The 72,089-nt window shown below is 32.0% G+C and overlaps 1 protein-coding gene and 1 long non-coding RNA gene across 2 annotated transcripts; both read left to right on the top strand.

Moving 5' to 3' along the window:
* Window positions 1-18,317: 18,317 nt before the first annotated feature.
* LOC106115808 (uncharacterized) lies at window positions 18,318-43,618 on the top strand. The gene is made up of 13 exons (XM_013309369.1): window positions 18,318-18,513; window positions 31,061-31,424; window positions 33,785-33,921; window positions 34,512-34,712; window positions 36,411-36,647; window positions 36,786-36,892; window positions 37,302-37,521; window positions 37,886-38,035; window positions 38,781-38,927; window positions 40,131-40,292; window positions 41,596-41,810; window positions 41,893-42,813; window positions 42,886-43,618. Exons 2-13 carry the CDS (start codon window positions 31,115-31,117, stop codon window positions 43,430-43,432), a joined length of 3,354 nt encoding a protein of 1,117 aa, XP_013164823.1. The 5' UTR covers window positions 18,318-18,513; window positions 31,061-31,114; the 3' UTR covers window positions 43,433-43,618.
* A 12,593-nt stretch (window positions 43,619-56,211) lies between these two features.
* LOC106115931 (uncharacterized) lies at window positions 56,212-69,957 on the top strand. The gene is made up of 3 exons (XR_001227781.1): window positions 56,212-56,311; window positions 56,842-56,946; window positions 69,941-69,957. It is a non-coding gene; the product is annotated as an uncharacterized LOC106115931 (long non-coding RNA).
* Window positions 69,958-72,089: the final 2,132 nt, after the last annotated feature.

Raw genomic sequence — 72,089 nt, 5'->3', positions numbered from 1 at the left:
TATTATTTTATAAGATACGTTATGTACAGGTAAAATTTCTAAGCCGAGGGACTTAATTAGGGCCATTCATTAAATTCGGGGCAATGTCTTGGAAAATTTGACTTTCACTTTATCCCAGGTTACCTTATTTGCCTAATTGTTAATAAGCCGCTTGATAAACGGCTCAACGATTTTGAAGATAAATTATATTATGAACTTCCAGATTTACTTTATTATTTTAATCTGTAGCTAAATATTTTATTTATATATTTTAATACAGTGTAAATGAGATTTGATAAATTTAACACATCACAGTGAAAAACAAAAACATAATTTCGTAAAATTTAATAATTTAATTAAGTAGATTCTACAATTAGGGAGGTTATTATACATAGATAAGTTAAAAGTTGCTTTAATTTTTAGATATACTTTACATAAAATAACATCCTTGTCAATTATATTGAGTAACTTAATTAAGTTATCACAATAAAGATATTGCTATTTAAAGAAAACACCGTTTTCCTTTCACTCAAGACGGGGCATTTATTAAAAGTTTTACCAAAACTCTGACGTTTATTGTCGTGTTTGGAGGGAATGCGCTATAAATTTGGATCTAGTTGCAAGGAATATCAGTATTGTTCATAAGAAAGTTTGATTCACTTATACTTTACTAAACGTATATCGTGATGTCATCTATTATATATTAGGTATTCGTTAACACTTTCAAAACTACATTTCTCAAGATTCTTAAATAATACTGAAAATATAGACAATGTATTTAAAATATTATTAACACCATTTAGAGCAATAAAATAAGTAATTTTATTAATTTAGTACCTACTAAAGAATCGTCTTAAATAACCCTAGTGGTCAGGATAGATCAGGCTGGGGACGTACTTATTGTGACTTAAACCATTGCAAATTAGGAGATCAAGTCAAGTCACTAGAAATATTTCTAACTCTTTCTTAACTCTGCTTTCTATATGTGATATATGACTACTTACCTAGAAAATAGAAGGAAAGAAACCTTGGATCAGACTGTTACTTTCTTTGTTAAATTTAGTCTATTTTTATATTTTATATATAATACATATTTCTATATTTAATATTATTTACCGTTTACTTAAGTGTTTTAATATTTTTAAATATCTATCTCAATTCTATCATAGTTAATCTCATCTCAAAGCATATCTCCGAACGTTTGTTCGCTTCCAGGCAATTGCGCGCAGACCAAATAAGTTGTAATACATTTGTTGATATAAGAACCAGTTTTCTATCATTATCTTAAAAGCAGGTCCAGGACGGAAACTATTTCTTCTCCTCTATTACGGTCATAATACTTAAGTGGATTCTATTGTTGCGTATAGAAAATTGAATCTTTTATTGCAGTAGCATAAGATTGCTGTATCAGAGAATTTTAGTCGATTTCATACATAGAAGCATCGGTGGCTCAGGGATTAACTTGACTTGTAATCTACAGGTCCTGGGTTCGAATCCCGCCATGTACGAGTACCAATGTGTCGATTTACATATGTACATTTATTCGACGTTCTTACGGTAAAAGAAAACATCGTGATGCAATCTGCACATATCTGCGAATAAATTCAAAAGATATGTCAAGACAACCAACCAATTTAGGGTAGGCTCTGTAGGCTGATGAGAGCACAGAAATAAGATAACTTAAGGTTTACCCAAACTGTAGTATATTGCACGTATAGATTTATTGCTTATTTTAACGCAATTGTAAAAGTAGGTATGAAAAAAAGCGGTTAATAAAGAACATTCTTGTATATCCATAAAATCTCCCTTTAAATCCCTTCCCAGTCTCGCCCCATTAAAAAAGGATTACATGGGGAAAGAGGAATAAAATTAGGCGTGCAAATATAAAATATTGATTAGTATACATGTAAAATAATAAGTAAAAAGTAATATGGATATGTTTATCTAGCCGGCGTTTTTATTACCGTCAGAGTTTATTAAAAGCTGCTAAGTGTTGAAGTCTTGGCACATTATTTTTGTAAATTGTGTTTAGCTTACTAACATTATAAATGCAAATCTTTGGATGGATGGATACAGGGATGTTTATTACACTACTCATAAAAAAAATTCTAATTATATTTTTTGTACTCCCTCGTTGTCGGTGTCTATAGCTTGTATGTACATATGTGTATGGTAGTGTGCGTATGGCATGTCAAAGTTTTCTGCTATCGGCAGATTGTCGGAGCACAACTAACGATCGTGTCGACGAGACGTCCGCCCCTCAAATGTCACAGTGATTTATGGACTGAGCTTGCACCCTCAAGCCAACGTAATTATTATGATGTTAGAGCCTCGCAGTGCCGGTCGCTGGTGACCATTGATTTAAAAAAAATCCTTAGTTAAAAAATAGGTGGAATATTACTTATGAATAAACTAAAAAAAAGATTATTAACAATATTTTTCAAAAAACCAATGTAATTATAGAAAAATTAAATTGTCCTTCACAATTTTACAAAATCATGTTTAGTTTTTCGACTGTTTTATGTCTTCTTTATACGTTGTGCTACTCTTGAAGTCTGTACTAGTCAGTCGTAAACCATAACTGTTATTATACGTCGCAATAACTCAAAAGATTACTTGCAAGTTGTTCGCGAACAAAGCTCTGGGCACAGCTTATTCACAATAGAGCTAAGTCAAGACAAATGAGCGCGTTGAAACTGACAGGTGAAACGGATCTTTTCTATTTGCACTTTAATAAAAATAAATATTGGAAATTGTTTTCGTTTAAGATGTATAAAAATCAATAACTTTAATATACAAATGCTATAATATTAATTTTAAATACATACATACAAATGGATGAACAAAACGCTAATTGCACACAATTTTGTTCAAATTATAACCTTTTTTTAGATTTCACATTAGAATCAGAGGCTACTCAGATAACCTCAAATCATATATTTAAAGTTTTATCTACGTTCAAACATAATCTGTTCAGTAATTTAGAAATATATGAAGAACAAACATACAAAGACATTGTTTTTCTTTTATATACTAAGATAAAACGTTGTCAGAGTATGTGTAGCATTTCAACAATGTGTCTGCTTTTAAATTAACTTTTTATTTCTACTTTATCTAGTTTAGATCGTAAATGCGTGCTACTGAAAAATTTAGTTCTTTATAAGTCGATTCCTTTGTGTTTTTTCCAGTTAGAATCTTTGTGAATGTTTGCTTATGGCACATTCGAAGAACTTTTGATTTATTAGAATCATACGGTTTCAGAATTTTTATTCGTTATAAAGAAAACTTTAGCAATAACTTGGCACGTTCTCTATTTTATAAGTTGCAACTATTCTTTCAGACGCGTGCATCGTAAAAACTTTGCTTGCAAAAACTAATTAATGGAAGTTAGTTTATTAATATTATAAAACAAAGTTAATTATTTTGAAAATTATTTTCTTCTAGCCTCCATCTTTGTTCGTAACCAGTAGCTTCTTTGTTTTAATTTCATTAATTAGACCAAGATGTTTTAACGTACCTCTTCCAATTGACTAATTAGCAAGTATTGAATTTATCAATGCTGTTAGCATTTTCTCATCTGATATAATTTCGTGATGCGTTGTTAAGATGGATGTGTGGTGTGACAAGATGGGATACAGTTAAGAATGTTTATGGAGAAAGTTTGAAGGTAGCGCCTCTGATCGAGAAATTAAGAGCAGGTTAGCGTGGTTTGGACATATTATACGGAGGGATGCTGATCGCATAAGCAATAAAGTAATGAGATTGAAAGTAGAAGAAGACCAAAGAAAGTATGGATGGATTATGTGAAAGAGAATATGTGTCATATCTATGACGGCTGATAGAGATGTATGGAGGAGTAGTGCATACCGTGCCGATCCTCCGTAGAGATAAGGGCAATTGATGATGATTTAATTTCGTGATGTACCTGATATATGATGAATTAAATAGTAATATGTAGTAATATTATACAAATTTCTAATACTGTTACTAACTCAATTTTCTACAAATATTACTATTCGTGTATTTGCTGCGGTATAGAATAATCCAATAGCTTAGTCACGTGCTCGATTTAAATATCACGCAGCCCGATCGGTGTATTGTGAAAGGGCTTACAAAGCTTTCCATTTTAGGTCATATTTTCCTGTTATCAGCTACTTGCTGGAGCGCGACTAACGATCGTGTCGTAGTCGGTCTCTCAAATGTCAATGTAATTTATCGCGTATGCCCAAAGGCACTTTTATGTGTAAAGAAGTAAAATGTCGATAAAATATATTCTTTACTGAACTATTTTATTCTTATATTACCTTGTAAAATACCTTTATCTTACTAATATTATAAATACTTTATTAGGTAGAATCCTTTGGCGCGAACGGCGCGCTTTCGTTACAAAGTCAAGTGTCAGTATTATTAGTGAGGGGACATAAACGTCGACATGTTAGTAAGTCAAGTCTTCCTAACAATACTAATTAGAATATTATAAATGCGAATGTTTGGATGAATGGATAGATGAATGTCGGTTTGAAGGTATCGCCATAAAGTTTCACGGATCTCACTGAAATTAGGCATAGATGTAGAACATAGTCTGGAAGAATACATAGGTTACTAATTACGTAAATTTTAATTCCACGAGGACGGACTTGCGTGCGACAGCCATTAGTATATAAAATAAATATTTTAGAAATATATAAGATTCGTATAAAATTTAGTTCACTTTAGAGCAATACTTTTACACTAACACGTCACAACAAGGTTAACAAGGTTAAGTCCGAAGTGTAACTTCTAAACTAAGTATGGAGTAAAAGTATTAAGTGAGTTGAGTTTATATTAAACTTGTAGTTAAGTTACACTTTAATTTACATATTTTTTATTTTTATTTTATTATAAAATTTTATATTTTATATTTTATTATAAAATTCTGCTATCACAATGTTAGTTACCATACTCGTTGGAAATGGCTTAACCGATTTTTATGAAATTTCATATGCATATTAGTTCATTTGAGAATCGACTACTATAAATTTTTCAATTCCGCACGGACGGTGTCGCGGGTGACAGTATTATCTAAAAATTCCTAATACAAGTTTGAAATGTGTATAAAGAAACCTAATACTTAACTACGTAAGTTTTTTTTAAAACGAAAACAGAAAATATAAATAAGTTACGAGTATGCCAAGAGTATGTTTTATAAAAAAATACTTGAAAAATAACCTAAAACAAATTCAGTAAATCCCAGTCAAATTAAATTTAGCGAGAACAAAAGCATCAGCAATAGAAATAAAATTAAATTTAACGTTGTAATAGGATCAATGCAGTGTTTGAATTATTCGAAACCAAATTGCCAACGAACATCAGACGGCATCAAAATGATTACATCAAAGAACAGTCAAATTTCATTAAAACGAGAAAATATTCCTGGTATAATATTGCAAAATTCTATCTATATTACGGCCGAAATCAACATTGATTTTTAAGCATTTCTACTTATCCACGATATTTTTAAATTTTGTATTCTTTGTGATTCTTAAAATGTTCTAAAGACCGGAACAGCAATCGAAAAAAAAGATCATTTAGTTGGCAATCGCATAATAAATAAATCACATTCCGTTTCGTACACGCAATTAAAATTATTTGTTGGATGGTTCTTAAGAATCGTATATTGATTTTGGCTGTAAGATAATTATTTATTTACAGTAAAGATGCTTAATGTTTCATTAAAACTAAGCGTGATCAGCACAAAGGTCTGATTAAGATTAACGGCGGTAGAGGTCGGGACGATGTGAGCCTCTTTTGTAGTGCCAGATTGAATGACTTGCTTAACAATGACAATATGTTCCTTAAGCGGATGCATTCAAGATATCGTTGCCTACTATAGATAGTAGACGAATACACGCGAAAGATAATAAATAATAATAGAGCATCACTTCATTATAAGAAATGATTAACGTTATATGAAATGCGAATAAAATTGTTTATAAAAACTACTATAATAAATGCAATTATTTGGATGGATGGATGTTTTTTTAAGGTATCTCCGGAACAGCTGAACGTATCTTGATGAAATTTGGCATATAAGACATAATCTGGTAAAAACAGTAGGCTACTTGTTATGTTTTTTATTTTATTTCGCACTGACAGTATCGCCGGCGACTGGTACTCTGCAAATAAATCATAAGTAAGGAATATCCGTATAGTTTTTTTACTACATTGAAATATAATTACAAGATTAACATCTAAAGATTAAAAAATAATCGTGGTCTTTCTTAGATTATTTTAGTTCTAAAATTTATCTCCACATTTCTGTGTATAAAGATTGCGACATGTAAGGCCCTTGCAAGCACTTTATTATGCAAGAGCACGGGCATATTGTAAGGGGAAAATTAGGTAACTAAATTATGTCTAGTGGATTTTCAGCCTTCACCTACTTTGTTACAAACCATGTTACATGCTCTTTAATCTTATAGCTTTATTCAACAAAATGATAACTAACTATTGTAATAACATTAAAATGTGATTCTTGTGTATACATCATCATCATCAGCTCACTATACGTCCCCACTGAAAGGCTCGGAACCTACCCTATGTTAGGGGTGACTAGGCCATAGTCAACCACACTGGCCCAGTGCGGTTTGGTTGACTTCACACATATCTTTGAATTTCTTCTCAAATATATGCAGGTTGCATCACGATGTTTTCCTTCACCGTAAGAACGTCGCATAAATTTACATATGTAAATTAAAACACATTGGTACATGGCGGGATTCGAACCCTGGACCTGCAGGTTGCAAGTCAAGTGTTTAAACCCTTGAGCAACCGACGCTCTGCATATACTCTGTGTATACATGTTTGAGCATTAGACCGTTAATTATTTTAAAATTGATTAAAGCGCCAAATATTTGAAAACATTTGAAAAATCATTCGAAAACGTAATATTGCGTGCTATTTAATTTTAACTTCTTGAACTGTCGCTCGCGACTCTGACAGCGCGTTTTAAACAAAAATTAATTAGTAGCCTATATGTTCTTTCAGACTGATCTATCAGTTCCGGATATGGATGGATGGATGATTAGATGTTATCATCTAATCATCCATCCATATATCTAAGCTTCCGCACTTATAATATTATTAAATTTTTAAATTATTAAGGAAAAGCTATGTAATTTGAATAAGCTATTGGAAAGCAAACTGTAACCAGCTTTTGGTAAGCTTATCCGTCAGTCGCGAGCGAGGATTTTACCGGTCAGTTACTGCCAAACTCCGAACGTAGATTAATGAGTGACGCATACGTTATGAGGCTCTCTGCTACGACTTTACGAAAATCCATTAATAATTCTCTATAAATTGCGTAGATTGTGAATAAAGAGTAGTAGAAGAAATAGTAATAAATCACCAGTATTTTCAAAAATATTGTGATATTTTAAATAATAAATTTCTGTTATTTTATTTAGCTATTTGCTTCAATAAGTAATAACTAGATTCTGAAACTTTTTATCAAACCTATTGAAGGAAAGTTGTGCATTAAAAGTATTTAACAATATTGGTTAATGATTATTTTTTTACTAACCTATATTTAATATTAAGGCTTGTAAAATAATTTTAACTTTAACTTTATATTGAGTATATAAGTCTTTAATATCTTCATCATGTTTAAGACACAACAAACTGGTATATAAACATCTTATGTACTTCCACTGTTATAAATAGATTATCCAAGATGTCTTAGAACATTAATCTTCAATTCATAAATTACACATGTCATGGGAGGTTGCTTTAATGCGAATTGTAAATAAAGTGCTACACAGACGATAAAAAGTGTAAAAAGATATTTTACTGTCATTCACAGTTTATGATATGTTAATATAACAATGAGAGAGTATGAAAGAGATAAACGTAGATATATAATATACGAGATGTCTTAAGTAAAAGCTTATGTCTTCTTCCAGACTATGTGTAGAATGTAGTTATATATGCCAGATTTCAGTGTGATTCATCCAGCTGTTCTGGAGATATCTTCTAACAACCCAACCATCCGTCCAAACATTTATAGTAAATTAAATAAATAATATATTTTATTACGGAATTTGATTTTGAGCTTAAGCTCTTTTGATTTTTTTATGTCCGTTATCCATTATTGTAAGACAGATGTGCGAATTGCAGTTGACAACTCAGTGAAGATCTCCGTTTCAATTTGCGCTCGAAGAAATGGAATAGCGCAATTCATATCAATGAAAACGATAGAGCAAATTGGTTTTCTTTTCAATTCAAGGAACTGAGGCGCTTTGTTAATCTCGTACTTTCACATCGCAGATAACGAAGTTATGGGACGTTGAGATAAAACGAAGGGGAAATCTTGAATCAATTGATTACAAGATTATAATTAAAAGTTACGTTTGAAACCGGTGGATTTTAAAGGTTTCGTCTTAAAATATCTTACTCTATAAATACCTAAATCATTTAACTTTACTATTTCAACTAACTTTAATTTAAATATCATTTAAAAGTACCAACAAGTGTATGCATTTATAAATAAAGATTGTAATTGTTTTTAATTTTTCATTTCTTGAAGTGTCTTTATCCATTGAATTTGTTTTCTTTCGTAAGTAATATGCACTTTACTTTAAAGAAAATAAGAGAACATTTCCAGTTTACAAAAAAAGAGCAAATTTAAAATAAAATAGCAAATGACAGATGTCAGTGGTTGTCCCCAAGACTTAACAGACGCGTTTCATTTTTGTTAAATAATATTTCTAATGCTTTAAGTAATCTCTTCTAGAAAATCTTGGTTATATAAATAAAAAGATTAAAGAATAATCTTAGCTCGCTGTGAATACTCACGTACAAAATCCTCTCAAAGCCGACGCCCGCGAACTTACTCCAGTTAATTGAAAAAAGAAAAATTTGCAACGAGAATGTTTGAAGAACAAACCGATAGAAAACACTCGCCTCTGTTGCGCCTCGAATCGAAATTTCAGTGCAAATGTACACAGCCTGTTTGTAATCAATCAAACCGATGCAATACATTTTACGCAATTCGTTTTCGACTTCACTAAAGTACATTTGTTTTAAGAAGAACATAAAAGCTTCCATCCAGAGGCATGTATAGAGCTTTGTGATAATATTATAATATGATAAACATTAATTAATGAATAAAATCAATTTTTTCTTTTTACAAGAATTTGTATGACATTTGTAACTTCAAAAATTACCCCCATGACAATCCCCAAGATATAACTTACCAATATTTATAGATATTTATGATGGTTCGAACTGTTTGTTGAATAAATTATTAAATATAATAAATACAAACACTGAAACCTTGTTAAATGTTTCAAACACATAAGCCAAGAGTGAAGCTAAGCATAAACTGCTCCAAACGATGCTGCCCAGGTGACTCGTTTCAGTAGCCAACCTGTTATTTCAAATAAGTTCTTGTTAAAAGGGGCAAAGGTTTCTTATCTCTTGCACACGTATGAAATGTCGACCCTTATTATGTTTGTCCGGTAAGCTTCTTATCAGGAAGTGTATGGTGAAGATAAAACGGACAACGCACCAATGACCTCCGTATATGTAACGAAATGCACAATGTACAGTGATAAATAAAAGTGGTTTTCTTTAAAGTAATAGAAACAATTGAACACTCTTGTTTAAATATTATTTTTAGTCAATACCAGGTTTTTGAAAAAATAGTTTTAACTTACAAACAGGTAATATCTTTTTAAATTTTGCCTATGTTGTAATTATATTTGATGTCAAACGTAACTCTAGTGCTGGGCCTTGTATTCGGAGCTTTTTACATATAGTATGAAAATATAAATCCAATTTTATTTCGTTCACCCTTTGAGGGTTATGATGTCCTTTTACATGCTTATATTTTATTTGTATATTTCATACGTAGCTTATTAATATTTTTATCATTATATAACAAAGTACAACTTCAGTTTTATGCCTGTGACTGTACTTGTCCGGCTACCGGGCAGAATGAAAGATCATTGCCGGAGCTTTAGTGCATGAAATTTGACAGCGCCCACCCGTCGCTCTCCACAGCCACCCCTTCTCCCGACCAACCCCTTCACCCCTCTTTTATTAAGCTGGCATTTATCAGACTCACCTCAATGGACAAATTAATAGACATAATTGCGGTGCATGGTTCTAACGTTGAAAAAGAAACTTTTTCAGATGATGGATCTAAAATGATTTCGTGAAAAATATTTAACTCTATAGCTATAAAAATTATTATCATCAAACAATTAAATATTTTATAATTATAACTACAAAAGTCACATACAAACCTACTCTTTATATCTATCGTAAATTGTAAGCCATATACTTGTTCTTTAAAGTAAAGTGTAAAAGTAAGTCGTAGTATTTAAAAATAAGTATCTCATTTAATAAAAAATCATAAAAGTATAAAAAATGATAACATTATATTTTTAAAAGATTAACATGAGAACTAAGATGTAATCTTAAGGACAAAGTGCCGTTACTGAAAATAGGGAAAGATTTTATTAGCATTTCGTTTCATAAATACCCACTTTAAATTAATTTTACCTTGTAAGGCCACTTAAGAACATTACCGTCTCATGAATATTCAAATTCTATCATCTTGGCGGATTAATAGGCCTTATTCATGTCAGCTTTTCTTAACTGTAGCTTTTTACTTGATGAACAACTGTATTTTTGGAATTCATTAAATGAACTTAAAGACCTTTAAGTTTTCTGATAAGTTTATCTTCTCATATTTTAGTTAGCATATAATGTTTTATACTTGTTTTTCAGCGGTTGAATTTTACGATTACATGTTAACATATAAGCTAATTTATTTTTTCACTGTAAGGTGCAAAATTATCTGGTGTTAAAAAACAACCGCAAAAACCGCGGTGCGTCATGATTGTGACCCACATAACCCGTCTTTTATATATGTGGAATAATTTATCTATGTTTTTCGTGTATAGAAAAGGTTGAGGTACATATGTTGTATTTTAAAATGATGTTAAGCAATGTTGTTTTATCTAAGAATTTTATTGTAATAATTTAATATTATATTAAATCAAGAATCTATATCTTATATATATGAAATTATGTATAAAAAACTATGTATAAAATTCTCGTGTCACAATTTTCGTTCCCATACTCCACTGAAACGGCTTGACCGATTCTCATGAAATTTAGTGAGCATATTGAGTAGGTCTGAGAATCTGCCAATATCTATTTTTAATCCCGCGCGGACGGAGTCGCGGGCAACAGCTAGTAATTAATAAAATTGGAGTGTCTCGAACGTGATATATATGTGTTGCTTATGACAATCAATTTCTTTTTATTTTTTTTATGTCTGTCTACAAGGTCGTGTCCGTTCCGTCTAGTCTCTATGACCGCTACTAAATAAATATTTAGAAAAAAAACAGAAACAAGTATTTATCACGAAAATCTTCTGTGCACTTTAATGAAAAAATTAAATTGAATAAAACAATTTGAATTTCGAAGGGATGAAAAAATATCTCCGGATTAGGCGAAAATGAAACTTTAGAGAAAGTATAAGAAATCCCGGTTAAACTTTCCTTTGCGAGGGGAAACATTCGGAATCTGTACAAAGGCAACTTCATAAAAACGACGAAACTTCATTCTTTGTACAGTAATCATCTCCTATTCCCGATTCTGAAACTTTTTTCATCTTTGTTCACATCTGCTTGGGTGCTTAGTGTTACAATTTTCGATTAGCTATCTTTATGGAAGCAATTTGGTCAAATAGACTTACCGTTGGTTTCGGAGACGAAAATCTTTATATGAAACTAGCTGTAGCCCGTAGCTCCATGCGTGCGGGATTAGAAAATAGTAGCATAAATAGTTAATTCTCAGAGCTATTGAATATGTAAATATAATTTAATAAAAATTGGTCAAGCCGTTTCGAAAGCGTACGGCAACTGACATTGTGACACAAGAATGTTATACAGGACAATATTCTTTAAACGGGGATTTTGGTCTTCGAAACCCACGGTCAGAAATGTTTCCTAAATGTATTAGAATTATTAAATAATTTAAATCAAGCTTAATTGTATACAGAAATCCGCAAAATAGATAATTTAATGGGCGCTATGGACGGCTTCCATAGAAAAGTTAGAAATAAAAAAAAATTTGTATGGATAACTTAGGATAGAAAATAAAATTTCATAATAACGTTATTTAGATTTAGAACTTATAAATCTATATTGTATAAAATCATTTTGATAAAATATGACTTGTGTGGGCTTGATTTTTTAATTTGGCTTTTAGCCGAGAAAACTAGCCGCATATTGGCGAATAAATTATTGCGGGCGCCGGAAAATTCATAGCTTATTTACTAGTTGGAACGTTAAATGCAACGTGTTTAAAACATTGAATATTTAAAATGCAACGCTTAAAATAAGTACTTGTTTCTTTTACCAGATCAATTTTGCCATCTCGTTTCACAGAGTGGCCCACTTAGTCCTCTCTATTTTATTAAAGCATATAATGTCTGTGTTCATCTGTATTTTCTATTGAACAGAAGTCTGCAGTTAAAGTAAATACTTCATATATACTATATATAATACTATCTTATTATATATACAATAAATAAATAATTCTTTTACTTTTTGTATTTATTGTGAAACATCAGTTTCTTGGAAAAATGCTACAAAGTAGAAAGGAAAGTTTGCGATTCAAGTTTATACGAAAGTTTTGATAGCCACTCTTTCAAGCTTGGTCTTTTATTAATGCTTACAATTGCAAAAGTATGAGTAGTCAGACTCAAATAAATATTTGGACAAAAAATCTAAATATCCTAGACAAGATTAAACTTCGTTATCTGAAAATTTCATATCAATTTATTTGAACAATAACTAATTATGAGATATAAAAATTTGCTAAATAATAATAATTCATCTTGAAATACCAATAGAGTTCTTTATTTAGTGAAGTAATGTAGTACGTAGTTAAATATTTTATAAGAGTAAGCGGGTATTCACACTTTAACGTATTCCCGTCTTAAACATTGTCGGCGATTGGTCGAACAGGGCTGCAAGTGTTGTGGTACGTGATCTGGAAACAGATCGAAGAATAATGTTTACCGATGTACCCGTACATATAGAATGTACCGCTCTTACTAAACATATACAATCATGAAGCTGAAGTTTCTAGATTAAAATATTTATTAGGAATTTATCTTGTACTGGTTTTCCGACCATTACTTTATATCTTTTTTTTTTTTAAATATTAGTAGATTTTTTGTAAATTTACTAATATTTCTCTTACCATTCCAACTAAGCTCTATGCTTGTGCTAGGATATGGTTTACTACAATAGTCGAATGCCGAGATTCAAACCTCCGACCACGTGATCGGAAATCCATACCCTTAACCATTAGGCTATTGACGCTTATTCTTTATATCTTTAATTGTCTCTTAAAACTATTAAAGATATAAGGCTATTTAATAAGCGGTATGTATAGTTTTTTTTTAATTGAATATATTGCTGTGGAACTTTAATTGTAGAAAACATTTGAAAAAAAAAGAAAACTAAGTTTATGTAAAATTTTCCTTATTTTCGATAGTGGTTTTTTGGTCGTCGCATTAAATTTTAATACATTCAAAATGAAAAAAATCTTTAAATTTAAACGTATACAAATCTCTTTGGTAAAAATATAACTCCTAGCAGCTGTAGAAAATAACGTAACTTCAATTTTATATTCTAAGCAAAATAAACTTCAATATACAAGTAACTGTGTTATAAAAGTTGCTTACAAATTATTATTCATAATTTGATTTCAAATCACGTTTCTCTGAAATCAAGCATTTCGAATCAACTCAAACAACAAAGCGCGAAACAGTAATTTGATATTTTATAAATATTTTCTTGAAGTCTCAGAATTAAAAGTTATTTTGTTAATAGAATCCCATTCGTATTTTCTTAATTTTTGTTAAAGAATTCTTGGATTACATTTTTCCTAATAGATACTATACTTGAATACCTCGGTAATTATGTAGTGTCTAATGTGTTTGATAGGTTTCAGTTTGTATATAATCTACAAGCTGTCGCCCGCGGCTGCGTCCGCGGGGAATTAGCAGCCTATGTATTCTTTCAGACTATGTTCAATATGTATGCGAATTTTCATCGAGATCCGTTCAGCTCTTCTGGAGATCAAAGAAACACCATCTAAACATTCGCATATATATTACTAGTAAGAAGTCTTAAGACCTAAGGTCTTGTTTCTGGGTTGTTTAGCAGACTTACTGCCACTATCAGTCAATAAAGAATATTAAGGTGCCCCACTTACCGTAGGTTTCTGATACTGAAATCTCCAATTAAAATATAATAATAATAGCGATTTTGATATGTTTTATACGGAGATTTCGATCTCAAAAATCAACGGTTAGTGACAAACCAAAATTTCCGAACGTTCGGAAACAGGAATTTTACTAAGGTATCGTTAAACCAAACACTTGTTCATGATTTATTGAATACTCCTTTGTCGCGCATCCCTCGTGCGAGCTAAATATCAATGACAGTGGGAAAGATTTATTATGTTTCGCAAGAAACGGCGAGGGCAAAGTTTCCCTGCAGTTGGCTAACCGATAACTTGCGACCGGGAGTCGCTATTTAAGAGTACTTAATCTGTAAAGCGTCACTGCAAACACTCTGACTCGAATGCAAATTGCCTTTATTCATAATAATTTATGCTGAAACTTTGAACTGGGCACAAAAAGTTTTCAAAGAAAAACTCGTAGTGCGGATTCAATTGAAGTATATAAAAAAGCTTATGTATATTTTCTTTTATTACCTTTAAAGATATACTACATTGAACATAATATGCTTTGGTTTACGTTAAAAAGTACTACTGAAGCCTTTTAGTTTTATAAATACATTTCCATTATGTACGAATAACTTGACCTATAGAGGAATACAATGGGGACAATAATAGAGTAGGCATTTTTCCAGTAAGTTTACTTTTACGATAATTGTAAACGACCTCTTGGCAGCATCGTACTCTTAGCTACTTTCAATAAACTGCGACGATTTTGGTTTATAACGCAATCCTATGATATTATTAACATGAATTAAGATTTAAGTATATAATAATTCATTGGGAGCGTCGGTGGCTCAGTGGTCAAGCACTTGACTTGCAATCTGCAGGTCCTGTGTTCAAATCCCGCCATGTACCAATGTGTTTTTCGATTTCCGATTTATATATATACATTTATCCGACGTTCTTACGGTGAAGGAAAACATCGTAATGCAACCTTGCACATATCTGAGAAGAAATTGAAAGATATGTGTGAAGTCAACCAACCCGCACTTGGCCAGCGTGCTTGACTGTGGCCTAATCACTCTTAACTTAGGGTAGGCTCCGAGCCCCTCGGTGGGGACATATAGTGAGCTGATGATGATGATGATATAATAATTTATAGTTCATTGTTCCGTTGTAATATTTTAACCCATGTCCGTTTTAAATCTTCATTATTATTTATTGAATAGATATCTACGAATTAATAATATTTTAGCATTAAAAACCTTAATTTTAGTTAATAGTGGTTTGGAAATATAAGTATAAGAATGAAAATGTAAACTTAAGTTAGTAAATGAAGAAACCAACAAGCGAATCTTTTGTTTTACTCGAAATAAAATCAATAATCTTTATACTGTGCTCTGGCGTATTCGCGAAGAAAGTCCGGTCACAAACTCAAATGCCCCCGTCCAGACGGTCGCTTAGTAAAGAAGAAAATACGATTAAATTAAATTTCCGGCAGTAGAAAGTCTCAAAGGGCTCTCCTATAGCCGCAATATCTTAAGCCAACTCCAAAAGGTCCGGCCATCGCTGCCTTTCCTCTTCGCAAGTGCTCATTTCTCTTTTGTCTTCGGTTTTTCTATTTTCATTATTTTTAACAGAATATTTACTGTAATTAATTAACGGTTAAGTTAACCGATTACATTTTTATTCATACTACGATTATATTTACGTCCTGTAATATTAATAGTCGTAAAGGCCAGTTCTTACTCCTCGAATGAACGGACTTTTTGATAGCCTTAATTTTGATAATATGGTTACGTTAGCAAAATTTATCTCTTTACGTAGAGACTACGTGTATCTTCAAACATGTTACTAAGTAGCCGATGAAATATATACAATTAAATAATAAGTTAAATCAGAAAATATATGAAGTCTTTAATATATTTAGGAAAAGGGGACGCTCACTTTGCGCGTACTGTCTTAATAGTTTTTCACATTGCCTTTCCGGTCGTTGCCTTTTGTGAAAAGCTCCGAATCGGCCGGTAAGTGCGATGCCCAGAGAATGATCGCTCTCTAATGCCCGATCCGATTACAAAACAGAGTACAATGTGGACTACGGCTATTTTATTCCGATCTTTAAAGAAAAGTAATGTATTTATTTCATGTCGTGTTTATTATCAGCTTTTTTAAAATATCGATTTCATAGAAATAAGTCATTTTATATTTCGAATGCTATTCAAACTCCACGTTAAGGATATATAACCTTTTTTCGTGGTTTTTATTGATATTGGTAAAGTAAGGAATTCGGGTGAGTGCATTGAGTATGATAGCTGAATGAGACAGTCCATGATAACAATTCTGTCTGTTACGAATTTTGTACACGTTATGAATGTTGCTAAAACCAGATTTTTTGTAACATTATTTTGAAATATTTTATTCTATTATATTCGAGTTTTTGCGCATATGTATGTGTATTTTAAAATCACTTAAAATTTATTCAAAACGTCAAGTTTGAAAAACATAAAGCTTTCGTAAGCTTAAAATAATAAAGTAAAATATCAAAAGAAATATCATAAATCTGAAAATATATAATGCTAAACTGGAAAAATACCTTTCAAGGTTTACTGAGTAAAAATATAATGGATTCGAGTGGGTTTTTTTATATGAATTCAAAGTCTAGTATTTTCACGACTTTGATATTTTCCTATGAAAGTTTTATCTGCCTTTGATCTGTCGTTATGATAAAAGATTGTTAAAAATAGTTTAAGGACAGTCCAAAATATTATCGAGATTAATAGAAGCGTCTCATAAAAATATACCAACCATGCTATAGATCTATTAAATATTTAAGATGGTTTATTAATATTTTCCTCTACAAGTGTATCATTATCTGTAAAAATACAATAGACAAAGAGCTCAAAACATAATTACAATTTCAACATGATAAAATCAATAGCGACACCGCCCGATACAAATGAAAAAAGTTTTTTTATGTTTTGATTAGAGTTCTTTGTGATCCACCCTAATTTTCCAGAGCTAACGAGATAAAATTTATTGAAAATTAATTGCGACATCTTTCACGAAACTTCTTATTCAACTTTGATGTCTTAAATTTTCTAAAGGCGAACTTTGATAACGTTATATGTCTACTAAGAAAGTCTGAGACGTGACTGATTGGCTATGCATAATAATGATTTTAGAGAAATCCTCAATTTTGATACTTTTTTTTCTGGAAATTATTGGCTAATATATAGCCATGAATTTTTAAGCCGATCTTTAAACTTAAGCATCAAATCCAATATCTAATAATCCGATTTCTATAAATTTGTCACTACTCTGCATCCCTTTTTTTTAAGAGCATCCTTATAACTAAGGCTCTAACATGATCTTAAACATAGCTTTGACAGCTTTTCTGAAAGAGGAAGGAAACTGCAGAAGAAATCGGATAGCAATGAAAAAATATTGTATTTAATAAGTACAATAGATCAAGTGCTCGACTTTACTATGATATTATTTTAGAAGTTATAGAGAGTATTGATTACAAAAAAGAGAGGTAAGTTTTGTCTTCAAAAATCTGTTACTATTTTGAAATAAAGCAAATCCCTTAAATTCAAATTATCGTTAGGGATTACAAGTTTAAATCGTTTTCTCTGTGTACGGTAACAGGCATACTTGTGCGTCGGCATTCGTTTCATTGTGTGAGTGAATCACCATTAATGTGCACGTCATTTACAAGCCCAAAAATGTTACTTTCCCGCTTCCTCTCGTAGCTCTCTTATAAGGAGTACGCTTGTGTGCGCAATTTGTCGTATACGAATGGCTCGCGTCGTTGTGTGGGTGCACAGTCCGGGACCGCTAGCCCCCTCCAGTAGCGAACTGATCGCAGCCGTAATACGACATGTTTGTGTTATAGGGAACGACTCCATGTGCCCCTGCCTATATTTTCGGACAATAGCATCGCCGTTGGATTGAAATGTATTTTTTTAAGTGAATAAAAGATAGTGTCTAAGGAGCATTGAGATATTGGTAAGGTCCTCTTTGTCTTCAAAACAAATATTTTAGTGCGTTTACATAATTCGAACCTGAAAATTTATTGCCGAAAAGACACGATCGTTTATTAGTGTTATGAAAAATAACCTCGTTTGTTTTATTGTGTAATTACAACAGATTATTGACTATTTAACATCAATACTAATAACTTTTATGTGATTGTGGAATAGTAAGCGAAACTTGACAATTTCCGCTCAAAAGTGCCATAGTTTGGAATTTGGTATAAGGTATCTACAGTTAGTGACTTAGGTAAGATCGTTTATATACATTTAAAGATTTTTAAAGTTATATTTTTAATTGTCAGTTAATGTATCACCGTATTTCGTAATTTTACACTTTAGATATATTTTCTATATAAAATGTAGTATTTATATTGCTTGATTCACTTTTTAATTTCGCGTTTAATTCACTACACAATAGTGATTAAGCTCATATGATTTATTTACCAAATAAAAACGTTATTTTTAGCAAATGATTTTGTAAATGACTACTTTATTTATGTCATTGGCAGTAAATGTAGATTTTTCATGTCATTTTGGTAAATATTTTCTTTGAAAAATAGCTAGGTAATTTAATTCGAGTTTTAAGAAACAAAAATAAAAGACGTATGAATATTTAATTTTATGTGCACATATGATCAATCCATTTCGCTGGTGTACCAGAGATTTACTGAATAGAAAATAGTATTGTTAATAGCATATATCTAGTACGTTGCAAGTAATTGCTTAGTACTCAATATTGAATTCTGAACTTAATAATTTTCAGAATATTATAACGAAATTTAAATAATTCTCATTTACATTTTTTCTTATAAATAAGATTATTTTAATTTTTTTATATAAAATTATATCTGAAACACAAATGAAAGAAATAAGTTCTTATTATTACAATTTTGCACGTAATAAAAGTTAAAAACCATTCCAAACAATATTGGATGTAGCGGATTGAATAGAGCTACAATATCTGCTACGACCGTAGCACCCTCTACGATATGCACGATATAATTTTATTACAAGATTTTCACAAACATAGAACATGTTAAATCCTTTTTCAATTGCATGTACATTTGCTTAGAACACTTGAATCAGTTCTGCTGTTGCACGGACCGTTTGTTTATAGAAACGAGCGATACCGCAATTGACTAGAGTCATTGTTTGATGCCGCAAGCGTAAATCTATTGTGTAGAGAAATGTCATAGAGCTTGCCGTATGCAAAGGTAACGTTACATGAAAAAGAGTTTATGTCGACGTTGGAATATAAAATGTGTGGCCTATTCAAATGTTTGCTATGTTAATTTTAAGTACTTTTATATATTCCTTTTTAAGGTTACGTAGCTACAACTCATTTACATTACTAATTGTTTTTGTCACTTTGCATATTCTAAAATTGTTTGATGTTTAGAATAACATTTTCGTAATTTAATATTCTATTCATAATTTTAATTTTTAGTCTTTCCGTATTTGTTGAGACAGTTGTATCCTGTCAAAGTTAACTCATAAAAGGTTACTTTACCAATAGCGTCCAAATCATCAAAATTAACTGGGTGCGAGTTTAATTGTGTAATAACCCGTTTAATTGAAGACTTTAATGGATTAGTGAAATCACTAAGTGATATAATTCTCGAAGCTGACATTGCCCTTGTAGCATTAACGTTTGAGGGAGATAGAATTTCATATTTTCAACTTTAAATAAACTGCAAGTACTGTATGATATTGTAGCGCGAATGTAACACAACACAATAAAGCTCATAAGCTACCGCCTTGAGAATGTGATCATGGCCGCGTCTTCCTTACTACACTTTGGGCAAATATTTTCCAGGAAATTGAATTCAGTGTGGGAAGTTTACATTTTAACTTGGCTTTTCTACGAAAAATAGACATGACACGTATTTAAATCTAGGTATAAAAAGGGATGATTTATCGTAACTAGCGATCGCCCGCGACTTCGTCAGCATGAAATAATTAGCTTAGAATATTCCTGCGTGCATCAGCTACCTCTCGGTCAAAATCGATCCACCCGTTCGTAGTTTACCTCGCGAACAGACACATAAACAGACAGATCGACAGACACACAAATGAAAAAAATGGTGTATAGTTATCAGTAACGTAAATACATCATGACCACGAAATATGTTTTTCTCGATATCATACATAAACACTAATTTTAATCATACACATAGTTTTAATCTTTCCGTTCAATAAGATTTAGAACAGAATTTGTTTGTATCAAGGCATAACACAAGTAATAAATGCTAAGTCAAGTCGGTTCAGTCAATCGGTTTTTTTTTAATTTATTTATTTATATTGGAGGGGAAAAATATAGAATAGAATGACTTATTGAAAATCAATGAAATCGCCACAGGATGCTATATTGTAATAGGAATACATAATACATATTATGTACATAAAAATATATAACCACGATAAACATTACCGTCACATCTGTCGGAAAAAAGAATAATTTAGAACAATATTGTTCCTTCAACTGTCATATTCCACATTATAAATGTCATAACATTTATTACGTACCAGTATTATTTGCGAAGCTTGCACGAGATGATTTGAAATCACTTTTTCATTTGTTCTTCCTGCGGTTATTATATTTCAGATGTCGCTGAATTGCGTGACTAGATGAGATTCGTTCTTTTGTATGTTTTATACGAGCTTTTTGTTGTTACAACCACGTTGAAAACAGTTTGCACGTCAAATTCAACACAAAAAACGGAAAGTTATGCGGGCTTTAACATTCGAATGAATGCATAGAATTTCATTTCAACGTTTATTTATTTTTAAGGTATAACTTTTATGAGAAAAATTAATAGAAAATGCATTTACGTGATTAGAGAATTTTTTAGTTATCTTTCCATTATTATATTTAAAGAGACTTTTAGATATAATATTTACCGTGAGATATTTTTTTTATTTCATGCATATTGCATGAGTTTTATCATTTTTTCAGTTTTCCTGATACATGCAAGATATCTTATACAACTTATCTATCAATTATTTTATATGAGTTTAAACTAGCTTTTAGTATTGACAATTAACATATAAATAATTTACAAATAATGTATAACATAAGACTGTATTTATCTATATGTGCTTAAAAATATTTATATTAATTATTTTTATCTGTTAAATGTGTTTAACTTTAAATTGTCTCATTTTGATTTAATGATTATTTACCCCTTAGTTTATTCAGATTTATGATATTATCTCTTTGTTATCTACACTTTAAAACATATTAAAACTGGGGAGTTATTTAATAATATTCTATATACGTAAACTTTTAAAGCTATATGCAACATTAAAGCAAAACTTTACATCATTAATTTAATGAACGCCACTTATGCATTCATATTAATGTCCTTCTAGGATCGTTATGAACCTCGCTTGCATTTCACTCGAATAATGTACTCGAAAAGTAGTAAAGATAATATTAAGTACCTATTACGTCCAAAAGTTCATCTGGCGGACAATTAAGCTATTTCCATATGAGATTTGCATACAGATTTATGATTATTGCCGGCATTTGCTTTAAACCGTAATTATGACATGTAATTCTAATATATACGACGGATAAATTGAAGCGTCAATTGAACGGACAAATTAATTGGAACGGTTGATGTTGTCTGGTTCATGGTACAAATACATGCCATTTATTATAATTAAAGTAAATATGTTGATGTGACTATATCGCTGAATTACATTAATGAGTTAACTTCAAGCGCGGTCGAGGCACTGGTCCTTTTGTTTATGATCAAGGTATTTGGCAGTTTTATTTTACTATAGAGGATTTTGTTTATTGCTTATCACAAAAGTCAAATACATGCTCCACCCTTCGTAATATAATTGCACAGAAATTTCTTCCTGACTCTTTTAGCCCTATCTTATTCAATATGTAAGGAATCGGTCGAAAAATCTGATAAAGGCAACTCATTTGCTTTTTGTACAAAGTTGTAATATATCTTATCTTTTAAAACATCGCCTGCATTTCAATTCGCTTACAAAGTAATATCTATTTGGAATGCAGAGGGAGGATCTAACATCTATTGATAACAAAATGTGTGGAAAGATAGCTATCCACTGGCGATCCCTATCAGCGTTCTGTCTGCAACCCTAAAGCAACGAATGGGCCGGCCCCTTTGTAATCAAAACAGTAATCAAACGATATGAATTTTAGGGGACGAGTCAAAAGTTTATTTGAATTTTAAATATGGCCTTTGGCGATATACTGTTATTTCTGAGAGATGTGAGATTAATATTTCAATTATTTTGCGTCAAACGAAACGGGTCCGGGAGACCGCGGCACATGTCACCTTTACACACATTTGCATAGGTATAATCAATACAAATAAATAATAAAACAGATGACTTACCAGATTGACTTGACGATGCCCAGTTCATCACTTGACCGTTTATAGAAACTCCGAAAGATCGAGATTGTTCCGCGGGAGTGATGTTGCGCAGTCCTCCATGGTGTGTTAGCTTAGTAATTAATAAAGATTTTAGTAACGTCGTTACGGTCCAACCGGTAGGTGAATAAATCAAATCGACGATGTACGGTAATCCAAAGTCGTCCGAAGGGTTTTCGGGATAGTACGCAACTGTGAGCCTTTCCAGCAGAAGTCCGCGCGACGGTGAAGCCGTCGGTTGTTTTCAAAGTACCCACTTGTGTGAACATCAAAATATGTCTGATTATAAAATTCTTATAATTTGAATAAGTCTTAGAAGTCTTACACATATTTAAGTTTATCATTTTGAATTAAATTTTATACATAAATCTGTTTATAATGAACCAATGAACAATTTATTGTTAACATAAAAGGGGTTTTCATATAAAGTTATCGCGGCTGGGCTTAATTTGGCCCAATGTTCGCTCGCCAAGCAATTATCCACTTGAAATAGTGACTGTATTAGAACCACTCACTTCGTGCTAGCTTAGGCAGGATTATGTTAACCGTCTGTTACTAGTTACTACACGCAGCGAACTATCCAAGGCTTTACGAATATTGCTTAAATAAGAATGTGTGAGCTTGATAATCATAGTTTATTACGCTTAAGTTGGGATTAAGTTTTGATGTACATATTTAGGCCGGTATCGTTAACTTTAAAGTTATAAAGTTCCTTTAATGTTGTAGAAACTGGTTATATGTCTTAATTTAAATTTAGAATTAGGTTGTCTAAGAGATATTTTTCTGTTTATTATTTAATATTGTTTATTCTTTTTAATTTGTATCATAAATTCTTTTTATTAAACAAAAAATCTAATCCTTGTCATTTTTTTAGATATTCTATTCAGAACTAAAACACAAATATCATATTTTTATAAAATTAATTAATTGAACATAAAACATTAAAAGAAAAAAAATAAGCTTCATTGTCGTAGTTTTAATTACCATTTCTTAATTCATTACAGAAAAAGGTAATCAAAATAAAAAAGAATATTTTTAAATAGATTTATGGAAACGACTTGTTAAGCCCACATGGCATCTTGTAACAGCAGACAGAGCTTATGCAAATGAATAAAGGGTGTTTCAAATGGCTCCGCGTCCTGGATTAGTCAGCTGACGTAACGGTCTGTTTTTACAACATCACTTAGTGTACGGACAGCTAAATAAAACAAGCTAATTGAAACAAAGCCTTTTTTTCATATTGATTTTAAATAAGAATAGTCAAGCATCAAATTCTGTTTCCCAAAACTGTTACTAAAAGAGTTTAGTGTTGTACTTATGTATTTGTGTCGCTATGAAAGTTATTCTACCTAGCTTTATAGTAGGGTAGGGTAGGAAAGAAAGGTCCTCGACTGTACATACTATGCTAAGACTTTAATATATATAAGTTGCATAATTTAATATATTTAAGTAGTTATATTAAATATATAGTAAGTGCCACACTTAGTGATAATTAAACTAGACTATAAGTTTTTCAGTAAGTCTAATAAATAACATGGTTATTGGTAATTTCAGTGGAAATTTTTTATCCTACTTTAAACATAAAAGTACCATTACTTCTTAAGTTCCTCGAACAGTGTAAAATATTTCTTAAATGTTAATATTTAAGATTATATTAATAACATTAAAGATAAAGCTTTAATAGCGGCTCGTGGTAATAAAAAATGTATTTTGTTTTATCTAAATCAGGAGAACTATTCATAAGGCTTTTGCGTAAAGGCACTTTATAGCCCCGTCTTTCATAAGTCCGTGTGTATCACTTCTAATCATCTCGTGCTTTCACGCTTTTGTTTTACAGAGGCGTCCCTTGGGTATCTCGGGGCTGGGGCTCGCTTCTGTAGCTTAAGGAAACATTATGTATGTCAATAGTATGAAATGGGAGAGCCGTTTTACGAAAACATTTTGTGATATCATATGTATTCTTAAAGTAAAAGACCCATGTGGGAACCATTAAGCGCGTCGAGATTTCTGGCCGACAAAGGGCCTCGATGTAGATATAAAGCTACGTATAATAGGGCCGTTCCTTTCCATTACGGGCCCTTTTCGAATTTAATACCTGCGGAGCGGCCTATAAAGTTATTGTGGAATTGATGGCTTGTTCCGTTTATTCCGGCTATTTCAATAATAAATGTTTAAATTATTAATGCTATTCATAATGGCATTAGTAGATTACTGAAATTTGCAACTGAGTTTATAGCCCTTCGGGTTGGTTTTCATTCATAGTGGGTTTTAGTTTAATTTGAAATTAAATTCATAATTAAATCATAATAACTTTAAACAACATAGTAGTCTTTAGGCATTCTTAATCATAATAACGTATACTGTATGCTACTAATCAAGCGGCCTTTGTAAACGGCATAATAAAAACTCTGATATTTGTACAGTGGTACAATTTAAATAAAAAATAGATGTTATAAAAAATTGCGTAGAACTACATTTTCGAGCTTAAACCGATTTTATTGGGTTGGAAGTTAATACGTTTAGAAAATTCTTCGCTTTAAAAAAAGAAAAGAAAAGTAATAACACTTTTGTTTCTGATAGTACCGATGATAATGAGTTGATATTATACAGGTTGAATTTTTCATCTTAGAAATATTTGGCGAACTATTACCCCTAGAGGATACGTTTCAGAATAGATGGACTTATTACCAACCAATTTATTATTTCATTTTAAAATAAGCAAGGGAAAATTTACTTAATCAAAATGATACAATTCGTCAAAAGCGCTGACAGAAGAAAGGTTAGTTTTACCTCGAGCCTGAGATTGAATAAAATTCTATATCGACATATAATCTTACTAATAATATAAATGCGAATATTTGGATGTATAATTGACCTTCAGAACTGCTGCATAGATTTGGTATAGATATAGAACACTGCTTAGAAAAACACATTGGCTACTTAACAAGATTTTGGACGAAGTCGCGGGCAAAAGTACAAAGCTACATACTAAAAATATACTGGATTTATAGTTTCGATTAAAACAATAACAACGAAAATGTGTTCCGTTCAGTTACAAAACTTGTTATTGAGTAGAAAATCAAATATATGGCTGCGACATTAAAGTGGATTGATATTGCCATCGAAACTTTTATTACGCTCGATATACCAGCTCGGATCATAAGACAGCAATACAAAAATGGCTACAATTGACTAAAAAGAGAGGCCACGCCACAAGTTCATTCAATAAATATTCCTAACTGCCATTTCGCAAGGAAACAAATGCTCGAAAACACAATGATGGCCCCGACAAAATACAATACTGTTTGAACCAACTGAAGCGTGTTCAACATATTTTGTTTGTTGGAGAAAATTGTGACCACAAACCACGCCTATTTCGACAATTCGTTCCTTTTCTTTGATCGTTTATTTACTAATAAGAGTCTATGTAGAGATGATACAACATGATAAATTCGTTTTTTTGTTACAATTTCCATCTCTATTGTGGCAGATACTTTATATTCATTCATCATTTATGTATTCATCGACACTGCTATTATACGAAAAATGCATTTACATTTAACGCTATTTGCGGTTCGTTATTCTTTGAGAGATTGGATACGTTTTGCATTTTGGCATTCACGTGATGTGTTAAATAATTTAATGTGAGATTTAAATAAATCGTGTTCAAATTACAAATTAACAATATCAATGAGTTTCTGAATATCTATTATATTTAAATTTAAAACTATTTTTGTTAAGTTTTACTAAGTCCCTTCGTACACAAGGCGACGTAAATCTTCGAGACTAATGTTATATCCTTATGTCACAGGTATCGCGTTGCATGTGATTCTTAAACACAACGTAAAATCGTCGACGCGAGTCGTCTATTCGATTATTACAGACATAGCGACTATATGTCAATGATATAGTTTTCCCCGCCATCTTGAAAATCGTGGCGAAGACCTCAGATTTCTTACTAATTACTTTAAAATTAGGACAGGCGTAAAATTTAATTTCTTTTATTAATAAAACAAAAATCCCTAGAATGAGTTAAATCACAAAGTAAAAGCACGTAAAGATAAAATTAATAAAAAACATTTCATTTCAAGGCTCAAGTCTCATCTGCGGTTGCCTTTGAATAATGTTACGCATTAACAAGCTCGGATAGTTCGTCCTACAAGACTGAATGGAGGACGTAATTAATTACGTTGACCGAGATAAGGAGACGTAGGATAGCAAGAACCGTCTTTTCGGCGGGATTGTCTCAATATCTATTTGGCACAACCTAACTAATTCAAAGGATTAATAATATTATTTCAACTTCGTTAAACTTATCAAATATTTCTAAAGTAGATAACAAAATATAATTCTGTATTCGAAGAGTTTAAATAAAATCGATTGCATACCGTGATTTTTTTTAGTAGTTATTGAATTGCACGCTTCACAAAGAACCATGTCCATTATGCGTTGTTTGCGATTTACCGTTTAAGATATGTGACTATTCTCATAACTAAATGACCTTCAGGACTTTTATTTTTAAATGAATTATAATTCACCCCAGAGTTGAAAAAGAAAAAATGGAATAGACATAATGAAAACATTCAACGAAATTTAATGGAACGAAATAAAAACTGTAAATGTAAATTGCATAAAAATCAACATTATTGAAAGTTTTGAGATTTTGCCAAACATGTTTTCGATGAGATTAAAATAATGCAGTATATATATTTGGCGCATTTCTATTATTTGTTTTCATGAATAATGATAGTATTCATCAAGTATCTTTCGAGATTAATTTATCGGCGCGGCGGCAGCGTATTGATTTTCAATCAGTCACATGTGTCCCAAGTTTTATATTACGCAATACACGGTTCGTTTACCCACTGTACATTTCAAATATACCTATTTAAAGTGAACAGATTTTAATTACTGGTTTAAATTTTTTTTATATTATTTTGTTAAGTAGTTTGTGTAAATTTGATGATACTAACATTCTGACTTGGTAATTTTGTTTATAATTTTACTTACATTATCATAAATGCGAAAGTATGGAACGATGGATAGATGGATGGATGGATGGTGTCTGCTGCAAGTAATCTCCGTAACGGTTCAACGGATTTTATAAATTATAGTACAGATTTAGACCATAGTCGGTAAGAACAGTAATGGGCTACTATTTATGCTTTTCTTTTAATTCCGCGCGAAACGGCGTCGCGGGCAACCGTTAGTTTTTGTATAATAATAAAATAAAACAAATAACAAATCAGTAGAAGCGATATACTGTATTATATACGTTTTAAAAAAATTAATGTCTTATAAAACTATTACTTCTTTGGTAAAAATATCTTCATATGTAATCAGCGATTTTTTGGACTTGATAAACTATTTTATCATTAAATTCGCGTTATTATCTGCATTTCCATATATTTATTACTATTGTGCTATTATGGAACTCGACCATACAAAGCCTCACGTTGCGAACAGCTTGTCATGAATAAAGCTAGATGTATGTCAGGGTCATTTATAGTTGAAGTTTGCACTCAATCTTGTCACACAACGCGGAGACAAGCGTAATTAGAATGCATTCGCGTGATAAATCACATATCAATCTTTCCAATTTAATTAATACCATCCATATCGTATCTATCCAATTATTAATGAATACGAAACTTTTATCTGCCTTTATTTAATAATCAAAATGAATCAATTATTATTTCGAATTGTAATACGTCTCTCAATTAAAAACGAGACATGAAGGGTTATAAGTACCTGTGTGATTCAATTGCACGTTGTTATTTATTAATTGCATGAATAAAATGTTTTTAAACCTTTGTTTAAAGTGTTAATATTTGATGAGAAATTAAACAGTCTTTGCAATCCTATATCTCTATATATAAAAGAAAGTCGTGCTAGTGAGGAGGTGGCTTAGAGCCAGGAGACAGACATCGGATACTATTTTTCATTTTTTAATTTTTTTTTCTAATTCATGCTTTTTATTTAACTTACTAATATTATAAATGCAAATGTTTAGTTGGATGTGATGTGGATGAATGGATGGGATGGGTGGGCTACACTAATTAAATTTTTTTATATGTCTACGCGGACGGAGTCGCGGGCGACAGTTTACTTATAGTACTCATAAATTGTAGTACTAAGGTTGTAATATTTTAGATATTTATTTAAGTATTTACATAATAATGTTTTATGGTTTTTTACGTTATTTTAAATATTATGTTATAATCGGAAAAAAATATTCCGTATTATAAATGGAAATTGCAAGTGTAAATTTTAGTGACGTTGAATTTGGTAGCATTTATTTAAAAGGACTTATCCCTCTTTAGTATTTTTAAGTCCCGACTTTTTGTTTGCAATCATTATCAGAGCTTTGCTAGTCATTAATTTGTCACTGTCCAACAAATTATCTTGGCTTATTCGAAGGGAACATTAACCTAGATTTATCTTTCAACAAAAAAATCGGTTTAAGCAAATTGTTTTTTTTTTTAATTCTCAATGCGCACAAGTGTAACTCACAAACTGCATATTTTTCTAAAATTATATTAAAATAGGCGACATCCTACTTTGTACACCAAGATGTTAGAAAGGGAAAAGCCGAACCCAAATGATTGAAAAAGTACATCTGAATATATTGTCATATTGGTGAAGTTCGAGATTTAAAGCTAGATTTAGTGTTAGAAGATTTATTTATAAAAACTAAGTTTTATCCTGGTGTAAAATATTTGATTACTCTAAAATGTTAGGTGTTATTTGCGTAGCTCGTATGATGGATTTGCAAATTTAAACCCTTTGTAAGCACTCCGCATTTGGAAACACAAATTCGCTTTTACGGTCATTTGCATGTTGCTGTGTCACAGTTGCGGTGACTTCTGAATTGCCACGACAAAATTGTACGCCCAGTTCTCGCATTCACAAATTTTACATTCATACAAACATTGTAGTTTTAAAATGTTTTATTTAATCACCAAAAAACAAAGTATCACCTTTCGCTATATACATATACCATTAATCAAAAAGAGTACCCAAGGTCTGTTAAATTTCTTCTTACAATAGACTACGTACCGAATTATAAAAAAAGTATATTTTCGGAACTAAATTTTCTTAACGTGATGAAACTAATGTTACGTATTCTGAAAAACCAACATTTTATATTTTTTAAATGTCCAAAAAAACAAACTAAATATCCGTAAGGTAATTGCTCGATAAGTGCGGAATAGTATATGTATATTTAAATTTTAAGCGTCAATAGCCTAAGGGTTAATGGTGAGGCCGGGGGTTCGAATCCCGACATTCGACTATTGTCGTGAACCATATCCTAGCACAAGCATAGAGCTTAGTTGGAAATCTGCTAATATTTTTTATTAAAAAAAAACATAAGTGTATTACTGTTGGTTTGGGAGACCAAAATCTCATTATAAAACATATCGTCATTCCTCTTTATTTCTTTGATCTTTGACAAAACAGAGATAATATGTTTTAAACGAAAATTTTGATTTTAGAAACCCAAGGGTGGTTATTGATATGGACAGATGTAGGTACATATGGTAAGTGCGAAAGTACAATCGACCCTCCGTAAGTAGGGCAATACATTCAGTAACCCTCGCCGTGCCGCCGACATGTGTGCACACCATAAATAATACTGCGCACCTGTAACTAGTTAGATTGTGCCTAGATAAAGAAATTTAATATTCGCATATGCAGTACCGTTGATTTATGTTACGGCGAAATGTGCGCCATAGCCTCGTGAAATAGTACCGCGTTGAGTTATGAGGTATGAAAACTAACACCGACTGCAAATGTATGCAACTAGCCGCTAGTATGATACCTTACGTAACTTTTGTGTTAGGAAATAAAAAATGAAATATTAACAGTGCTTATTTTTAGTCTTATAGCTTAATAAAGAAGTTCTGTATAGTACAAATAGCTTAAAACTTTGATTTTTTATTAATCCATGTTTAATCTTCTATCTCGTAATCCCTTGTGAATAGATTCAATTAACCACCATTTTGGTCGAAAGCGTTAGTTAAAAAGTATAATTTATGAATAAAAATTATAATTTAAATACAACAAAAGGCTACAAAATATTAGCCTTATATGTTACTAGCTGTCGTCTGCGATTCCGTCCGCACGGAATTGATAAAAAAACTTAATGAGTAGCCTACGTGTTCTTTCAGACTATGTTCTAGATCTATGAAAAATTTCATCAAGATCATTTAAGGCGTTTCGGATATACGTTCAAACAAACAACCATCTATCCATCTAAACATTCGCATTTATACTATTAGTGAGAAGTAAAATAGAATAAAATAAAATAAACTTTATTTCAATAAATTCACGACTTTTCCTAAATGTATTGTTGTTAATCGTAACGTTTCTTTGTTTCAGATAATCGTACGTCTGTGTGGTAAAGAATGTTGTGACAGTACATAAAGTTATACAATGTGTTCTAAATTCTTCAATTACGGAAGTGATATAAGAACTTTATTGTTCATGATTGTATTATTATCATTAAAACTATGCAGTCCACAGGATTTGAACGATGAATTTGTTAATGACGATGTATTAGATTCAGTAACAGATGTAAGTGTAAACACAGAGAAGAATATAAAAACAAACAAAGGTACTGTTGTGAGTTCTTGTAGATCTAGTGAACTGCTCTGTGACACAGGGCAGTGTATATCATTAGATAAATATTGTAATGGAGAAGATGACTGCGGTGATAAAAGCGATGAACCAAAAGCCTGTACACGTAAGTGGTAACTTTTCTTAGTACATAGTGATAAAAAACATTGAAAAATATACCTAGAAGACAAATAGTCTAAAAAATGTACAATGCGTAGCTAAGGATTGGTATTCTGTTAAGTGATGATTCTATTGATGTCCAACAGGGCTAGACAAAGTGCATTCGCTCCGAAGCGATTCCATAACGAAATTCAAAAATTTATAAAACTGACCATAACTTTCGATTAGTCACGTATTTGCCGCGCGTCAGTTTCATACATTTTTAAAGTTCGCTATGGTTTCGCGTCAAAACGAATGCACTTTGTGTAGCTCCGCTGTCCTTTTCATTCTATTCTTTCGTCATAAAGTTCTATTAATCTAGTGCTCTGTCTTCTTAAATTTCAATCAAAATTAAGTGAAAAGTAATTTTATACGACGATTTTGGGTTGATAAGACTCTATAGGGTTGATTACGTAATATCCTCGACATGGAAATGCCAATAGCCTCGTTAATACGTTACGTAACCACAAAAAGTTATAAAGGGAAATGAGTCGACTTGTCGCAGACTTGTAACTTCACGGGGGACCGTGGAAATTGCTCATTTACGACATTCATGTTCCTAAAAGTTTACGCGGAGGCAATTGCGTTCGTAAGTTTTCTACGTTGATAACAAACTCTGTGAGTATGTCAATATGTATTAGAAGTTCATCAAAAGTATCACATAAATGTTTCCTCGTCATAGTGATATATTATTCCGGTATCTTGTTATCTAATTAGTGTTTGGTTAACATATGGATGGACACAGGATATATAGAAATTATTATATGCTACGAAAATAAAAAAAAAATAATAAATGTATAAATTGTTTCAAGATAGAAACTTAACAGAAGATTAATTAATGTAGTCGTAACAAAGTAAGAAAAAATTGCTAAATAAATTTGAAAATTCTCTTTCCATTAGAAAGTCACATCACTAAGGCTAGATTAACAGATTTTTTTAATTCTACGAGGTTCCAAGCTAATGTGTTATGTAACAATCCTAATAATGTTCATATACTAAAAAATCTCAAGATAATAAACTTTTTATAATAACGGAGGTTTGCTGAAACAAGCTTGCTCTTGTAACGTTGCCACGTAAAAGGTCGTTAACCGAAAATATGACTATAATTAACAATAAAACACCTACACTTATCCTTAATATGATGTTAAGAAATTGGATTTTACTTAGTCTTTTACATACATATCAAATTCTACGTATTGCATATATATATATACATATAATGAACTGGATTTGCGAAAGTAAGACTTTAAAAACAATAAAGTTAAAATCTGTACATGTCAGAAACTTGTATTTTACTTTTCGTTTTACACTTCACTCAAAAACGTTTTAATTTCTTCGGAAGCAATGTTTAGGTAATAATTTTATTTTCAAATAATTAGCTATATATTTTATAAGGCATATTAATATTTAAAAAAACACCAAATATACTTTTGTTTACAAGCACAAGATCTAGGGTGTAATGTACTGCAGTGTAACGAGTTGGTGTATGCACCTAATGTCGACCGCCTCACGAATAAATTATGACGAAATAACGCGAACAACTGTTACTCTTAGGCGAGTACATAACCACGTACACAAGCGTGTCTAAGTATGCCATTACTCTGCTAAAATGGTCCATTTGTTTCGAGTCAGCACGCGTAGAACATAATGAAAGAAATTGCCTGTTTTTGTGCGAAATTTTCTCCGTTTTCCAAACCGCATTTGTAAGCAGTGAACGAAGGTGTTTTAATTAAAAATGGATTTATGTATTTCAGATGGTTTTCTTTAACAAGGATAACTTATACATAGTTATATTATATAAAAAAAATTGTAAAATTCTCGTGTTACAATGTTAGTTTCCGTACTCGTCCAAAACGCGTTAACGAATTTTTATCAATGTATATTTTATGAAATGTTATATGCATATTGATGAGGTCTGTCAATCGGCTACTATCTATATTAATCTCTATCTAATCCCGAGCGGACGGAGTCGCGGGCAACAGCTAGTATTATATAAACACTTAAAAATGGCATGTTATGAGTATGATTTGTATAAAACAATTTGATACTAAATATCTTTGAAACAGCTTAACTTAATTAAAATGTATTTTATTACTTAAGTAGTAAAACAAGAAGATAAAATCATTATTAATGAATTTTCTAGCTATAAAATAAAATAATTGGTATCGTGGTAATAACAGAATTGCGTGTTTATGAAACTTATAAATTCAACATAACCTTCTTAATACGTGACATTAATATTTAAAGACATTTTAATAATTCGTAGGATTAAATAATGTACTAAACTTTTGCAAACTAAAATAATAAAATATGTATTTTATTTTGTAGCGTGTAATAGGACTTACATGGGGGATGTAGGTCGTACATACGAGTTGGAAGTGCGCAGGCCAAGAGAGGATCATCTGCCGTTTATATGCAACCTCAACTTCACCGCAACCGGTGCAAATTATGGAGATATTATACAAGTAAGCTAGTAATTGCTTAAATGTAGAATACAGAGGTATTAAGGTTAATTATATTCAAATATTTTTATTGTGTATTTTACACATTAGGAGATTTTTGTCAATGTACTTATATTTCTAGTACCATTCCAACTGAGATCTTTGCTTGTGCTAGGACATAGTAAACGACAGTAGTCGAATGGCGGGATTCGAAGCCCCGACCTCGTGATCTGAAATCCGTACTATTACCCATTAGGCGCTTGATGCTTATATAGTTAGTTAGTTCCTAATTTTTTTAGCTATGTACCAGTCTACGAATTCATAAGTTGGAAAATAATGCCGATACAATAGAAATAATCCTTATTCGTCTAACAAAAGTTTTATATATTACCTACAAATTATCAGTTGCATTCATTTTATTTATGGTTTTTCATGTTTCGGTTTAAAAAAGTGTAGTTGTGCATTTTTAGTTTATCTGGTGCTATATGCCAATCGGCATGAATGAACATTTAACATGTCTCCCTGCTCCTTTGTAAAGCCAACATTCAAGGGTCGCTTGAACAAACCATGTTTGTTATGAACACCAATATACTTATACATCTTATTATTTTCAGTTAACTTTCGACACGTTTACTGTTGGTAAATTCGTGTCGTTCACATCTGACGGATGTCCTGACGGGCATATGACGATCGTGGAGCGCAGCCCTTCGCCTCCTACCGGGCAATGGTGCGGTTCTGCTTGGGGATACACCGTGTACTTCAGCGAATCAGATTCTATAAATATGACATTACGACTCGATAGATTAAGTCAGCAGGTAATACGTATTTATGTTGGTTAATAACATTAGTCCTCTTTTCCTTCTCGCCCTACTTCTTATAAGTAAAGGATAGGAAGTGAAAGTAGATTTTCCGGATGGAAAGGGAAAATATTCTCGTTCTGTGTATCCCCTCTCCGTCGATTATAGGTACTCAACGCATCAACAATTGCGGCTATCTATGAGCAACGGTGGCTTCGATATTTCAGCTATTTCTGTTGGCCGCTCGCTCGTTTGCCACCTTATGATAAAATAAATTTGACTTAAATATTGAAGTTGGACATAAAAGCGATTTTGTATGTGTATTTTGTACTCCTGTAAAAACAAAATATATACGACTATGATGTAGATGGGTAGATAATGCCGTATACTTTTATCATTATTAGAGGTCAAATTATATGTTTGCGTTAAAAGAGGGAGGCAGTTGAACATGACTCTATCGATTAGGTAAACATGTAATGGTATTTGAATTTATTTCACGTCGCAGTTCAGATGAGTCATCGATGTTAATTTAGCCATGGCGTGTGTACTGTAATTACCTTTGCCTTTATATGAAACCCATAATTTCATACTTTGACAAAGAATAAAACGAACTTTAGTTGACGAGTTGCTTTAAAGGAAAGTTTAGTTTTAGTTACCCTTCATGCCATAAAACGATAAAAGGAACTTTATAAAAACGAAATGGTTTTGAAAGGATTCGAACTTGATAGTTATTGATTACATTAACGCTCGTAATAATATTAATATTTCATTTTTTTAAGTAATATATCACGTGTAATAAATACGTGTCAATAACCAATGTAGTTATCAACGTTAAATCATATAGTATCATAGAAATATATACCATTCTGTTAATCCACAGAATAATAGCTTTCACCTTAGTACAGTAATTAACAGATCTGATACATGGCAACATTAATCTCAAAAATGAGCAACGATATTTATCTTCATTAAGAAAGTTCGACCGAAGATCCCTTTATGTTCTGTGTTGTAACTAAGTGTGGATTTGCGCCTGTGACTTAACTAATATTTCACATCGTCCCGCTTTTAACGCCTCGCTGCCCTTCCTTTATCTGGCGTTAGCAGTCGAATAATGTGCACCGAGGGTTGAACTTTCGATCAATTAATTAGACGATGATTACGGACACCCTCTAGAGACTACGATAAGAATTTCACCGCCTTAATAATTTTGCTTCAACAATTTGTTATGCGTCAAGGTTTATTTATGTACCGTGTTTATTTAAGCGTTAAATTTTATTAAAAAAAGAAAGACTATTGACCTGTAAACGTTGTTACTTTCCTATACAAATCTACACAAAGAATTTGTTAGTGGAGGTAATTAAAAATTGACATGAACGTATGAATAGGTTGTTTAGTAATAGGCTAATATTATGATATCCGATTAGTCCTCGTCGTTTTAAAAAGCTAACTATGCGATACTATTCTCATTGCTTTACTAAGGAGGGTCAGATAATTAGTAATAGATTAAATTTAAAAGGGTACGGGTTTAACATTACACGGTGTACATTATTATTGTATTGAAATAAATCATGTATTTTTTATTCTGTTAAGTTTTCTATTCGTATAATTTGATACGTTTACGTTGTTCAAACTAACACATCTCGTGTTCAAGTTTATCGCGTGTAATCACGTCGCGTCAGAAATAATTACATCGGTACTGACGACGTTTGCTTTTAGGGAGTCGGGTACAATTTCGACTTCAAGTTGGCTTACAAGTTTCTACGTCGGAGTGAGGCCCGTCTGAGATACGGAAACGCTACGGTGGGTGCGTGGCGGGGAGAACGGGTGCCTGGCACTTACTGCGACCGCATTCTCACCGACTGCGATCTAAGAGCATGCCGCATCCAGTCTCCCAACTTTCCCGGCGTATATCCACGGAACGCTACTTGCACGTACCGCATTGAACATACTAAGGTACACAAAAGATACAACTTTATACGAGACCACTTCAGTCTAAGTTCTCTAGTGAACATAACTAGAAAATATTATATTGAAATATCTAAGTTTTAAGAATATCTAGAATATTTTGTAATATACACTAGTATTTTTTAGATACCAGCAGATAAACATGTACTACTAGCTGTTAGACAAACGAACAGTCATAAAATACATATCAAAGATCAAATAGTGAAATATGACAGAAGTCAAAGAGTTCTCAAGTAAGTATATTTGTAACGATTTCTGATTTGCATTTATTTCCATTTTATGGAAGATTTCAGTACTTAATTATAAAGTGGAAAATGTTTTCGGAAAACATTTTTATCTGACTTCTGACTAATATTATAAATGCGAAAATTTAGATGGATGGATGGATGTTTGTTTGAAGGTATCTCCAGAACAGCTGTATGGATCTCACTGTAAATTGACATAGATATAGAACATAGTCTAGAAGAACACATAGGCTACTCGGAGTCGCGGGCGATAGCTAGTTAATAAAAAAAATGGAAATAAGCACTAGAACGCCGATTGAATTTAATTTGGAAATCTAAAGTGTAAAAGTCGAACTTCACAAATGCCTGAATTTAAAGTTAAAGAACCTATTCTAACGTGTAAACATTACCATCGTAGGATTTGGGATCAGTGTAATGTGGTTCAAGATTATCTCACAGTATGGGACGGGGCAACCCGTGAGTCTCCCGTGTTAGTACGTCTGTGCGGAGGCGACGCGGTGCCCGACATTGTGAGCCGTGGCCCGCACATGCTCCTGGAATTCCACACGTCTCCATACGACAATCCTTTTCATCCGGTACCGTTGAGCTATTTACCGGGATTCGAACTGGAAGTACAGGTTGGTTACATGTAGTATTACAGATTAATTTTCAAAATAAGTCGAATCGATTCTTTATGTGCATTTTGAATGTTATTTTGAGAAAAAATAATAAAAATACAATAATACGTTTACATGTATGAATAATTATTTATACATATAACCTTATTTGTCGACTTCAAAAAGAAGGAGGTTATCAATTCGTCCGTATTTTTTTAAAGATAAATATTAATAATGAGTATACAGCCCAATAAAGCGTAGGCTAATTCGTCCAGTCAGCCATGTGAACAACGTGGGTGACACTAATTCGATACATTTAGGTTTCGTGTTACGCCGACATGAAATAAGATTGATATTACTTTAGCGTGTAAATTTGATTTGGTAGGTCTTATACGTGGATAAAGATTCCCACTCGTACGTGCGCGCCGACGGACGATGTCGATTTATTCTCCGCTCATCTGACAAAACAAGCGGAATATTGAGGAACCCAAGGCATTCTCTACCGCCGAATACGTCTTGCGTTTATTTCTTTCAGGTACGTATTCAGAATATTGTTACTATGATATGTTTTATATAGTGGATATAATTTTTTAAGAAAGAGTTACTAACCTAATGTGATAAAACGATATCGTAATCAGTTTTGAGTGTAAATATTTCTTTATATCCAACATGTTTACTTTTATTTTTAAGCAGATTATAGATAGTTTGAAAATTGTTACCTCTTTAATAGTTTAAAAAACGCAACCAAACAAATAAAAATATGTATCATTCAAAACTTTTTGTCATATCCGAATTGACTTGAAATGGTTTCGGCAATGTTGACTTGTTTGTGTTTGTAAAAGGTTTGAACCGTACAGCCAAAAGTGCAAAACTAAAACAAATATGCAAACTGCAACTAAAATAACAATATTCTGTATCACTTTATAGGATAAACTTTTACGAACAAGTTCTATGAAATTGTTAAAGAAATTTCAACTATTTTATAACACAACTGAGAAACTAACAATTTAATTTTAATATTTTAATAAAGCTATAACAATCGATTACACCTATTTCTTCTTCATATTGTTTATTTATTGTTCATGTACGCAAAGTTTTATTTTAATATAGATAATTTTATTAAAACAGTTACACAGTGAAATAAAATTAACAAAATAACAAATTAATTGCTCAATGAATTCAGCTTCACTAAAATTGCCAACAGATCTAATTTACAAAAGTAAATAAATTGAATGCAATTTATCTGGGAAAAATATGTTGAAAAGATTCCCTTTTTCCAGGGCCGTGCCAACGAGATTGTGTGGGTGTCATTTGTGAAATATCACGCCACGGGCACAGATCCGGCCGGTTTTGATCAGCAGAAAGACTGCTCATCGCAACTCACCATTTGGGACGGTGCGGCACCTGATGCCGACCTCGATAGAAAGGTATTCTAATACAATATCATTTATTTACATTAAAAAAATATTATGCCAGAAATTGTCTGCCAGAATTGTCAGAAATGCAAAAATGCGTCTAACGAAATTTGTGCATGCCTGTAATTGGCATACATATGTAAAATGTTTGTGCGATTTTTGTTTTTCTGTTATTTTTTATATGTATGCTGTTGGCCTGTCTTAATAAATAAATAAATAAATTAATTAATTGTAATATGCATTCATACATACTGTTATACATAACACTAGCCTTACTAAAATATCGACGTTTATGTCCCTTCACTATTCATTCTGACACTGGACTTTGTAACGAAAGCACGTCATTCGGGCTAAGTAATTCTAACTAGTACTGTCTAAAAATACTTAACTCCAGGACTTTTTGGTGTGTCCAAAAATACAATAGGACAGCCAACTTACGATATTATATAATAGGTACAATTTACTTCGACTCAGATTTTCCGTGAACTATAAGTTAAGTACTCTAATGTAATAAAAGAAACAAAAGAAGGAGTATGATTAAATTTGCATTAATTTAACGCACAAGTCCAGTATTAATGAAGATTAATGCGATGATACAAATAAAGAAGTGGTATAAAATTAGGTTCTCACCGACTTTATTCGTGCCATTTCACTTTGCCAACTACCGCTACCTTACCACTTGACGTCGGCAGCCAAACATTAATTTTCTTTAATGTGTCTGAGCACTCTTACCGAGTTCTCTACCGACTGCAGTGCGGTGTTTCGTTCCATTCATTCGCAATTCCTTTGCTTGCATTAAGAATGGATGAACACTAAAACTTCCGAAAGAGTTTTTTGGCGTTTAATCAACTAATTTTACTTTTACATTGAAAGACTTTATTGTCTTGTTTGAAACGAATAATAGGACCTTTTTGAGTCGTTACAAGTAATTGAATGCTAATTTTAAAATCTTAAATTAAAATTAATTTTAAAAGGAACTACTACTTTATTGTAGTTTAAAATAGTACATTATATAATTTATATGTTTAAATTTTCGTGTAATATTCCTTTTTATATCAAATCGTTCGTCGTTGATTCATCAAAGACCTAAACTCGAAGAAGTTACGGATGGACACAAAGAATTTTTTTTTAATTTATCCATTTTTCATATGCGAATAACTTAAAAGAAATACATATACAATTTGAAAGCAGATTAATATAATAATTTTCTTACAGTTAGATATGAGTGATAAGAAGTTACTTCTGGGTTCGTTCTGTCGTGAAGAATCGCCGCGGTTGTGTGACCATGCACTTCTGTCAAACGCAACCAGAGCAACCAGACCCTGTGCACCAAGCGAAAGCTATATAACTACAGGTCCAGCGTTAACAATATTACAGGTCAGTGACAACTGGTGTAATAAATTTTGAGACATCACTAAACTGATATTGTATTGTTCCTCTCATATTTCAATAAACTTAAAAAATCGAGGCGCCAGTTACTACCAAGCTTGATATAAACGTACATATTACATATTAACAAAGCGTAACAGTTATTGATTGTAGGTCTATTCACATTAGCGAATCCTAGGAAATGTGTTTCAAACTCAATATATTAATGTAAACAGAATTTCATACAGTCAATACTTTGTAAGAAATGCTTTCATGTTATTGCATAAATTAAATTAAAAATCTAATAAATGTGGACAAGTCATTCGCACTACACTGTTCAAAATGGCTGTGCTATTTTTAACACTATCTTTTATTCCTTATTCCCTTCGAATGTAGAATTCTCGAAGCGTTGAAACATTAATCGGGAAGTAGACAGATAAGTCAAGCGCGCGCGGGCATTGCATTTGCTATGGTGAATAATGCAAGGGACACGTGCGGACTCCACTTTGCTCTCAGTCATGGAATTCTTTAGCACAGTCGTGTTATTTCGAGCAACGTAAAAGTGCAACAGAGTGTTATCTCATATAATATGTATCATCATCAACTCACTATACATATATATATACATATATATGTATACGTCCCCACCGAGGGCTCGAAACTTACCCTAAGTTAGGGGTGACTAGGTTATAGTCAACCAGTGCGGGTTGGTTGACTTCACAATTTTTTTTATAGATATATAAATCGAAAAACACATTGTTACATGGCGGGATTCGAACCCATGAACAGCAGATTACAAGTCAAGTGCTTTAACCCTTAAGCCATCGACGCTTCACGTATGTAACATACTTAATTGTCGAAAGATACTTCTAACAAAACTCTAAAACTACTTTCTTAATATTAGTTATCTGAATTGTTCATTGCAGGCGAAGACTTTCGACTCAATATAGGATATCAGGTTTATCCAACTTGATAAAGTCACTAGTTTGAAACTGTTTTATTATTCCATATTAAATACAGCGCAGCGAGGACTCCGGGAAGTTCTATAACTATAAATTTGAAGATTTGCTCAAAGAAAACGTCATTAATTTTGATTCTTGTAGATCTCATCGAAATCAAATGATAATATTATCATTTTCTTTCGTGCCTTATTATAAAAGGAACTAACGGTTTTTAATTATATTTAAATTAGATATGATTATGCATAATTTACATTTCAACCTGAATGTTTTCATAAAAATAATTCAGATAATTTGTTTCTACAAATATTTGAGTAAACTTTCACGAATTTTTATAGTAAAGTCTATTGCAGGAACTACGTCAAGGATCTGCGCTGTATCCAGTATCATTCTTTCTCCGTTACGAATTTGTCGACGTAAGCGAACAAGGACAACCCTTGACGGACTCTCGCTCCGCTTGCGACAGAGTTTTCAAATCCGCACAGACCTATTCAGGAAGATTTCAAGCACCTCGGGCTATATTTTATTACGGTAGAGGAGGCGCACAAAATCTTACATGTATTTTAAGGTAAAAGTATTCGTAAACTATTATTTTGATTATTTAGGAATTAAAGGGGTTTAGTTAGAAATTTTATCATTTATATTTACAGATTCGAAGCGAAGTATGGAGAAAGAGTGCAACTTACATTTACTAATACCTATTTTGGTAATAAATATTGTATTACATACAAAGATAGTAGAAGCAGTCGTTGGGTATGCGACAAACCAATAAAGAGAACGATCGGAGGCGAGGGGTACGCTCAAATTATTATTACAGAGTATCCTTGGGAGGGGGTGCCCATACAAAGAGACTGTCTTTGCACCAATCGATCGGAGCCGTTAAATATTCATACCTTAACCGCTCCAGTTGTAGAAGTAAACTTTACTGTGACTATGATGAATATTACTGAGGATTATGATGATTTTGCATTTGATGGTGAATTTAAATTTGTTCCCACTGGCTCAAGCGATGAATCTATTTGTTCGTCGGGATGGGGAGAAAGGCGATTACGAGGAAGTAGTGGCGAGATTAGATTATATGACAAAAGACAGATGCCCATACCGCCAGAAGTGATTGGTGATCGTAATGTTATATCAGAAAGCGTCAGAGCCGAAGTCGCATGTGTACATCGACCATGGCTTATAGAACCTGGAGGTGATGAAGTAACTCCATTACATGGCAGGTATTTGTACATGAAATTGCCAGGATTTGAAATGTCATCGACCTCGACATTTTGCCCGACACCAAATAGAATATACATTTATGAAGCTCATGATACAACAAAACCAAAAGAAATTTGTCCAGACGAAAATGAGTCTATGGAATTGTTTTCCCCTGGTTGGAGCGCGGCCCAAACGAATTTAGAATCATCTCTAAAGCCGCATGCACGGAGTTACGTAATTGATTTTCTACAACACGAACCAGCCGATTATTCAATCAAGTGGATAGAGGTCATGAAAAAATCCGCAATGGAGAATGAAGCTGACTCGGTATTTTTTCAAACGTCCATTTCTCTCGAATGTAGATACAAGTAAGCAATTATTATACTTATATTTTTTTTTAATTTATTATGTAACAATTATTGATTAAGTTTTAATTTTAGGTGTCCAGAGTTAAACGCGTGCATACCTTTCACATTGTGGTGTGATGGAAATGCGCATTGTCCTTCAGGATATGATGAAGAGGATTCTAACTGTTCCTTCAGAATATCATTGCCTCCTCCATACGTTGCCGCCGTTGCAGGCGTAGGATTATTGTTATGTGCTATAACAGTAGCATTATGTGCTTGTAGAAGACGTCGGAGAAAAGAGAAGCAATTCAAAGCAAGACTAGATGGTGCATTACCATCTGAAGAAAGACCATACGATCGAGTAAAAAGTAATGGTGTTGCAGAAACCATACCTCAATATGCAACAGTTCAAAAGTATGCAACACTGGATAAATATAGTTTAAGTCAAAAATATAGTGCCGGGTTGAATGATGCTAGATATTATGATGAAGTATCACAAAGAGATAAATTAGCGGACACTAGATACGCGAGTTTAGGTCGTGGTAATCGATGTGCCCGTACTGATAGTATTCGAGGTAACGGTTCTAGAAGACCTAACCCCGATATAGGGTACCCAGATTTAAAAGACGGTTTCTGTTGATACAATTCTTTTAGTATCTACGTGTTTCTAATTTTCTATTACATTAGGTGATAAATATTTTTTTTCACTTTGCTCTCGAGAAAGTAATACTAAAGACTGAATTGGCATAAAAATCTTTGCTAAATAGTCATGATTTTTTTTTTGTATTTTATATTAATTTGTTATAGGACTCTATGCTCACTTCATTGTATTAAATGTCTAAATATTTATTATTTATTATTCACATAATAAAAGCCCCGTAAAATGCAACAAGTGTAATCACAAACAATTGAGAAGGTGGGAGGTGAAATAAGGTGGAAGGCGACATGTAAAAGAATTGAACAATTTATAACATTATTTAAAAAGCATTGGATGTAAGATTTCAAAGTTTGTTAAACTTAGTACTTATAATTTTGTTGTTTAAAATCCTCACACGTTATAACATTAGCATCATCTACTTACATATCTGAATGTAAATAAAATGCTTGACAATACAAATTTAAGCTAAAAATAAACTTGTTCTTTAAACTGAATAAAGAAATTGTTGTAGTTAAAGGAAGTTACTTATGCTATGTATAAAATTTTTCCTGAAAAAAGTATGTTATAAAAATCGTAAACTTTATGCTTGTATAGGTATTTTAATACATAATGATAATTTTTACATTGTTAAGATATAAAAGAAATGTGATATAGAGTGTAAAAATAGCTCATAAGAAACCTAATAATAATAATATGTAACTGTTAAGTACTTGCAAATTTTGTCATAATGTAAATTTCACTTAACATATACGTAGTTTTAATTAATTAGCGTAAATTAAATAAACATGTATATATATTTAAAATAAGATTTTTAAATCCCTAAGTTGTAACTGGATAAGCGTGTAATTTCACAGTATAAGGAAAAATAAAACCATTTGTAAAAACTTTGCATTTTCATTTAACTCTTTGAAATCACTTTTTTATATGATAAGGTGGCAAATCGAGCGGCCACCCGAAATCGCTGAAATAGCGAAGTGACTATTGCCCATAGACATACGCAATTGCATATGCCTTGCCGACCTTTAATCGACGCAGGAGAGGATGCACAGAAAGAAAATATTTTGAACTGCAGACCACATTAGAATAAATCTTTTACTCAGTTGTAGATTTAATTTTGATAACATAAAATATTTTCATACGATATGCTAAAACCTTCTTTGATTTGAGATTAACCTGCTTCTGCCTTTGTTTAATAAAAAGGTTTCTATATTGTACTGCCGTTAACAAAAAACAAAAAAATATAAAAGTAAACTTCAACTATTTCTTATCATATAAAGAAATATTAACGATACTAATTTTATTTAATTATTTATGTATACGTGTGCATACATACTTAGACTAATTACCATTTGTTCAAGTACAGATTCCAATCGACCTATAATTGCTTAATTGAATAATTTAGTTTGCGAAGCGTTTGCTGAGACGGCGAAGTGGAAGAGCTAATGCATCCCGAACCTATAATCACATTATTTATCGAAATAAAAATATAATTTTACAAATCAATATCATTAAATTGTCTACAGTTAATTAGAATTATTCAGGAATAAGTTAGCTTCTGCATAATTTACGAACTTTAAAATAACGCCAATAGCCTAATTGTAAGGGTACAGATTTCTGATTACGTGATCGACAGTTCGAATCCCACCATTCGATTGTCATAAACCATATCCTATCATAAGCATAGAGCTTAGTTGTTAACAAAAAAATCTGCTAATATTTAATTTTAAAAATGATTTTTATTTTGTCGTTACATTTTCAGCTATTTTAAATAATGTAGCAGAATCTCTCCCAAAAGTATTATACTAAAATATGGTTGTTGACTTGCGCAGCGCCTCGTATTACAAAAACAATAATCTTCACATTTGCATGTAAAAGTTTGTCTAGAACTTCCAATCGATAGCTATTACTTAGTAACACGGCCAACTGCGATGTCGTACACGCCGCCTGGATTTCCATATCTAAATGGAATACGGCCTTCCACAATCAATTTCGTTCCCACATTCCATTTGAAAAGTGCACCTGTACCTACGAACAGGTAGGGATATAAGATTTTTTGTTGTTTTAGTTTGGTATTGAAATTGAAAATTGAAATCTATGGCCAATAACTCTTTATATAAGTGCGACGTTTGCTTTGTAATCGTGCAGAATGCCAATACCAAATATTTATTTATAGTTCATACTGCCCGAAAGCATTGTTAGGTTTTGTGTCATTTTTAAATAACCAAATGAATAAATATTAATCAAGTTAAATGAAGGAATTTTAAAATTGAATTTTTACATTTGAAATTCTCATACTTAGTTATTTTATTGATAATTTTCTTAAAACTCTTTGACCTCTCGTAAAATCTGTCTGTGTCCCAAATATATTGTAGACACGTTTTTGCCTACAAGTGGAATCCGATCCAGTTAACTAGAAGTTATTCGAGCGCGGCATGAACTTTCGAGTAAATGTAGCATGTGTTTAACCACGACCATAATTCCAGCGTAACGACCTTCTAGGGGAGGGAGATAAGTCGAAGTTTCGGCGTCGAACTTCGGACTGGTTTATCGCACGCACGTTATAAGAAATTTTAATGATTCGGCTACATTTGGATGAAGAATTTATAGCTACGAATACTAGGACCTTATAACAACTGAACAGCGCATTATAAGTAGATATTTACTTAAAAAAATGAAATTAACTATTATGCTTTATGTGAAAAAACATGTACGAAAAGATAACAGCATAATTTAAAAAAACACCTTACGTATTTTTTTTAGCTCGGTTTGAGACAACTGATAGCTTTTTTGTCGACGTAGATGATATTAATAATAGAGCATTGTTTCTTGTGACAAGACTCACTGTCAGTCCCGAGAGCTTTTTATTATAAGCTTTTATTTTATTAAAGTTCCGCCGTCACTCAAGCTTTCAAAGACACCGAGATAACATTTTACGCTATGCTGTGTACATATAATGGACCGTGGAAGAATTCGAGTGTCGACAAAAAGATAATTTTACACTCTTATTTAGGCAATCTTCAGAAATGAAGATGTTTTTTTTTATTTTTTAAGCAGATGTATAATTAATTAAATAAATAAAACCATGAAATAACCAAAAAATAATGTTCAGTACTTAGTAGGTAATAAAATATATGTTGGTACTTATAGATCGACAAAGTGATAATACGACAATATTATTTGGCCCGATAAGGTAGGGGCTACTGCAAACAAATGGTTCTGCAATGTCATATGGAAATTAAAAATCCACAAATATAAATAAAACGAGAAATTCGAAAACATGCTGAAATTGGCCGCACTGAAGCCGCGTTTAGGACTGTCCTGGCCTCTGGAGACGAAACCTGTTTTCTGCTTTTCGGTTGCATCTTTTTAAAATTTTAAATTATACTTAAAATATGAAGTCAGCATATAGAGTAATATTAATTTTCTCTGTTTTATATACTAATAATATTAAATAAAATTATAATACTACCCAGACAAAAAGATTTACGACCTCTACGCAGTCGCGGTTGGAAGCTTAACAGATCTTCGCACGTTTGTATAAAGAGCCACCAGGCCACAAACATCCGCCCTAACACCGCAAGGTCCGTAACATATCATGAGATTAGCAAACGGTACAAAAGGTGACAGAAGAGTATTATAATCGAATGCGGCCAGCGTATAATATAAATAAATGATAGTGACTGCTTTATACTACATTTCGTATTATTTCATTCATCGAGGCAGAACGCGATCGCTGCACTAAGACCCACAAGCCCATAATTCAAGGTGACCCTGTACGCGTATTATAAATAATCTGACCGATTTAATAACGTGTAGGCGATTTCAGCTGACTACACTCCCCGCGGCGAGGATTCTCAAAGCACCTTTATGTGCGAATAGAACACTGTAACTCTGAAAACATAACACGAAATAAAAATAACTACAACGAATAGATAGCTGAAAATCTTCATTAAATTATCAATTCATTAATTAAAGTAAAGTGCAAGGCGAATAATGTTAATGAACTAATAAAACATGCACTGATATAAAAACGGCGGAACACTCACGTATATTCGTCCGTTGGCGTGAGCGACGGGCCGCGTCGGCGAAATAATACCAGTACCACTCATCCTGATGAAGGGTCCCCGATGGACTCGAAACTAGTCGGTGCCGCCACCGGAAGAATATACGTGAGTGTTTAGCCGTTTTTATATCAGTTTATTAAAACATGATACGATAGTAGAAACTAAGAAAATTGCCATGTTAGACATGTTTTATAGATACTATTAAATTTCATGCGACGATGTCCGGAGACTTCTTTCATTAATTTATACATATATCTGATAAAGCTGTTTTCAATCTCCCCTTGTATTTGTAACTCATGAAATATTGATGACGGTTTCTGAAATATGGAAGTCTTAAAAGCAAAAGTGGTTTTCTGGGAGACTTGTTTGAAACTGTAGCAGTACCTTGATTTATCGCCCTTGAATTCCCTGTCGTAACGTCTGACCAACTTTACTAATTAAGAGAAAGATTAATTTCCTTTTCCCCTTAAATAATTTTCCTTAAAAGTAAGAGTTTCAAATATTTTTTTAAAATAATTGAAAAACTTACAAACTTCCCTAATTAAAAGATACCATGAAAATTATGTTTTATAAGACTTAAATTCAGATAAAATGTTAAAAAGTTATGGAAATTAATCTTGATTTTTACCGACAAACTCGTATAAAACATATTGTTATTTTTTTTCCAAAGCGAGAGACAGGGTACAAATTCAACAAATATTAAGGTAAACAAAATTCTGTAGTATGTAATGTTCGACAAAAAAAAGATACGTTTACACTTGAATTAAGGATAGACTGAGCAAGAATTATTAACACGCTATAAACTCATTTAGCACGTCTCTAATCTTAGTTAGCTATGTAGTTAGTTTCTCATTTGAGAAGCTGCGTTAGCAAACTTGTACGAAATTAATACAGACTTAGTCGAATAACGAACTAACTGTATTAATAATCGTACTAACTACACTCTCATAATTAGAACATCGATATCAAAGTTAAATGTAGTAAATATACAATCTTTTGTGTAGATTTTTGGATATTTTGTTACATTAGATTTAGGGAAAAAGTAAAACTTATTATTCCTATCGATTTAAGATTCGTCCGAGGCATAAAATAAAAAAAACAAACAATTTAATTACAATTAAGAGTGCAATCCTCTTCATCGAGAAATAAGCCGATGCTTATGCATAATTTACTAGCTTTTAGAACTTAATTCGTTAATAATCCGAACGTTAGATGGGGAATTACATCTTACTTTTGTTAAAGCCCCGAAAAATCTTCCCTCCCTACCAATTTAATATCCACATTTCGTTGTAACAGATGTTAACGTATTTTATGTGTTCTCATCAAATATGTACGGTAGCCGCAAGGGTTCTGGATCGTTTCAGAATGACCTGTATTACCGTTCAATAAGATGCAAGTCGGTGGGGCGTTACATTCAATACCTACGAAAGCGTACCGTACGCACATCGAATTCAGATCAACCGCGGACCCGCTTTCCACTTGATGGAATTTTGATGTCATCCTTTTGCAGCCATTATTTATTGCAGAGTCATTGATTTTCCCCTAAGCGTGTACTTAGATTTGTGTTCATTATAATGCGTTTGTTGCTTGAATTCAGAATAAGATGATTTTCTTTAAGATTTTTTTACGATACGATTGTTTTAAGAGAATTGAATTCAATGTATTCGTATCAACTTAAAATGTCGGATTTAAACAATTGAACAATTTTTCCGATTTTTTATTCTTGCATGAGCATTTTTCCTGTTGTGTATGGTTTTTATTATTAATTTATCAGTAATCTAGTTTCTAGATGTAAAACAATTATTTGCAGATTATGGTAGATTATACAAGATAAAATTCACTCATTTAGTATATACATTGTGGATAACTATATTATCATACGTTAATTTGGAATACAGAGAGATCCAATTTAGCGGTAACGTATCAATACGTCAGTTTCCACTAAGCCGACCCCTCGTGTCATCGGATAAGCTCAATCAGCAGGGCGGGATCGCAGGCTGGGCACGTAGCACCTCTTACGTCACTTGTCTCGCTCACCAATGCGAGTACCTAATGGCCTTAAACAATAACCAATAGGGATAGGAATATCCGAATTTTGGTTTATACGAGTATAAACTACACAGAATATTTTTAGTAATTATTTTATACTAGCTGTCATACGCGACTCCGTCCGCGCTGATTAAAAAAAACTTAATAAATAACCTACGTGTTCTTCTAGACTACGTTCTACATATATGCTAAATTGAGATATGTACCTTTAAACATCCATCCATCCAAACATTCGCATTTATAATATTAGTAAGAAGTAACATTAATACAAATAATTTAAGAAATCGCTTACCTACTTTAATATAAATACAATACATAACACAAATAAATTTATCTACAATTGTTGTATTGATATTCTTTTATATCTAAAAACTTGTAAAAACATTTTCATAACAAAAGCTTTATCGAAGTATGATGATTGTAAAAAAATGAAAACATTTTAATAAATAAATGTACAAAAGCTTTCAAGTCTTTGTGCTTTTTTTCTAATAAATATAAATTTCAGTTTGATTATGTTACGACATTTCTTGATTATGCTAATAGATTAAATTCTGTCTTTTTGATAAATAATAAAAAGCATATAAGTAAATAAGATTTTGTCTCGTAAAAATGAGAACTAACACGATATTTTACCATAAAGGAAATCGTTCGACGAGTCAACAAAATAAAACAATTGTCTGCTTCTCCAATAATCAGAATGGTGGTACAATCGATGTTGTTAGATGGGACGCAAGTCACGTAAGCCACGTGACACTCACTTTAAACGAATCTCCTCTTTGTAAACCTACTGTAGTAATACGTAGTACCTACCTAGTTACCTTGTTTTAAGTTTATCTTCACCAGAAATATAAATCATCTCATCATATTGCGACTAAATGTAGAACTAATTTCCTTGCGTACGTATTGTAATATAATGAAGGAATATATTGAGTTCTTGTGATAGGGTTTTCAATCTTTCTGAACAGACTATATTAAGTTATAATTGCAGCTTTAATTATTCGTGTTCTTGTATACTGAGCTCCTATATTATACCTACTTGTATTTTTTATTTCGTTTTTAATTAAAATTTGCTTGGGATATAATATATGGAAGAGAGTTCTCTTTGTTATTGATTAAATAGGATTTCAACAGGAAGCTTTTGAGTTATACTAAATTTGCCTATCAAATGTCGGTAAGATATATAATTTCAAGGTAAAAACATAAATTAAGATTTAAAAAAGAATAAGCGAATTACAATGTACTAGTAAAATACGAAGGTTTGCAAAAAACATTTTCCTTTCGCAAAGGTAAAATAGGGTGATACAGTATTGGATTGCGCCCTAGATTTGTATTTCTCGGGTAGCTGTGGGCAGCTATTTTATGTTCCAGTTCGCTGAAGCCAAACAAACCCACATTTATTTACATGCCTACACTTACTTTCTAACATAAAGCTATAAATATTATCCCCGAGCTCAAATTATGTTTGAATCTAAGATTTGATTTAGGATCTCCCTTTAAGTTATCTATACATATTAATAAAATTGGAGTGTCTGTACGTCACTTAAAAAAAATATTTCATGATTTGTATACACATGATGTATTTGCGTTGCTGGTTAACATTTTTGTTTAACTGTCTAAGCGTTCCCAAACCCGCGTTTATTTCTTGCAATGTTCGATACGGCTTGGCCGGTTTTTACGGGACTACTACGCTGACTAAGCCGCGGGCGACTACTAGTAGTACATATAATTTCAAGGGCGTCTGTTGGACATTTTCACAGTTAAAAAATTATGTACTTCTATTAATCGTTGTTTTAGCTAAATGTGTAAAGTTTTTATTTTCAAAAGCAACTAAAAGATAATTTTTAATACTGTTTCGTTTTATTTTTACACACGTGCGTCAGTCTTTGTTATGAAAAGTCTTTTAGTTCAACAGAATCGACTGTAAATTGAAGCTTTACTGGAAGAAAATTCTATTGAAACAACAACTAAACTCAATTAAAAGTTGGAAAGCCCGCGTAAGCCAGTATTGTACCCGCCGATGTTACATCAAACTAAAAGAGTTAATTGAAATAAAAATAGACAATTTCGATACTGCGCAGTTTCTTTTAAGTAACAAAAGGAAACTACGTAAAATAAACAGTAATATGCTGTAGTATGCAGTTGCATTAAAAGTCTTATAACATTTTTTTGTGTAGATATTTAAAAACTTTTAAACATCATAATGGATTTTTAACATATGATAAAAATATTATAATATTATAAAATAAAATCTGCTATGATAAAGTCAAACAAAAGTTAACATTTTATACGTCAAATAAATCTATAATTATTTATTTATAACATAAGATAAAGCTTCAAAGTATCAAATGTAACAAAATTTCCACAGCAATTAAAATAAAATAACTTCAAAGTAATACAGAATATTGTAATATTGTAGCTATATTTAATATTAATAGTGAGATTAACAATTACTAGCTTCCTTTAATGTGTGTAGTTTGGGACAACCACCGGCTTTCAAATAACTACCGCGCACTGATAAGGGTAGGATTAATTTAGTACGTGTGCAATTTAATTTTATACGTAATTGTAACTAATAGATAGCATAAACAGATGTTGGGTCGTTTGTGTTATCATTGTTTATATACGTGTTTTTGGAAACGTAATAATTTTTGTTCATTAAAGCGTAGTACAGACGATTGTTTTAAAGAATTTCCTACAAAAGTACAGTCAGACGGCCTAGCATGAATATTCCTGAGAACATTCTCGTATCGTCATCGACAAAATTTATATTATTTCTTTTTGTGTACGTAATGTACATCAACTATCTCATACTAATTTTGACATATTTTTAGTTGATGTTTCGAAAGCGCATGTGGCAAATATTCGTGTTAGTCCCTTAGTTTTTAAATATTAGCTATGCTGTCATAACAGTTAAAGGTCACACAAACACAGGACTTTAAAAAAATAACTACATGTATATAAAAATTATTGTACAACCCTGAATGATCTGGAAATTAATTCAGCATGAAATTATCTATTTACCCAGAAATCTATTCAATGAGAAAATTGGGTTCACAAAACTCCCCGCATGTCCGTTTCTTGCAGGAACGACTGGCATTGACATCTGGGGCGTACAATTGCTCAGCACAGAATAATATATTAAACAGTCGAAATGTTTACTGCCTTTAATTTTAGAAAGATAAATTTTGGGTTCGTGATTTTTGTGTAAATTTATCTTTCATTTCTCATACCTAAGTTTTTCATATTTAATTTATAATAGCTATGACCCGCGATTCCGCCCGTGTGGAATAAAAAACTTTTCAGAGTAATCTATTTGTTTTTACAGACTATGTTCTACATCTATCCGAATCTCAGCAAGACCTATGCAACCGTTCTTGAGATACCTTCTTACATTCATCCATCTAAACATTCTCATTTATAATATAATATTAGTAAGATAAAGGGTAAGTAAGTGCTCACGATCTATCACGATTAACAACTTAACAATGGAAGCACTACCTATTACGGATCTTCATTTATTTTCTTGTCTGGAGACTTTTTTACGACATCTTCTAGGGCCTATTATTTTTCCTTTGAGTTTTATAATAATTTATTACCTAAGAGATAGGGAGAGTTTTGTAAATTTAGTGTTACTAAAAAAAGCATTGAAAAATTAACATTCATCAAAGGTGCCGGGCGAGAGTCATAAATTTGGGGCAGCACCGTCGTGATTCCAGTCGCGTCCCCCCGGAGCTGCGAGCGGCCGACGCAATAAATTATACCCATCAATAATAACAAGCCATCGCTGTGTCAACACCAATCTATATTTGTATCGATGTATACGGATTACTTTCAATATTTAAGCTTTTGTATCCCTCTATACTCTTATTTAATTTTAGAGCGCAAGAAACTCAATAACTTCGTGTGATATGTACCTTTACTTGCTGGCATGACCTGTCTTCTCTTGTCTGAGTTTGTTTGGTATTGTAAATATTTCTAGGCGGCTTGTAATCTAAGGAAGGATATGGAGTTTTAGTGAAGCAGGGTTTTTCAGGGTTTTTTAGGGTTCTTCAGGAGTTTAGTGAAAGGTAGGTTTATGGAATGGGACTTTTTCCGTTTGTTTTTAGATTAGTTTATTTTGTTTTTTATCATTTGATCCTTTAAGTTAAGAAATTCGATTTGTATGAATTTGATAAAAATGTTCAATAGTTGTTTTACGTATTTGTCTTTTTAAATACAAACAAATGACAAAGCTTACAAAGTTAAGTAGAAAACTAGTTGTCGAATGTCCTGAAATTTCGAGGGGTGGTAACCCTTTGAGGGTTCAATCGAAATAACCACAAAACGTTTCAACCCTATTTTCGATTCTCGTCACATCTACTCCATCACGTAAAAGGCTCGAGACGAAGGTAAAGGCACTTTGGATACTTATTTAAAAAATATATGTACGTTGTACGAATATAAACCAAACACATCCAATCATCTGTGATTTAAACTTCAACCAGTGATTAGTGTTCATAAGATTTACTTTATGTTAAATTTTAGTTATAGAATGATAAAGCTTATCCTACTCAAAGATAAATAGTTTTTAATTGGTGCAACCATTTTTGAAGTTGATTCACTAGTTTATGAGTTGTAGTATGCAATCTAACAAAATAACCAAGCTTTTGTCTACAAATATCCAATATTAAATACTAAACTACAGTTTTCAGCCGAGTCTGTTGTTAGAGATGTAATATTACAAAACATTGATTTTCACTCTGCTTAGCAAGATCTCAGAATCGGAGTTTAAATTTTACAATTCATAGCGTCCTTTGAGTCGCCCCACCCAGTATTTCCATTGTTCTATATTTGGAGATGAATCAATACGCCATTTTCATATTCCGTAGCACGTAGTATCCATTTAATTCTTGAGACGAGACGAATTTCAACTACCAAAGTATATCAACTAAAACTAGACTAATACTATGGATACTAGATAACTAATGTAGCTTAAGAATACCGTTACTTTTATTTGCCGAAATAGTTAAACGAAACTTACAGTTTCTTTGTTTCTTAAAAGGTAATAAAGAGGATAACAATATTTTCATAGAGAGGTATATTGGTAACGAAACGCACTACTTAATATAGTAATAGAAAAAATATTTGTTGGTTTAAGTATTGTTTGGAAGAAAATCCGACGCTCTACCGGTGTATCGGAGCAACACTAGCCTTATTAAAATATCAACGTTTATGTCCTCTCACTATTCATTCTGACACTTGAATTGGTAACGAAAGCGCGCCATTCGCTCTAAATGATTCTAACTAATGATATCTAAAAGTACTGATATACAAAGTAATCTAGGATTGCTTTACATAATAAAAACAGGGCAAACAAATTAGTAGGTAACCAGATTACCGCCAACAACAAAGACAACACGCAACAACTATAATATAAAGCCATTTTCACACAAGCTCCAACTGTTAGGATAAACTTACACTGCGAGCTCACTTCAGTAAGACTAGGTTGTTAAAATGTTTCATTACAAATATAAATGACATAGGTTATGCTACAAGTACGACGGCCGCTTGAATTTTTCATTCCCTTGTGACTCGAGATCAGAGCATTATCAAAATTGCTTCATATTTCTTTTTCCACTTAAATTCTAAAGTAGAAAATAGTTAAGCGAATTAATTTTTCATGAAATGTCACAGACATTAAGCTATAATAAACGTGCAAAAATGCTGGATAATTTTAGTACAGTTGTAATGTAAATATTTCATTAAAGGATGCTTTCCCTCATTACAAATAAAATTATTCTTTATTTTAATTTATGCAAGTGAGTGTACTACATTAGTTAGAATATAGAATACGTTGAAAATAATCAGCATCGTAAAAATAACAATACCTATTGGTTTATACCGGTTTCTATATTTAAAAACATACATATGACTTGACAAAAGTTCTCTGGATATATGACAAGGTTAGTAGACAAGCTATCATTTTTTTAACGACTTAATAAACTTTTTCTTAATGTTACGAAACTTTAAGAAATATTAATCTCAAATCAAATAAATACTAAATTTATGTTTTTACATCATATTAAAGTTACAATTGTTGTTGAATTCAAATTGTGCCGAACACGAGGGGTTCGGGTCCCGCGGCACAAACACCCTTACACGACGTGTTGCAAGGGTTAGCGTAATATTGCAAATAGTTGTAATGGCACTTACCAACTTGATGCCCCGTTCCCTGCCTGCAGGTGCCTCACTCAGTCGATGTCGAGTCGAGTCAAATAACTGTTAAATAGTCTTAAGGCGCCAATTCTGCACTCTTATTGCACCGCTCTTATTGTAAGCGCGCTATAGACGCGTCCTTGTTGAACCGACCGAGAAACCGTAAACTTTTAAACGAGCCTGTACGCTAGGAAAATGACACGTCTAATGTATGATCTCCCTTCACTACCGTCGACTCCCGATAATGACTTTCAACTACTAACGACTCAATGGGGCATATGTCCCCGCAGTCCCCGCGCACGTCAGTATCGGTGAGGGATTTCTAACTACCCGCTTGTACGGGGAGTATAAAAATTTTGTTGAGCTACCTACATTAACCGCGAAATTGAAAAGTTAATATTGTGTTACTAGTTCGTCAGTGAAGATAACTATAGTGTATTTATACCGTAAAATATATGTTTCAATTGGAAATATATATCGTAATTTTTGAAAAACAAAAATTTAATTCATCGGAGTACGTGTACTGCTCAACTGTTCGTGAATAAATGCAAAGGTATGGATATTCTATTTATAGATAACATAATGAAATAAGTTTATAAGTAGTTTGAATGTTATGTGTATTTAAATGAATCTCAGTTATGCGGCTAGATCCATTTAAAGATAAAACGATGAAAATTTCAAAACTGGAAAACGAATTTCATTGCTGGCAAAATGCTGAGGTAATTTCATGGAACATTTACTTCAGTCCAAGGGTAGTGTTTACAGAGCGGCCTCCTACTTGAAATACGCTTTAAAGCCGTCGACTCTAAATTTTGGATATAACTTTGGATTTGTAGGATTGAAATGATTCATGAATATGTGCTGCGGTATTACGAAAGATGACTTAATATGACTGATTCTAATTCTTTATACTATTTGCCAAATTAAGTAAAATAATTAGTCGAATTCATAATATATAGCAGCTATCATAAACCCAGATACCCGTGCGAGACAAGACGTCTTTTCAATAATAAATTCTGTGAAAAATGCAAAAAATTGGCAATTATATCTTTCTACTTCTTCGATTGTTTTTATATTTTTGAGTGGTAAACGTGCACGCGGACACTTCAATACATCGAAAGAGCGATGTGGCCGCTGGCCATAGACATCTGAGCTACTACTTCGATTCGACGTTGAAGGAGACGCACGGTAAGAGAATTTTTCCCTTTCCTATGCGTTCCCTTCTCTATCAAATCCACATCCCCTTTTAATATGTTATTTTTTCGAACTGAGAGTAACGTAGTTGAAATCTAATAGAGGAAATCACAGTAGGGCGTACACTTGGAAGTAATTTACATTTTTAGAATACCTCCAAATATTTTAGGTAGATTTTCTATTCGACAAAACTAAGCGAAACGATACAAATCGAGGGGAAAAGTATAAATATTTATTGCACAGGTGGTATAAAACCGCTGGAGGATATTGGAGGATAAATTGATTGTGCGGGGTCGGTTTTTCCATTTAGATATGGAAATTCTCGAAATCGCGAACGAAAATCTTAGGCTTGCTTTATTCACAAATCAAGGTTAAACAGTCAGTATTAAATTGTAAATGCTCCATTCTTTTACGTTACCTTGCTAGTATTTTGCATTTAATTTTAAAAAAATAGTTAGGAGAATTTTAATGAAATTAATTTTATTTAACCAAAACAAGGTTTATGCAAATAACACATACTATATAAGCCTTTGCCCGCAACTTCGTCCGTGTTTAATTAAAAAAAAGACTGTTTTATATCTCTGGTAAATTATGAGATCCGTTAAGTCATTTTTAATTCATCTATCCATCCAAACTTTCGCATTTACATTAATAAGATAACACATTTCGATGATCTCTTCGCGTCTTCACTAAGAGAAAGCAATATACCGTTGATAACACGGATATCAGAGAAATTTAGGGTAACGCCGAAGTTATTAATCCCAAGGTACAATATAGTTAATGACGATCCACTTATCTTGAGATGTATTTCTTGGGACCACTAAAGTTATACCTCCCACATAAACTGCGGTAATAGGTGAAGCTGATTTGGTATGATTTGAATGGAAAAAAATAACGTTTAATATTTTGGTGATTTTTTTTTAATTTTGTCTACTGTGTTGAGAAAAAGTTGTAAACATTGTATGTAAAACGTTTTGAAATTAAATAAGTAAAAAATTGTTTTTAACAACTAAAAAATTGCTATTCAATAGATTTGAAAAAAAAATATAAATAGGACATTAATTGACTTTTTTATTTTTACCTATTAAAATATTGTCATTTGTTTTTATGTGTATATATTTTATCAAAATTTTTAAAGACCTTTATAGAATTTGTAATTGCCTTCCTTATAAAATAATTTAATCGTATTGCTTGAAATGAAAATATGTAAGTAGGTGAGAATTGCAACATTAACTTGCTATAATTAGGTGAATGTTTAATTGAGTGAGAAAGCTTAATGACTCTTGACGTGAGTGAAGTACTAGATTGAAATGTAATGAAATAAGAGGAAATGGTTACTTTATCACTCTTTATTGTTTTTGCTTTTAATTTTTCTTAATATGTTCTCATGATTTTTTTTTACTTTTTAATTGATTTGAGCACTAAGAATAGTTTTTTTATATCATTTTTTTTATATGTTAATGATTAATTTGGTATTAGCAGTTATTAGAATTGTTGATACAATTCGTCGTCGTCGTCGTCGTAAGCGTCGATAGCCTAATGGTTAAGGGTACGGATTTCCGATCCTGAGGTCGGTGGTTCGAATCCCGCCATTCGACTATTGTCGTAAACCATATCTTAGCACAGGCCTAGAGCTTAGTTGGAATGGTTAAAAAAAATATTAGTTAATTTACAAAAAAAATCTGCTAATATTTTTACATAAAAAAATCCAAACATATTTGTTTTTGATTTAAGGTTATATGAATATTTGAAATTCAGCAAAAAAAGGAAAAAAAATCCACGTAAACATAGAATTAACGTGACTAGTTTGTAAAGAACGTACTTATGGGAAATTGGAGGCTTAAGCGCAAAGCTTTCTTATCTGTAAAAAAATAAAAGGATCAGAGTACGTAAAGAAACATAAATAACCTCACAGATACTGAGACTTAGAATGTTACAAAAGTTTTTATGGCATGTAACGTTTCTAAACTTACTCTTATCTGTCTTAAATCCATTGTCCTCTATATCTGAGACTCGGTCAACTTTTTAAGTAAAGAAAGTCTCTGACTTAAGGCTCGCTAGTATTGTGATAAAACAAAATGACTATTGAGTCACGTGAATACAAATTTCTTGATCCCTTTTTATTATCTACTAGTATTTAGTACTGATAAAATGTTTAGTAAAGTTATGGTTTAATATCAGAAACAAAAAAAAATTCTACAAATTATCATCATTGAAAAACAAAATTATAATAACTAAATACAATGCCCATAAAGGAAATATTAGTAAGCATATAATAATAATTCACACTCAACGCGATGTAACCTTAACTCAAAGCATAATAATTTGTCATGTTCATTTTCTAAATGTACATTGTACGTCAAAGGAACTCTTAATAATGTACTTTGTGAATTCACCCCAAAGTATATGCCTCCTAATTGTGTAATTCCTTTAAGACATTCATTTTGATTATCAACTATAACATACTCCCTGGGGTGAAACTTTGTGAAGTACTTGTGTTTCTGTTCTAACACACGCGATATGTGAGCCACGAGAAAATTAAGGTCGATACGAGTCGTTCGCTTGTGCGACTTTATACCTACGAGCCAATTTTGTTGGAAAATTGAACTGTAAATTGTGGTAATTGTAACTTCTGGGTTGAAACCAGCGGTATGCCGTCAATTAAAAATGAGGATAAATAAACATTATTTACTAGACTGGAAAACAATTACAATTCACGCACGTATTTTTATCTGCGGTATATTAAAAAAATAAGTTTGACAGAACTCAAAAGTTCTACTTTCGTTTAAAAACAACACAATATTGACTTATTTTGTAATGCAACAGCAAAAAATATTCATTTTCTTTCTTTACGTATATTTTAAAGTACACACATGTTTACGTATATGCAAAATTTATTTTTGTGAAAACTTTACCTTTAGCCTGGAATATGTAAATGCATTACATACAATTGATACATTCGTTTTCCATTTCATAAAGTCCCAGTAGTACTTGAATTGCATATGAGAAATAAATAATACATTCACAAAGAAAACATCTAAAAATAAATAGCAATGTAACGTTAAAATCAATATATGTGTAAATTGTGAAGATAATTAAATATTTTTGTTCAAATAAAAAGTGTGTAATAAAAGAAGAGTGAATTCAGGATTTTCTTTTTAACAAGTATTTTCGTATAACAAGCGATAGTAATTTGAATGGCAAGCGTACGTCAATAACAGTGTGCCGGCTCATTTCACATATTGAATTCACTCGTGTATTTCGCAGGTCAATACGGCTTTGTGTTGAAACCTCAAAATGGTGGATATGAAGGTAGACTGAGCAATTAGGCGTCGAATTACCTACATGCTTTGCGGAATTAATATACTGTGTACAAATTAGATTAATAAAATAATAGATAAGCTATGCTAAGTCGATGTTTAAGCTTTTCTTAAATGTTACCATTTATTGTCAAGAATTATCAAATTTCTAGCTATAATTTTCATTATATCCTGTGGGAAATTGAATTTTATATCTGTCTGAATCTGAATACGTTATAAAACAGTAATTTCCTTTATACAAAGTTGACTTACGAGGATGTTTAAACCTTCATCCTACTTTATTCCTAATTTAATCCTCGAGGTTTAGTGGTTTGGCGAACAATGTATTCATTAAAATTGAAAACTGTAGAAAGTATAATGCTAATAATAATTGGAAAAAAAATAAGATATAGCTGTCAAAATTGATATAAACGATTACGTCCAAAAGAAATATAAAAATGTAACCATCGATACAGTAATTAGGAGCAGCATTTACATTCAAAGTAAAAGCTCCCTTAGAACAGAGCCGCCTAACAAGTCCAGAATAATATATCAGGGGACAAAACTTTCACGCATTGACCCCTTTTTAAAGGTTAATGTCTTGAGCGTCTTCACCGGAATACTAACTAATCCATCGTGTATGGGCGCAATCGTGCTGAATTTCTAACCCCTTTTATGAGGGTTGTTTTACTGGCATCATTAAAATGAAAATTTTGCAAAGATAAAAGTTAAAAATACAAAATTTTAATTTAAAACGCACATTATTTAACTCGGTGTTTTTTTTCCTTTTACTAGTGGAGTATAATTCTGTATTTATATATCAAATAAAGAAATGATAAAGTAGAGAGATAAAGAAAATATTAATACCTAAAATGTTTTTCTTCATATAGGCTTAAATCCATTTTTCTTAGTCAACGGTTTATGCAAAAACCCGTCATAATACAAACCAGCGAGAGGTTTAAATCCTTTAACTGCGAGCTCATTTTTCTGGGTCGAAAATTGTTGCCGTCGGTTGTCATCCAATGTAAGATAGTCATCATATATACTAACATTAGGTTTAAACGTACGAAGCGGTTTTTCCAAAGGAGGTAACAGTTGGTTTTCTACAGTCTGAATATTTTTTGAGTCAAACAAATACTTTTTTATATCTGAACCTTCTTTCAATGAATTAAAATTCATATTATTTCCATGTTCTTCAATGTTATCAGTTGTTAATGACAAAGAATTAAGAAAGTTACTATTATTTTTAGCTGGTGGATAAATTCCAAAAGCTTCAGTTGAAATCTCTGTCAGGTTTTCATACATTACTGTAGTTTCTTTTGCTGTAACTCTCTCGGTGACGTTATCAATCTGAGTCAATTTTGATTCTTCTTTTGTTATATTTTCTTTTGAATTCTTGACATTTACAGTTCTATTAAAATCAAATGTTTCATTAATATTAATTATTTTTTCATTGGAAATTAATTTTGCATAGTTTTTTATTAAACTTTTGTTTATTTCTTGATAGTTTTCTTGGCCGTAACTTTCTTGAATAATAGTGTTTTGTTGCTGATTAATTGGCAGCACTAATATAGGTGGCAAAAAGTAATAAGGCTGCGTATGGTGATAGTTTTCTTCACTGTGTAATCCGCGAAAGAATTGAAACAACGCTGGCAGATGGCGATCATGTCGAACACTAAAATTATCTTGTATTGCGCCATTTACTAAAAAATAAAAACAAATTTAAGCTAAAAGTTACTTAAATTAATAAACAATTAATTTTGATAAAATAAATTACTTGTAAGGAAAAATATAACAATATGAGCGTTCAACCTCATTTTGTGTCTATGAATAATGGGTGGAATAATAAGAAATAATTTATTTCTCGTCACTCAATGTACAGTTATGTTTGGTAATTGCAATGTAGTACATAAAAATATTCAGATTATTTTTTTTCTATTTATATGCGAGGGCATAATATAAAAATATAAAAAGTATTAATAGTAAGGCTTCGGCCCATTTAAGAATCAAAACGGACGAAAAACAGTATCATTAATTAACAAAAACTAATACGGTTATACAGAAATTTCCAGTTTTTTTTATGACATGTAAAATATTTCTACTTCTACAATTATATCAATAAAAGTTAAATAATTCAATGAACAATAATTTTAAAAATAAAAATAAGTGTTTTATGTGATTTCTTGATGCGTACTATAAACATACAATGCTTTTAAAAGCGACTAAAAATCGACATGTAGAAGCTTATCGTAATGCGGGCTCATTAGGGCTCGTCTGCTTTCTAGTACAAAATATGCTTACAATTTTTATAAAATTTATTTTATTAGAAAGTAAAAGCAACTTAAAACAATTAAAAGTTTGTAAGCGACAAGTAAAAAAAGACAGTAGTTTTTTTCAAATGTATTCCGCTATAATGAAGTTCGCTGTATAAGATGGATATAGAAAGTTTTATGAACCATCTTAAGTTAATTTCAAATTGATACTTGTACATAAATTAATCATAGGAAATGTTAAATTTGCTCTAAATGTTCAAGGATTAAGCTACTCTAATTTGTGGAGCACGGTAGATCGCTATGAGATAAATTATGCAATAAATTATTCCGTCTTAATTAAAACTTTGGGTACCTATACCCCAGCAATCAATGCTTCTTATATACTACGATATGTTTTGGTACACAAGTTTATTTAGGACCGCATTTTGATGAGACACTCTGGCTAACAAGTTACATACTAAACAACTGACTAATTGAAATTTATGTTAACAATGTATTTTATAATTAAGTAATCCATTATATTTACTATGTAGTTAAGATAAGCCAAGTTAAAAATAAATCATTAACAATTATTTTACAAAAAAAAAGCCATTGGAATTTATTTCTAACTCCAAAGACGCAATTAAGATACTAAAGTCTACCTTAGATCTCAATTTTTGAATTTAGAACTTTTCCCAATTTTCTCGAAAGTAAAATAGCGTTCAAAAATATTTCGGTGCCTTGCCCGATCTATATTCTCATCGTGTAATAACAATGATAACTGTAGTATGGTAATTTTTGAACCATACGTTTCCACCAAATATAGGTTAGGTTACGTTAACTGATTTTTTTATATCATAAGTTGGCAAACGAGCGAGCGGCCACCTGAAATCGCCGAAATAACCGCCGAAGTGACCGTTGCCCATAGACATACGCTATTGCATATGCGTTGCCTACCTTTAATCGACGGAGGGGAGGATGCAAAGAAAGAAAATATCTTCCCTTTTCATGCATCCTTTCATCCGAAAATTCTTCTTCCACTTCCCATCCTTTCGTTATAGGAAATAGGCTGGGAATGGAAAGAGGACTAAATAAGGCCTCCGGGACGCACACTCATCAGACGAAACGCGGAATTGCTTCCACTTGACGCCTGTCTTCTGTGTGGTCGTGGTATTTGACCGGGCGAGCCGGACCAACTCGTGCGAATATGTTAAAGCGGGCTCTACCACTGTTACTATTAAACCAAAATTTAGAAACCATTCGCTTAATTTACTGCGGATTACTATGTAAATATGTAAAAAAATGTGTAGTTTTTGTGTAGAATTTGACCTAAGAATCACCAAATATGTGAATTTATTACAACTGGTAACTTTAGCTCTAATTTGGAGAATAGGTTTATTAAATGAGATACTTTAATTTATTATTCTAACCTTAAAATTATTTTCAATGGTCAATGTTCAATTCTCAAGGCTAAACCACTAATAACATTACTGTTTACAATGTAACGATTGTTGTGTAAATGGATGGCCTGTAATTCGCACTTACATTTAAGCCTGTAATGGTTTGAGGTTAAGTCTGTATTCTAGTTGAACGTTTGCGTTGGCTATTGTCAACGAATATTGTTTAAGAAACGTAAGCTTCCCAGCTTTGTTTCGTTGTGAATAAAAATTAATTATATCCTATCTACGACAATAATACAATGTTGTTTTTAATTGTCTGTAGTATTCTACTTATTCGTTTTAAGCATGCTTAGAAATTAATATACATAGATATACAACTTTAACGTAGGCACGACACAGATCCTTTTTTTTGTTTTGCTTTAAGCATACTCCGTGCCTCGTGGAAGGCACGGTAGTTATGTGGGATTCTCTCCCCGAATGAGAGCATACCCACTAAACCCCTCTGTTCCCTCATAAACATAATGTGGGACGCCACGGGATCGTGTTAAATTACCACCACGACGCCCCACTGACCAGCCTGAGAATAGGGCCCCCCAATGCGCCCCCAATGGTGCGCTGCACCCGTAGGCGCCCCTCAAGGACGACACCGTGTAATGCAGGTTCGGGTTTCCCCGCCAGGCTTGGCACAGATCCTGAAATACCGTTAGCTTTTTCTAATTAAATTAATTAACATGTTGTACGAATAATTATGATGTTCTTCGATTTATTAATTAAATATATATGGAAGTTCAATTTAATATATTATGGTATTAGCAAATAACTTCGTTAAAAAGGCCCTTACTGGAAAAGCCTATTTCGATTAGAAAATATAGCCGTGTTATTTTTTCTTTTTAACCATTTTGTTGATAAGCAATTTTATTCATTAAAACCTTATTAAACCCCAATTAGACGGTAATCTCCAAATTCAAAACAATCGATATCAGCACGCAAATGTTAGTTTTGTTTAGTTATAATACATTTAATTTACCACGGACGTACAACTCATCCCAGATCTTATTATTCACTAAGAAACTTTCTTAATGAAGATTCTACACTAAAGAGATCATTTAACTTAAAGACTCTGAGTGCGGTAATACTGTAAAATTTAACTACTCAGTGACTCGTGAATAGACCTGATTTAGTTTGAGATGCGGAAATACTCTTTCCCTACTCTTGTACATAACATTTACCTAATCATTTTAATGCTTCATTGGTTTACCTAATTATTTTAATGTTTCTGTAGTTGGTTTATTTTACGACCGCTTTTAATCTCTTTGACGCGATATGCTTCATTAAATCTGTCACATGTGTCCTTGTAAAATATTCTACTGAAATTCGACAAGAATATAAATTTTCTATTTAACTATGAATAATTTTTAACATCACAAATAATTATTTTACTACAATTTTTCTCAAAATTACTAAGTAACTAACTTGTACCATGACTATTTCGCCAGGGACCCAATTAAATTGTGTAACGAGCAAGCTATGTTTGCTTGAAAGAAGAGAAAATATTGCTTACATTAAATAGGACTGTATTCTTAAAATATTTGTAGATATTTAGTAACATGTTTCAGCTTACTAAAGTATAAATGAAATTAGTAATAAAAGAAACATCCACACATAAAATGTAGTTATTTCCGCATCACAAGCATCTTTCATCAAAATAAAAACACAAGACTTTCATTTTATGACAAACGTATTTTCACATTTTATAGGTAAAAATATTTATAAACAATAATGGGTGAAATAACAAATAGATGAATCATCATCATCATCAGCTCACTATACGTCGTACCGAGGGGCTCGGAGCATACCCTAAGTTAAGAGTGATTAGGCCATAGTCAACCACGCTGGCCCAATGCGAGTTGGTTGACTTCACACATATCTTTAAATTTCTTCGCAGATATATGCAGGTTGCGTCACGATGTTTTCCTTCATTGTAAGAACGTCGGATAAAAGTACATATGTAAATCTAAAATAGAAAAACACATTGGTACATGGCGGTATTCGAACCCAGGACCTGCAGAGTACAAGTCAAGTGCTTTAACCCCTGAGCCACCGACGCATGAATAGATGAATAGATGAATAATAGTTGTGATTCTAATTATATAAAAACCATAGACCAATAAATAATTATTTTTCTACTGATAAAGTTTAAATAAATACAAAAATTACCAAGCTTATCAGATCAGTAACTAACTACATAGTAATTAAAAATGAGGCAACAGTGATTCGCTGTCTATCCGGTAACGAAACACCGCGATTTCATATTTGAATCGCTGGTCCGGAAAATTGGGTATTAATTGAATTGTCAATTTTCGTATCATGCATAAATGTTGTCCAACAAGTTTAAACATTTTCTACACAATCAAATAAAAGGATATATTTATCGAGTTACATTTTAAATAACAATTTCGTTTCTTAATCATACTTCATACTAATATTATAAATGCGTATGTTTAGATTGATGGATGGATGGATGTTTGTTTGAAGGTATTTCCGGAACGGCTCAACAGATCTTGATGAAATTTGGCACAGATATAGAACACTGGAAGAACACATAGACTATTCATTATTATTTTTTTAATTCCGAGCGAACAGAGTCGCTTGCGGCAACTAGTTTTTAAAAAAAATATTCGATTTACAAGTTAGCTTATAAACTAGATTTGCTACAAAAATTCTAACAACACTAACACATCTGAAGAAAATATTTCTTTAACTCACGAACATAAACTTTTGTTAAGGTATTTCTTTAGAAAAGTTTACGTGAAATATTCATATTGTAACCGCTTGCCTTTACAAGTTAATATTAAGTTTTCAAAGTAAAGTTCATATTCATATAAAGACTGCTTTTGAAACTATTTGCCTCACCTAACTTACTGTATCAAAAGTATCTATAAAATAAGCTAATTAATTAAAAACTTTTACTACTTTGGATATTTACACAAATAATTTATAAGAATTAACTTAGGTTCACTAATTTCTTAATATTTACATTGAAACATTTCTGATGTTTAATTAGATTCAGATATGACTACTGATATCGATGTATGGAAGAGTACATATATACTGTGCCGACCCTCCGTAGAGATAAGGGCAGGTTGATGATTTAATTAGGCTTAAAAATAATTAAGTATCGATAAAATTTCTTTCATCGACCGAAGTAACGCTTAAGAGTTTTTTTTGGATTGACCCCTCATAGGCGTTTTTGATTCAAATCTTCTCTTTATCCCCCAGCGACCGACGTAACATCGAATCGCACTTTAAACCTAAGCAGAATTTAGTTCAATATTCGAAATCTTTTGATGTGGATTGCTGACTGATTCTTCTAGTATTATGGCCTGTACAATAAAATCTTTCCTTTTCAAAGCATAACTAACATAACTAATTTCTTATATCCTACACAAATTTTAAAAACCTTGCATTTTAGTTTTTAAACATCTCCTATACTTTATTGACGTTTGTATTTTGTTTTTTTTATACATCATAAAGTGGCAAACGAGCGAGTGACGTGAATTCGCCGAAATAGCGAAGCGACCGTTGCCTCGTACATACGAAATTTGACATGCATTGCCTACCTGTAATTGACGGAGGCGACGCGCAGAAGGGGAATATTTCAACTTCCCATGCATTCCCTTGTCCGTCAAAAGTACTTCCCCTTCCCATCCTTTCCTTACAAGAAAAGGGTGGGAAGGTAAAAAGGACTAAAATACATCCTATTCTGATAAAAAAACTACGGCACGTTTCATTCATTGAGTCACGATTCAGCTCAGTATTATTTTCAAAAAATAACGCGGGACAGACAGATAATGAAGTTCTGTCATTTAGGGTTTAATTTTCGCCTTTACAACTGGCACCCTAAAATTCGACGCGATTTCGTGACGGAGTAAATTAACGTAGTTATCCATAGCCGGGCTCATGTTGTAGACAGCATTGTAGGTGGGGAAAGATGTTCGTGTGACGGTGAATTGGATTCGACTCCAATTATTATAAGCTTATAGGGTGTCTCGTTGTCATTTAAGAATGTAACACTGTTAAAAATGAAAATGTATTCACTAAAATAACTTCATAGGACACATATGCAGTTAAAGCTAACTTGTATGTATTTTTTAGATAAGTACATTTACTATTATTATTAAATACTCGTAGATTATAAAGCTTAAACAATAGCCCCTTAACAAATACTTTATAATAATGTGTCTTAATATTTCTCATGAATTATCTGTGTGGCAATGTTCTTCCTTTACACCATAGAGGTTGAATATGAAAAGATCGAACTGGCCACATTCGTTAAGACATGTTTTAAAAAAAGAACAAAAACAACAGTAAAAATTCCTCAATGAAATTGTACTAACGCAATTTGAAGCAGAGCTTGAATTTAAATTATATCTTTTTGTTATGACTGCTAATAATTTCTGCGTAATATTGGAAAATTTTCAAATACATGTTAAATCGGCACGATGCAGTCACAATCACGCGACAATAAGCACGAAACGTAATAAGTTAATTAGTAGTTCATTGCATATTTTCATGGTGATACTATTTAATATTATATAACCTTTTTAATAATAATGAAGATTCAATAGCGTTATTAAAGTCAATATTTTTTTTAATTAATAAGACTTTCAAGATATTAGTATTATAGATTAGGACAAATTATTTTTTTTTAATTTCATAAGGTGGCAAACGAACGAGCAGCCACCCGAAATCACTGAAATAGCGAAGTGACCGTTGCCCATAGACATACGCGATGGCATATGCGTTGCCTACCTTTAATCGACGGAGGAGAGGATGCACAGAAATAAAATATTTTCCCCTTCCATGCATCCTCTCATCCGGAAAGTCCATTTCCACTTCCCATCCTTTCCTTATAAGAAAAAGGGTGGAAAGGGAAAGAGGACTAAATTAAGCCTCCGGGACGCACACTCATCAGTCGTAATGCGGAATTGTTTCCACTTGACGCCTGTCTTCTGTGTGGTCGTGGTATTTCACCGGGCGAGCCGGGCCAATTCGTGCGAAGATGTTAAAGCGTGCTCTACCACTGTTACTGTAACTGCATAGTTTTTACTTCTTATTAATAAAAAATTAAATTACTTTTCTCTAGCTCCAGTTGTTAGGTAAAAAACTTTTTGAACATTTTAAGAGTTTGAATACTAAAGAAAATCGATTTAACTATAAGTAAAATCCACTAATGTCGGAGCCAATGACGAGAAACTTTTCTGGTCCATTAGAGTTTCATCAACTTATCCCATTACTGTTAGAAAAGTTGAAGAGTTTGTAGTTTAGAGTAATTAGCATCCCTATGGTACAGATCTGAATATCAATGACCTGAAGAACTTATAAAGTCGTGCATCTTAACCAGCGAGAAATTTAAATTCTGTGCACAAAGATAAGACATCAAGGGAAGTCAAACTAGAGAGATCAAGAATAATCTTTTCGGAATATATAATAAAGAAAAAAGTAATTTGTCTTTGCAACTATGTTATTATACTATAATAACTATGCCTATAACAATGTTTTTTTTCTGTAGGCTTCTTTCCTAAGATAATCTTAGATATGTATTTTGAGTATGAAGTCAATAAATATTTTGCTAGAAGCTATCTCCAGAATGGCTTATCGGATCTCGTTGAAATTAGGCATAGATGTAGAACGTAGTCTGGAAAAACACATAGGCTTACTAAGTTTTTTTAAATCTCATGCGGAAGGATTCGCGTGCTATAAATAGTCGATTACAATATTTTGTGATGTTTTGTAAATATATTTACGGGTGATAAAAACCATTTTCCGCTTACGTTATTACAACTGTCAGATTCTATTTGTTTGCTATATCAAACATAAGCTTAAGCTTTCAGATATATACGTGCTGGGATTCCCTTCCTTTGTTTTTCCTCATCCGATAAAGCTAATAAACGTTATGAGTGAGAGAAGTAATATAAATGATAATGTTTGCTAGACACTTAAATACCAGCGTTCACATTTTATTCTTTGATTTCAGGTACTTAAGATAACTAGGTATGTATCTACTACTTTACTACCAACAATTTCAATCAGCAAGTGACTAATATGTGATCTCATAGACCTTCGTATACGAATGGTGCTGACTAAAGCCATTCGTTCGCAACCTGCTTGTTAATATTTTCGCGAAAAAGTCGATGTGATTTTCAAGATCCTCACCATCTTATGCAATTGACATTTAGGTAGTATGTCTGGCAGAATAGACGATTAAAATCCTCCATTCACCATTGTGATTATGAGGCGCCAGCAACTCGATAATCGGATATTATATAATATTATAATTTAATAGTTCCGAAGATTTAAGTTTCCTTTTGTGCCAAGGATCTAAATCTTAAATAATAATAAAATAAATTAAAAACAATAATAAAAAACAAATAAATTATGTGTAAAAAACAGTAATAATTTTAAGCGCAATGTATTGTATAATATTATGAAAGAAAAATAAAATTTTGTATATAAGAATTCGTATATGAAGATTCTTTTACAAACTATAATATAGACGGTCCTCCATTCGACAGCTCACTTTATGTTCCTTTGTATTGAAAGGAAAAAAAGGGTTGCGAAAATTGTTTCTTACGTTCAAAATCTTTCACAGACAACAATTTATGTTTCAGTAAACAAGTCTTACAACTATGCCACTATAGCTAATTCATATTTACATTTGCTAAGTAAATATGATCGATAATTTTCTAACAATAAGGATATTTGGATAAAAGCATATGTTTCAACATTGAAACACTCAATTCCCTGTCGTCATCTTTTCTCTCCTGAAATATGTTTATATGTAAAATGCACATGCAGTCCGTTCCTTTCTACATATAAATAACGAATACAAGAACATCTTATCATACGAATATATTCATAAAAGCCCTTTCCGCTTTTGCAATGCAAGTGAATTTGAATCGCATATTTCGTTTCAACGCGAAGAATGTCACCCGCAAATATTCACTCCCGACAGTTTCTCAAATTCCCTTGCCTTGACAACTTCATTCGCATTCTATTTGCGGCGAAGATGTTTTACTTTATCTTACCTTCAGTCATATCTTTCGCTTAAAAACGTAAGAGAATAGAAACGTATAGACCAAATTATATGATATTAGAAATTAGAATTTTCAATGTTTTCTAGGACAGTGGAAACTAATGGTTTTAATATGTTCAAAGTATGAAATTATAAAATGTATTGCAAATTCGTCCCTCTCATAAAATTCGGTATTTAAATGAACTGCGTTAAATTTGTTTTTGATGTTTTTCCTTGCGTGCTTTCAGTACAGGGCTCACAAGTCAAAATATAATCACTTCATTCCTTTTACAAACTGAAGTGGTATTTCTAAAGTTCAAGCGCCCATTTCATGTTCAGTTTCAGCCATGACTCTTCTATTAACATTTTAATTAAATGGAAACAAGAGAACGTCGGACCTCTTTTCCATTTCAAGTTTGCGGGAGCAGTTGTGACCAATCCGTCGTGTCTACTAATTCTTTTTTGACGTTAATTCTTTGTGATCAAGTTAAATAAAATTCTGTTTAAATCGTTTATTAATAAAATAAGATTTATTTAATTTTAGAGTTGAAAAAGCATAGTAATTAATTGTATTGTAGATTACAATATCATCATATAAAGATATTTTCGGCGCATATTTGAATTACGAAATAATTTTCTTGAGTGAAACTATTACTTTAAGATTTAGAATCTCTATTGATTAAATTTACTTGAATTTTTTCTTAAAATACTTTGCTAATATATTTCCTAACATACGTTAATGAAAAATACACGCGGTTCGACATGCTCTTTCAAGTTGATACCACGTGGAATTTAGGTTTTAAATAAGGCTCGTTCGGTTATATTACTCTCTAGGGAAATCAATGAACGGGATTCATTTGCTACGGCTGAAGTTGACCTACAAAATGTATTTCTTGTTTGGCCAAACGACGAAGAATACGTTTGGAAAAACTTGCAACTGTATATTTTAGCTATTCCCATAGAGTGCAAAAGTCGTTGAATTTTGCACATGTTGGGAATTTAACGTTTTCAGATGAAACAAGTATACTTTGTATCATATTCATATTTGTAGATATTTCAAAATGTGTATCTTTAGGTCAATGCTGTAATGATGAATAATTTTATTAAAAGA

The sequence above is a fragment of the Papilio xuthus genome, unplaced genomic scaffold (assembly GCF_000836235.2).
Source record: "Papilio xuthus unplaced genomic scaffold, Pxut_1.1 DF827777.1, whole genome shotgun sequence".
In the NCBI taxonomy this organism is placed as follows: Eukaryota; Metazoa; Arthropoda; class Insecta; order Lepidoptera; family Papilionidae; genus Papilio; species Papilio xuthus.
The sequence above is the reverse complement of the archived record's forward strand: the minus strand, read 5'-3'. Positions and strand labels throughout refer to the sequence as shown.

Coding starts and splice junctions, on each gene's coding strand:
- LOC106115808 (XM_013309369.1), top strand. CDS start 31,115: ATGTGTTCTAAATTCTTCAATTACGGAAGTGATATAAGAACTTTATTG. Junction 33,922..34,511: donor ATTATGGAGATATTATACAA/GTAAGCTAGTAA, acceptor TATTATTTTCAG/TTAACTTTCGACACGTTTAC. Junction 34,713..36,410: donor TCGATAGATTAAGTCAGCAG/GTAATACGTATT, acceptor GTTTGCTTTTAG/GGAGTCGGGTACAATTTCGA.